General features: G+C 37.6%; 2 protein-coding genes and 2 long non-coding RNA genes across 5 annotated transcripts; 2 read left to right on the forward strand and 2 right to left on the reverse strand.

Moving 5' to 3' along the window:
* The first annotated feature begins 22183 nt into the window (after window positions 1-22183).
* Window positions 22184-30182, forward strand: pde6d (phosphodiesterase 6D, cGMP-specific, rod, delta). Of its 2 annotated transcripts, none has more exons than XR_012357323.1 (5): window positions 22184-22402; window positions 27127-27215; window positions 27411-27539; window positions 28206-28309; window positions 29574-29618. XR_012357323.1 is itself a non-coding variant. In XM_073852242.1 (5 exons), the coding sequence occupies exons 1-5, from the start codon at window positions 22353-22355 to the stop codon at window positions 29653-29655; spliced, it is 453 nt and encodes a 150-aa protein (XP_073708343.1). In that variant the 5' UTR covers window positions 22184-22352; the 3' UTR covers window positions 29656-30182. The 2 variants fall into 2 exon arrangements, 1 of the variants encoding a protein (XP_073708343.1); XM_073852242.1 differs by having other exon boundaries at window positions 27411-27536; window positions 28204-28309; window positions 29574-30182.
* A 236-nt stretch (window positions 30183-30418) lies between these two features.
* phb2b (prohibitin 2b) lies at window positions 30419-39576 on the forward strand. The gene is made up of 10 exons (XM_073851996.1): window positions 30419-30506; window positions 32007-32136; window positions 33723-33807; window positions 34756-34835; window positions 36574-36758; window positions 36887-37016; window positions 37102-37205; window positions 38248-38325; window positions 38576-38652; window positions 39108-39576. The coding sequence occupies exons 1-10, from the start codon at window positions 30486-30488 to the stop codon at window positions 39127-39129; spliced, it is 912 nt and encodes a 303-aa protein (XP_073708097.1). The 5' UTR covers window positions 30419-30485; the 3' UTR covers window positions 39130-39576.
* A 4678-nt stretch (window positions 39577-44254) lies between these two features.
* LOC141347321 (uncharacterized) lies at window positions 44255-47896 on the reverse strand. Its single transcript, XR_012357326.1, has 2 exons — window positions 47715-47896; window positions 44255-45014 (listed from the first exon to the last, which is right to left on the reverse strand). It is a non-coding gene; the product is annotated as an uncharacterized lncRNA (long non-coding RNA).
* A 13350-nt stretch (window positions 47897-61246) lies between these two features.
* On the reverse strand, window positions 61247-63567 carry LOC141347402 (uncharacterized). Its single transcript, XR_012357344.1, has 3 exons — window positions 63270-63567; window positions 62528-62819; window positions 61247-61919 (listed from the first exon to the last, which is right to left on the reverse strand). It is a non-coding gene; the product is annotated as an uncharacterized lncRNA (long non-coding RNA).
* Between the last annotated feature and the right edge of the window lie 8522 nt (window positions 63568-72089).

Here is a 72089-nt window from a genome sequence, read left to right on the forward strand (position 1 = left end):
CCTTTGGCGGTCACCGTAAATTATCATGCGAGTCACGTGACATTTTTTAGAACGTTCCTGAGTTAAAAGTGAAATGCAGACCTGCCTGGAATTCGTAGCGAGTCGGCGAGTGATTGTGAGTACACTCTTTTCCTTGTATCTGAGAATTTTAAATTCATAATTCATATAATTCATATTTTTGTGAGAGTTTAAGAAGTTTAATATTATTATTGTTTCATGTGTGCATTATATGGGGAAAGAATAATCGGTTTGATTTTTATATATTTGCTTAAATTTATGTACCACAAGCACATCCTAAAAATAGACAAAAAGTAGTTAACTAATGATACGTTATCATCACCAATACAACTTTCAGTTTAGTTGATGCCTTTTCCAAAAACTTTTAACTGTCTAATTGTGTACTAATCTTACTTTGTGTGTTTAAAATATAATAATAATAATAATAATACAATAATAATAATGATAAACAAAAATGGCTATGGACAACTGCATAGAAAATAAACCCACATGTTTTCACAAGGTTCTACATTAAAATGCAGATTAATATGTTTAATATGTATACGTTAACGTCATCAGCTTACACTTTTTAGGTATACATTTTTATGCAAGCTGTCAGCGGCCTTTGCCTTCTCTGGTGGACTGCCACTGGGTGTACAGCCTATTGTACAAATAATAATACAAATAATTTAGCAAACTAAAGCAACCAGTTTTTAGACTTTCAGGTGTTAATTCAAATCTTCATTCTTTCTGTCTCTTACAGTTTCACAGATAGTTTAGTGTTGCAAACAATTACACACCTTGTTTTGGATAACCATTCTTACCACCATCACTTATCCAAGAATGAGCATGTCAACCATGCCTACACAACCCTTTATCCCCACTGATGAGCATGATGAGCTCATTACAGCCCTCATCACTGGGCGTTGGTGGGCGATAATGGAGGTTGAAGACCTTTTATGCTCCTCATCTGAAAAAGGTGAGTGTGAGCATCTCCCTTCAGGACAATGTTGGGGAATAGTGGAGGGACCACCTTTGCCCACTGCATTCCCCAAGGAAGCACCTGCTCCAGCCAGGTCCCCTGAGGGAACACTTGTTCCCTCTGCTTCCCCTGAGGGAGTCTCTGTGTCAGCTGTGCCCCTGAGGAAGCACCTGCTCCAGCTAGGTCTTCAGAAGGTGCACCTATTCTAACTGTGGCCTTGGAGGAAGCACCTGCTCCAGCCAGGTCCCTCGAGGAAGCACCTGTTCCCTCTGCTTCCCCTGAGGGAGTTTTTGTTTCAACTGTGCGCCCTGAGGAAGCACCTGCTCCAGTCAGGTCTTTAGAAGGTGCACCTATTCCTACTCTGGCCTCCGAAGAAGTACCAGCTCTGACCAGGTCTTCTGAAGAAGAACTTGTGCTCACTACTTCCACCGAGGAAGCACCTTCTTCAACCAGGGCCGCACTGAGGAGAAAATTAAGGGTCCCTGATGATATGAGGCTGTACCTGACAAGGGATGTCATTTTAACACCTTTGCCCTTAAGGCCTCCAAAGGGACCAGCTCCACCTAACAGGGCCCCAAAAGAAGGGCCTGTTCCCTCCGCTTCCTCTGAGGGTAAATCTGTTCCAACTGTGTCCGCTGAGGAAGCACCTGCTCCAGCCAGGTCCTCAGAAGAAGCACCTGTTGCTGCCATGGCCTCAGAAGAAGCACCTCCTCTAACCAGGTCCCCTAAAGGAGCACCTGTGCACACTGCTTCCTCTGAGGAAGCACCTGCTCTGGCCAGGTCTCCTGAGGGAGTACCTGCTTCTACTGCATCCTCCGAGGAAGCATCTACTCCAACCAGGGCCACACTGAGGAGAAAAATAACAATCCCCGAAAACATGAGGCTGTATCTGAAAAGGGATGTTATTTTAACACCTTTGCCCTTAAGGCCTCCAAAGGGACCAGCTCCACCTGCCAGGGCCCCAAAAGAAGGACCTGTTCCCTCCGCTTCCCTTGAGGGTAAATCGGTTCCACCTGTGTCCTCTGAGGAAGCATGTGCTCCAACCAGGTCCTCAGAAGGTGCACCTGTGCCTACCACAGCCTCAGAGGAAGCACCTGCTCCAACCAGGTCTCCTGAGGGAGCACCTCTTCCTGCTGCATCCTCCATGGAAGCACCTTCTCAAGCCAGAGCCTCACTGAGAAGAAAGATAACGATCCCTGAAAATATGAGGCTGTACCTGAAAAGGGATGTTATTTTAACACCTTGTCCCTTAAGGCCTCCAAAGGGACCAGCTCCACCTGCCAAGGCCCTAAAAGAAGGACCTGTTCCTTTCACTTCTCCTGAGGGAGCTCCTGCTCCCACTGTGTCACCTGAAGAAGCACGTGCTCCAGCCAAGTCCCCTGAGGGAGACCCTGTGCCCACTGCATCTCCCAAGGAAGCACCTGCTCTGGCCATGTCCCCTGAGAAAGCACTTGGGCCCACCAGTTCCCCTGGAAAAGCAGCTGTGCCCATCAGGTCCCTTAAAAAAGCACCCGGACCTGCCACACTACTACGGGGAGTACCTTGGAAGAGGCTCTGCCCATGGAGAACTGGAGCTTTGGTAAGTCTCTCTTGTAAGAAAATGTTCTTAGTTTAAATTTTGGTAAACTAATTTTGTTTTAGATTTTGTCTTAGAGGCAGTCATTAAAACTGTTTGTGCATTAAATGATGATGTGTGTTATTTCAACAGGACAGTGTATATGTGGTTCAACCATCTCCATGTAAAAAACAGCGTGTGGAAGAAGGTCCCATAGCTGCTCCAAGTTCCCAGCACACTCTGAAGAGGCTGTGCCCATGGAGCACTGAAGATTTGGTAAATCCCTACTATATATTATTTTTATTTTTCAGATTTAAAATCCCTTGTATTATATTTAACGATATGTCTTTGGATTTATCATTAAATATTGATATTGGTTATTTAACAGGACAATGTAGATGGGGTTCAGCCACCTCCACGCAAAAAGCAATGTGTGAGAAAGGACCCCAAAGCCTCTGCAAGTTCCCAGCACACCTTGAGCAGAGGCAGTGCCTAAAGAGCAGGAGGCCAAAGGTTTGTCCCTTCTGTTTCTCAGTTTTACTTCAACTAAGCTACTGTTTTCTTAGTCTTCTTGTAAATTCTTTGTATTAGCTTTTAGTACATACTTTAATCTGTGATGAGTATCACACACTTTTCAGTTCATAGAACCCTTGTGTTAAAACAACAGAAGCATTGTGTCTTTTCCATCCTTCCAACTCATTAAGCCAGAATATTGTCTGTGTACTTAACAGGACAATGTACGTCTTGGTCAATGATGTCCACATAGAAAGCAGAGCATGCCTAAGAAATGAAAAAAGGAACAAAACTTCACAGACAGAATCTTCACCTCATAAAATTATATTATATAGTTATATTTTTCATGAGATCAGCTAATAATTTTTAACTCTCATGACAAATAAGTAAAGATATAAATATATGGATAGTAATATGTCAGTTTAAAATGTAATTTATTTATTTCCATTGTTATGTTTGAATGATTAAATACTGAATTGTATAAATAAATAAAAGAAAGAAAAGAAAAAAATCATTTATGTATTTATTTATTGTATTTTTAATGTCACTCTTAGTCCAGCATTTAACTCTAATAACAAATAGGTAAAGAAAAGCATTTGGCAAAATGCCCTAGAAAAGCAACCATGCATTTAAAAAGATCTCTTAAATATCTTAATATATTAATACAGTTGAGGTCAAAAGTTTACATACATCTTGCAGAATCTGCTAAATTATTTTACCAAAATAAAAGGGATCATACAAAATGCATGTTATTTTTATTTTGTACTGACCTGAATAAGATATTTCACATAAAATATGTTTACATATAGTCTACAAGAGCAAATAATAGTTGAATTTGTAAAAATGACCCCTTTTCAAAAGTTTACATACACTTTACAGGTGCTGGTCATATAATTAGAATATCTTCAAAAAGTTGATTTATTTCACTAATTCCATTCAAGACGTAAAACTTGTATAATGTATACATTCATTCCACACAGACTGATATATTTCAAGTGTTTATTTCTTTTAATTTTGATGATTATAACTGACAACTAATGAAAACCCCAAATTCAGTATCTCAGAAAATTAGAATATTACTTAAGACCAATAAAAAAAGAAAGGATTTTTAGAAATCTTGGCCAACTGAAAAGTATGAACATGTACAGCACTCAATACTTCGTTGGGGCTCCTTTTGCCTGAATTACTGCAGCAATGCGGCTTGGCATGGAGTCGATCAGTCTGTGGCACTGCTCAGGTGTTATGAGAGCCCAGGTTGCTCTGATAGTGGCCTTCAGCTCTTCTGCATTGTTGGGTCTGGCATATCGTATCTTCCTCTTCACAATACCCCATAGATTTTCTATTAAGAACAGGGATACCATGGTCCTTTAACCAGGTACTGGTAGCTTTGGCACTGTGTGCAGGTGCCAAGTCCTGTTGGAAAATGAAATCTGCATCTCCATAAAGTTGGTCAGCAGCAGGAAGCATGAAGTGCTCTAAAACGTCCTGGTATACAGCTGCGTTGACCTTGGACCTCAGAAAACACAGTGGACTAACACTAGCAGATGACATGGCATCCCAAACCATCACTGACTGTGAAAACTTTACACTGGACCTCAAGCAACGTGCCTCTCCTCTCTTCCTCCAGACTCTGGGACCCTGATTTCCAAAGGAAATGCAAAATTTACTTTCATCAGAGAACATAACTTTGGACCACTCAGCAGTAGTCCAGTCCTTTTTGTCTTTAGCCCAGGCGAGACGCTTCTGACGCTGTCTGTTGTTCAAGAGTGGCTTGACACAAGGAATATGACGGCTGAAACCCATGTCTTGCATACATCTGTGCATAGTGGTTCTTGAAGCACTGACTCCAGCTCCAGTCCACTCTTTGTGAATCTCCCCCACATTTTTGAATGAGTTTTGTTTCACAATTCTCTCCAGGGTGCGGTTATCCCTACTGCTTTTACACTTTTTTTCTACCTCATCTTTTCCTTCCCTTTGCCTCTCTATTAATGTGCTTGGACACAGAGCTCTGTGAACAGCCAGCCTCTTTTGCAATGACCTTTTGTGTCTTGCCCTCCTTGTGCAAGGTGTCAATGGTCGTCTTTTGGACAACTGTCAAATCAGCAGTCTTCCCCATGATTGTGTAGCCTACAGAACTAGACTGAGAGACCATTTAAAGGCCTTTGCAGGTGTTTTAAGTTAATTAGCTGATTAGAGGGTGGCACCAGGTGTCTTCAATACTGAACCTTTTCACAATATTCTAATTTTCTGAGATACTAAATTTGGGGTTTTCATTAGTTGTCAGTTATAATCATCAAAATCAAAAGAAATAAACACTTGAAATATATCAGTCTGTGTGGAATGAATGTATACATTATACAAGTTTCAAAACTGGATTTTTTTTTGAAGATATTCTAATTATATGACCAGGACCTGTATTCTTAATACTGTGTTGTTACCTGAATGATCCACAGCTTTAAGAAATTCAGATCAGGGTAAATTAAATTTTTATTTATTTTGTCTTCTGGGAAACATGTAAGTATATTCTGTAGTTTCTGAAGAGCAGTACTAAAAAAAAAATAAAAAAAAATAAGATCTTTATTTCGTTCAAAAGTTTACACCCCTGGCTCTTAATGCATTGTTTTTCCTTATGGGGCATCAGTGTTTGAACCTTCTGTAATAGTTACATCTGAGTCCCTCAGTTGTCCTCAGTGTGAAAATATGGACCTCACCTGAACTTTTTAACAGGCTCATTTTTTATAAATTCAACTATTATTTTTCTTGTGGACCTTTTATATGAAATATCTTGTTCAGGTCAGTACTAAATAAAAAATAACACGCATTTTGTATAATCCCTTTTATTTTGGTAAAATAATTACCATTTTGAAGATTCTGCAAGGTGTATGTAAACTTTTGACCTCAACTGTGTGTCAGTTTAAAAAGTAATTTTATTTCCATTGTTATGTTTAAATTATTAAATCCTGAATTGTAGAAATAAATCGAATAAAATAAAAATGTAATTAATTATATTTTTAAATGTCACTCTTAGTCCATAAACATGGCAAAGAAATAAGGGTGTCAGATCAGTCAACACTGCAAAGAAAAAAAAAACTGTTGTTTAAATGAAGGAGCAATTTATTTTCTATCATGGTTTGTGATTCAGTGTAGATGATATAGACCATTGGTTTTCTGATAAACTCAATGCCCTCTTTATCAAATTCCCAAATTCATTTTACGCATCACTAGCAAATTGTAAGTAATTACATTATGGCATTTTTCACCCAACAGTATTGTGTTAGTGCATACAAAACATAACAATTCTGTTCCATCAAATGTTTTGAGATATAAACAACTCATAAAAGAAAAGAAAAAAAAACTTTTTGCATGTAATACTGCATAAACATTTTAAAACACATATAATCGGTGGCCTCCAATCAGCTCTTGCTCTCTTTCCCATTACTGCCAGAAAACATGTCTAGCTCATGGTTCATGTAACCTGTCTAGATCTAATACTAGCTGTTTCACTATTAGTCTTCGCTCTCACTGGATCCTTTATTAACATACAATTCCCACAGTTCTTTCCTCAGCAGGAGTGAGTCATTGTTCCCCACTCCTGTTCTTATCTCTTTCAAGACTGATTTCACAGCATAAACAATTCTACAAAACTTTTGTTTTGTTTGAGGTTATTGAAGAATAAAATTGGTACCTGTTTTGCTACATGAGCAGAGGAGAATCAACATGATTGTTTTCTCAAATTCAATTAGCATTTTTGCTGCGGTCACATTTTTTATGGTGATTACACAGTATTGGATCAGAAATGTTGAGCTGATTTGTTATCTTCGCTTCTCATTTACTTCATCTGCATCATAGCATGTGCTCTTGCCACTCAAATGACAGGTGGATGTGCTTGAGGCTCAAGCAGTTCTCCAAAGTGACTCATTGTAACTGTAATTCTTCTTCTTGCTGTCATGACAGGAATGGATCCCCACTTTAACAAATTACACAGCAAAATAAACTGCACTTGAACGGCTGTTTCTTAACGTTTACTGCAGTATACGTTAAGTATTGAGTGAAAAATAATTTGTTTTGTTTTTTACAATAAAACAATAGTTCGATTTCTTTTCCCCTATGATTACAGAATTTAACATCTGTCCAATCTATTTCATTTTATGTTAAACTGAAAATTACATCTTATATATTTATAAAGTTGCTGTGTTTAAAGGAGTAGTTCACTTTCAGAACAAAAATTTTACAGATAATGTACTCACCACCTTGTCATCCAAGATGTTCATGTTTTTATTTCTTCAATCGTAAAGAAATTATGTTTTTTGAGGAAAACATTTCAGGATTTCTCTCCATATAATGGACTTCTATGGTGCCCCCGAGTTTGAACTTCCAAAATGTAGCTTCAAAGGGCTCTAAACGATCATAGCAGAGGAAAGAAAGGTCTTATCTAGCAAAACTATTGGTTATTTTCTAAAAAAATAAAATAAAATTTTTTACCTCAAATGCTCGTCTTGTCTAGCTCTTTGTGTACTCTGTTTAGAGATTAGAAAGTACAGTGCCTTGCAAAAGTATACCCTTCATTTTTGTCACATTTTGTTTTGTTGCAGCATTATGTTAAACTGCTTTAAATTAGTTATTCCCCACAGCAGTATACACTCCATACACCATAATAATGACAAAGCAAAAAACAGATTTGCAAATTTGACAAATTTATTAAAAATAAAACACTGAAATAAGTACATTGCATAAGTATTCATACCCTTAACTCAGTACATAGTTGAAGCACCTTTACAGCCTCAAGTCTTTTTGGGTATGATATGACAAGCTTTGCACATCTGCATTTGGCAATTATCTGCCATTCTTTGCCTCACCTTTTCACCTCTCAAGCTCTGTCAGCTTGGATGGGGGCTGGCAGACATTTTCTAGAGTCCTAGTTGTTCCAATTGTCTTCCATTATGGATAATGGAGGCTACATGCTTCTGTGAACCTTCAATGCAGCATATTTTTTTCTGAACTCTTCCCTAGATTATTGCCTTAATGCAAGCCTGTCACTGAGCTCTACAGGCAGTTATCTTGACCTCAGGACTTGGTTTTTGCTCTGATATGCATTTTCAGCTGTTAGACCTTTTCTGAGAGGTGTGTGCCTTTCTAAATCATACTCATTCAAATGATTTTGCCACAGTTTAACTCCACTCGAAGTGTAGTAACATCTAGAAGCAATATGAATGCTCCTGAGCTAAATTTCAAGTGTCCCAGAAAAGGGTATGAATACTTATGCAACAAGATCTTTTCAGTTTTTTATTTTTAATAAATTTGCACAAATGTTAAAAACCTATTTTTTGCTTTGCCATTATGGAGTAGGGAGTGTAGATTGATGTGGGGAAAAAGTAATTTAAAGTAGTTTAACATAAGGCAGCAACATAACAAAATGTGAAAAAAATGAAGGGGTATGAATAATTTTGCAAGGCACTGTATATAAATTGTAAATGTTTTTTTGAAAATAACCGATCGTTTCGCTAGATAAGACCCTTCTTCCTCGGCTGGGATCATTTAGAGCACTTTGAAGCTGCATTTAAACTGCATTTTGAAAGTTCGAACTCGGGGGCACCATAGAAGTCCATTATATGGAGAGAAATCCTGAAATGTTTTCCTCAAAAAACATAATTTCTTTACGACTGAAGAAAGAAAGACATGAACATCTTGGATGACAAGGGGGTGAGTACATTACCTGTAAATTTTTGTTCTGAAAGTGAACTACTCCTTTAAATAGTCATGGTATGAGTGTATGTTGTGGTAAAATTTCATAAGAGAAGCTCTGCGCATACAAATAATATGCAAAAGAGAGTCAACCTGAATAACTTACAAACCTGCTATAACGTGTGCATGATCTCAGCAACATTATGAGAGGTAATGATAACCGACTCTTTGAAGTGAATGAGCACTTCTTCCATTATTGTTCCATTACAGGAAATTATACATACTTCAAGTGGATTGCACCTTTATTAAGCTAAGCGTGTCTGGCCGGGGCAAAGATGAATGAGAATGTAACATAATTTAGTAAATGACTCTTAAAGCGAGACAATGAGAGATGTACCAAAGGCTCTCATGGTTATGATTTCTTTCACGTTGAGGCCAAGCCTTTTTAGTTTCAATAAAAAAACAGGCTAGCATTTTACAAAATATTAACATATTTTTTAAAAACTCATTTATTAGTGTGACAATGACAGTTCATTTCCTATAATGTGAATTCTTGAATAACACAGTGTCTAAATTTAGATCATCCAATAGGGACTTGTCCCTTTAAGGACTTCTTGTTTAATATACAGAACATGCTGTTTGGGTTGTTTAGCACCTGATTCACTAAATAATTATGCAAATTGCTATTCCAGTGCGTTTAGCACCTGTTTAAGCTGGATTGTTGGTGGTCGGTGAATAAGACTCTGATTTTTACACTGAAATACCATGTGCAAAAGTGGCACAACTCTTTCATAAACTCACCCCATAATTTGTAGAAAGTGGTGAAACCCTGCAAAAAGAAACTGCACTTTTTGTTCCGCATGTTAGATGTGTTTTCTCTTGAGAGAGTGCTTCTCTGAAAGACTGTGCACTGTCACAGTGAGATTTCCATTTACCTTTGCATTTCAAATGTAGCTGTGAGAATTGATCTCCATATATGTGGTACATAACATTCAGAAATGGATTGCATTATCCCATTCGGACCTGCTAAGAAGCTGAGAAGAAGCTCTTCATTTGTAGCCTTCCAGTGCTGTTGTACGTGCTTGCATGATTTCATGCTATTGCTGTGGCAAAAATGAGGTTGCCGTGTTATGATTAATTTCAGTATGACACTTCCATTAAGATTTAATGATAACAACAGCCACGTGAATTAAGGGATAGTTCTCCCCAAAAATGTATCTGTCATATTTTTTTTTTCTTCTGTGGACCAGTTATTTTTAAGTATGCTGGTAATCAAACAGTTTTGGTTAGAGTAATTTATAAAAAATTAAGAGTAATTTATAAAAATTACTCTGTTCAAAAGTTTACATACACTTGATTCTTAATACTGTGGTGTACCCTGAATGATTCACAGCTGTTCTTTTTAGTTGTTGTTGTTGTTGTTTGTTTAGTGATAGTTGTTTATGAGTTCCTTGTTTGTCCTGAACAGTTAAACTGCCTGCTGTTCTTCAGAAAAATCCTTCAGGCCCCACAAAGTCTTTGGTTTTTCAGCATTTTTGTGTATTTGAACCCTTTCCAACAATGACTGTATGATTTTGAGATCCATCTTTTCACACTGAGGACAACTGAGGGACTCATATGCAACTATTACAGAAGGTTCAAATGCTTGCTGGTGCTTTAGAAGGAAACACAATGCACTGAGGGGTGAAAACTTTCTGAATTTGAAGATCAGGGTAAATTTAACTTATTTTGTCATCTGGGTAACATGTTAGTATCTTCTGTAGCTTCTGAAGGGCAGTAATAAATGAAAAATATATATATATATTTAGGCAAAATGAGAAAAATATAATAAAAATATCACTCTGTTCAAAAGTTTACACCCCTGGCTCTTAATGCATCGTGTTTCTTTTTGGAGCATTAGTAAGCATTTGAACCTTCTGTAATAGTTGTTTATGAGTTGTAATAGTTTTCCTCAGTGTGAAAAGATGGATCTCAAAATCATACAGTCATTGTTGGAAAGGGTTCAAATGCACAAAAATGCTAAAAAAAAAAAAAATTGTGGGACCTGAAGGATTTTTTTCAGAAGAACAACGGGCAGTTTAACTGTTAAGGACAAACAAGAGATTCATGAACAACTATTACAAAAAAAAAACTGTGGATGCTGTGGATCATTCAGGTAACAACTCAGTATTAAGAATCAAGTGTATGTAAACTTTTGAACAGGGTCATTTTTATAAATTCAACTATTATTTTCTCTTGTGGACTATATGTAAATGTCTTTTATGTGAAATACGTCATTCAGGTCAGTACTAAATATAAAATAACATGCATTTTGTATGATCCCTCTTATTTTGTTAAAATTATTAACATTTTGCAGATTCTGCAAGGTGTATGTAAGCTTTTGACCTCAACTGTATCTCTATATTTTAGGTGGAATGTTGAAAGTTGTTTTAAATTACATTTAAACCCCTAATTTCTCTTTTAAAAAAACACTGGGTTAAAACAACACAATTTGAGTTGTTTTTAGCCCATTAGCTGGGTAAATATAGGACTGAACACCTTAGACTAAACTGATCTAGCAAGATGGGTTGTTTATTTAACTCATACAGTATATAGGTTAATTTTTTATTTCATACATAAATTTGTACTTACAGCGTAACTTAATCCACTACACCTCAGTTTACATGAGTTTACATGTAAACTACTTTATTTTCTTTATCTACGTAGGCCTACAGTTCTTAATACAAGTGTTTTTGGGGTTTTTTTGTAGAAACAACATGGTTAATTTTAATAGGGGCAATGGAGTTAAGTTGTGACTAAATATTTGTGTTACATTAACTCATTTTAATAATGTAAAACTGAGCAAGAAGCTAAAATATTTTTTTGTGTTTATGTGACTGTGATGTATGAAAAATCATTAAAACTCACCAACTTCCACTTCATCCTTTGCCCATTACAGATAGATACACAGATAGATTTTCACAGAGGCTTTTCAGTGACCTTTATCAAAGCTGCTGCTGAGAGTCTGAAGACATATGTTAAATACAGCAGTTCTCAAAGCTCAGTCATGACTCTGCTGACCTTTTAATAAGAAAGTGTTTGAAAACCCTCCAGCACTCATTTCTAAATGGCCTGTTCACCCATATTTGACAATAGCTTTGACTAGGAAAAACTGTCCTTGCTCCTATGTAAGATTAGGTCCTTAAAATAACCTCAAATTAACCCAGATGTGAGGTTGTCTGGTGAACAGTGCTCTGTGTTCCTAGGCTGTCAAAGTAATGTTCAGAGCCATACCTCTCATTCACTGCTGATAAATTAGCATGGCTGCGTTTGAAGTATAAAGGCATCAAAAGCAATCTGGGTGATTAAATTGCAAGGCTTAGAGGATGCGAGACACACACAAACAAAAAACGTCTGAATGCTGATGATGTGATCCAGAGCTATATCTGTAATTCACACCAGCGCCGTGCATCTGTTTCTGTTATTTCCCACCAGGATCAAATAGACGCACAGCAGCTGGCTGGAATTTGAACATAAAACAAACATTAGGTGGATTTTAGCTGATAAAGCAGATTTTTAGATGCTTTTTTATTCTCATCCATCCCTTCCTCATAAATTGTAGGTACACACAGCCATTAAGAACGCTATTTGCATTAAAGGTTTCCTAATGTAAAAATCTTGCATTATGATAAAACTGTGAATGCTTCCGCATTTTCATTGTACAACAATGAAATGTGTTCACATTATTTATTTATATTCTAGTCATATTCTCTCATACAGAAATGTGTTTCCATTTTGACAACTTCCTGGAGGCCTATTGAGACTTCTCTCTCTCCTGCAAGAGCTAACATTAGAAGCGGAGGCTAAATGTGGATCACTGGGTTCTTTAGGTTTTTTAAAGCCATCCCCTTTGTGTAACAAAACATACAGACTAATTATATTCCCAGGGCAATTGCAACATAATGATATTAAAGCTTAGAATTTTCAGACTAAAATGTCTAACACTAACTCAACCTGGAACGTTTAAGCTACGTTTTAAGAATTCAACGCTATCCTTCAAACTGTTCTGACTCAGTATACTTTTTTTTCTAAAAGGTCTGCATAACAATTTCCTGTAATCAAATACACTAAAAATGAACATTTCTGACTGTAACAGCATTTACAGTCTTTCTGTCTGTCACTTTTAAAGGCTTTTAAAACTTGAAGGCAAAGCTTTACACAATGTTAGTGGGTGTACTGATATTAACAATTTAGCCGATATCTAGAAGCTGATTTGTTTTTGCCAATAAATGGTTGATATTGATCTTGTTTATGGGACATCACAAATGCCAAGTTTTGTCATGAAACTCTAGATGGCACAGGCTGATGGGTCCTTAACACAAACTGATGATATTGACAGCGTTAAACTACTTGGCACAAGCTGATGTTGCATACACCTACTGTAAAGGCGTAGTGATATATTCACAACCTGATTTGTCAGGTTGAATGACATATATTTTGTTATGGAACTTACTGAACACTTCAAACAAAAGGAAAACATGCGTTCGTAAAATACCCACTCACTGATTGGTCTGCTCAACGCTGCTTTAATGCCATCTGCTGGACTAATCACGCTTACTGTTGCGTTTCTATGATTTTATTTTAAATATTTGCAAACTCACAAAAAGCTCATGAAAGGCACTTTACCTTCTTATTGCTACACATTTGCCTTCTGCTCATTTTGTTTTGGATACACCGCTTGTTCCCTTTGTGAAATCATGTTGCATAGCATCGCATCTTGCCATTACTTCCTGTTTTTGGTTCGTTTTTATGTATTTGGTCCTTGTTGCGTTCAGATTTAATTCGAACCGCACCAGAGTTTATTTGTAAGTGGACCAAGACCCATCTTTTTAGCCCATCTCGGTCCGCTTGTTTGGTGCGTACCAGGGTTCTAATGGCAGTGTTTACACTTCTTCTGAAACCCTTCACCTTCCCCAGCTCCACCTGTATAGATCTTCTATGGGTCATTATATATGCTACTTGTGCAGCAGCAGCAGTATGTCTTAAATACTCACAGCACTGTATCTGAAAAATATATTGGCAGTAGCAGTAGTAACCTAGGAAATATGTTATTTATCATTTTGTTTCAATTTTTTCTGACAGTGTCTGTCAGTAGAGATGTCAGTCTAAATCTTAATGCTATTTTGTAAAAGTTTCTGTGAAATACTTCCATGTCAGAGATATTTATGGAATATACATGTCTGATAGATTTAATAATTGAACAGATTATTTTAAATTAATTAAAGAGTATGACAGTATCAACTCATCAGTTTTGATCAGCAAACCAGATGTACTTACCCTTTTGCACTTTGCTAATATAATTAAGAGTTAAGAAATTAAAATCTGGTGTAAAAAAGAAAGTACTTGTTCAAATTAAAAAAAAAACAAAAAACATTTGAGAATTAAGCCAAAGCAATTTGGAAAAACTGTAATATTTTGTATTTTGGTAAAGAAATTCTATAGCTTTTTGTTTTTTGTTTATAAAAGTGAAGTTAGGCAACACATGTTCGACCAACCTGATCTCATGGCAATTCGTACATATTTTACGAGGTGGCTAATTGGGGAACTCGTAAATTGAGAAAAAAATTGCGGAACTCGTAAAATATGTACGATTTAGCAAAAAATAATATGAATTCGTACAAGTGAGGTTGTACAAATTCTTACTTTTTTGCTAAATCTTACATATTTTACAAATTCCCCAATTATTTTGAATTGATACGAATGACATACCCCTTAAACCTACCCGTCACTGGGGTCTAGACAAATCGTACAAAATCGTACGTGTGAGGTTGTACGAATTCGTACGAATTAGCCACCTTGTAAAATATATACAAATTGGTCGTGAGATAGCATTTGTTTGACAGGATTTAAGAGCAGTTTGCTTGAGCACAGTGTTACCAAGTCCTCAGTTTTCCTGCGAAATTGGGCTACTTGAACAGTGTTGCCGTGGGTTGTTTTTCATGTCTGTGGGTTAAAGCAACCCTAATAACTTGATAAGCCCCAGGAATCTAAATTTTACCAGGGGAACCCCGCCAAAAAAGTGTGTATTTTACCTCCCAGATAGTCTCAGCCTTAGATTGTCACGCCCACGGACCACTGGCTGAATGTCTAATGCACACTTAGCTTGAAACACTTTAGGAGTTTCAAATTCGTCCTCTGATTGGTTGAAGTATACAGGATTTCCGGGCGACATGTGTCGCATTCTTTAACGCTCTGACTGGAAGCAAAGAGGTCATGACGCTTGTGTTTACAACTGTGACGATGAATGCTTATCAGGATCAACTAAATGCTGGATTCTCAAAAGTATGTGAAATATTTAAAGTTCACGCCATAGAATCTTTAAAATACCTTCAAGAGTTCTACACACTGGTCTGTTATTGTGGCGACATTTCCACACCCATAAACATGACGCGGCACAAAACGAAACATGATTGGTTGCTTTACCTGTCAGTCATATGGCCTCATGGGCAGACCTTGGCTATTTAAAGAGGCCAAGGTTTCCAGACCATCTGCCATCGTTCTGAAGATCTGACTATGCGAGACTACCCCCCAGAACATGATTTGGCTAGTTTTGAGTAGAAGTTTTGAGTTTGTTGTGAAAACCTGGCAACCCTGCTTGAGCACTCAATGTCACTGTAATGCTCAGTGAACATAAACTAAGAATTTCTTTCCACTGGCAAAATCAGGACTAATATACCAGCTAATGTCGTCTGAGCGACTGGAAACAAGACAATAATTTTAACTGTAACACTGAATGTGACTTGTACAGGGAAAGAGGACCAAAATAGTTCTGATGAAAAATCAATGTGCCTGTTTTGATGAAAAAGCTTTCTGTTCTGATTAGTAACAGTTAGCTGCCTGACAAATTGGGGTTTTATCAATATTACTGTTATCACAGTAGACAGATCCAAATGTAAATCAGCAAAGAGCATTTCAAAGTTTCACAGATCAGAAGCAATGCTTTATAGCAGCAAATGTCTTGATGAAAAAGTGGTCAAATAATATGGCATGCTGAATGTGTGGATATGACTAAAAGCTTTAACAGTTTTTCTGTTTCACACAAGTCTCTGTGGACACTAATCTATCTTCTCTTTTAGACTATAGCTGCATGCAATATGATTGGTCTTTGCTGCTCGATAACTCCAGGTAACGAGCTGTCTAATAGAGAAGTCACAGTCTGCTTATCTTCCAGCTGCAACACTCTCTTTTAATGAGCTTTACCTAATTTCCTGCTTTTTTTATGCGCTCTCCCATTTAGCCACTGCAAGCCCTTTTCACACACTCTATTTCCTGTTCAGCTCCATTTCCAGTCAACATTAGAGCTAATTCTAGCATCATTTCTCCCTGGAAGAGAGAAGTTTAAATGATAATGGATAATTTGGTCATTTTGGTGGTGACAACTAACCCAAATTGATATAATAAGTTGTGTGCTAAAGACACATACAGAAAAAACTTTGAACTGTTGATGTGACACCCAGACTTTCTGCTCAGGGTTCTGAGAGTCACAATGGACTCACACTGGCCGTGTAAGAGCTGTTATTCAGCTCTAGCATTTCTTCATACAGTATGAATAGCATTTATTCTCCATTCCCTCAAAAAGAAAATGATTTCATGGGGTGAACAGCAAAAAGGCACACGTGTGGCCGAAAGCACTGAGTGCAATCGACTGGCTGATTTCTCATTAAAATCTCCAGATTTCTTTGGTGTTTATATGAAAGCCAGTCATAGCAGTCAAAGAATAGAGCAGTTAGAGTTTGCTAGTGGCTTTGAGTATTGCTAGGAAGTTGCAAAAATGTTCTGGGTGGTTGCTAGGGTGATTTTTTGTGGTTGTGAGGGCATTGTTAGGCATTTTCTACGGCAGGGCTGGGCAGTTGGGTCCTGGAGGGGCCACTGTCCTGCAGAGTTTAGCTCCAACTATAATCAAACACACCTGCCTGTAGCTTTCAAGTGATCTTGAAGACATTGATTAGCTTGTTCAGGTGTGTTTGATTAGGGTTGGAACTGAACTCTGCAGGACAGTAGCCCTCCAGCACAGAATTTGTCCAGCCCTGTTCTAGTGTCTTCTGAATGGATGATCTGTTATTAGGGTGTTTTTGGGTGCTTGCTAGGTAGTTACTAGGGCGTTCAGGTTGGTTTCAAAGTAGTTGGTAGGGTGTTCTGTGTGGTTGTGAAATCATAGCAATTTGGTAGGGTGTTGTGGGCAGTTGCTAAGTGGTTGTTAGGGTGTTCTGTGTGGTTGTGAGGTCATAGTCATTTAGTAGGGTGTTCTGGGTGGTTGTTAGGGTGTTGTTTTTGACTTCTGTGTGGTTGTGAAGTCATAGTTGTTTAGTAGGGTGTTCTGAGTGGTTGCTAAGTTGTTGTTAGGGTGTTCTGTGTGGTTGTGAGGTCATAGTCATTTGGTTGGGTGTTTTGGGTGGTTGTTAGGGAGTTCTGGGTGATTGCTAAGTGGATGTTACAGTGTTCTCTGTGGTTGTGAGGTCATAGTCATTTGCCTGGGGGTTCTGGGTGGTTGCTAAGTGGTTGTTAGGGTATTCTGTGTGGTTGTGAGGTCATTTGGTAGGGCGTTATGGGTGGTTGTTAGGGTGATGTTTTGGTGTTCTGTGTGGTTGTGAGGTCATAGTCATTTGGTAGGGTGTTTTAGCTGGTTGTTAGTGTGTTGTTTTTGAGTTCTGTGTGGTTGTAAAGTCATAGTTGTTTGGTAGGGTGTTCTGAGTGGTTGCTAAGTGGTTGTTAGGGTGTTCTGTGTGGATGTGAGGTCATAGTCATTTGGCTGGGTGTTTTGGGCGGTTATTAGGGTGTTCTGGGTGATTGCTAAGTGGTTGTTACAGTGTTCTCTGTGGTTGTGAGGTCATAGTCAGTCGGCTGGGGGTTCTGGGTAGTTGTTAGGGTGTTCTGTATGATTGCTAAGTGGTTGTTAGGGTATTCTGTGTGTTTGTGAGGTCATAGTGATTTGGTAGGGTGTTCTGGGTGGTTGTTAGGGTGTTGTTTTGGTGTTCTGTGTGGTTATGAGGTCATAGTGATTTGGTGGGGTGTTTTAGCTGGTTGTTAGGGTGCTGTTTTGGAGTTCTGTGTAGTTGTGAAGTCATAGTTGTTTGGTGTGGTGTACTGGGTGGTTGTTAGGGTGTTCTGGGTGTTTGTGAAGTGGTTGTGAAGGTGTTTTGTGTGGTTGTGAAGTTATAGTCATTTGGTAGAGTGTTCTGGGTGGTTTTTAGGGTGTTGTTTTGGTGTTCTGGCTGGTTGTGAGGTCATAGTCATTTTGTAGGGTGTTCTGGCTAGTTGTTAGGGTGTTGTTTTGGTGTTCTGTGTGGATGTGAGGTGATAGCCATATGATAGGGTGTTTGGCTGGTTGTTAGGGTGTTCTGGGTGGTAGCTAATGTGCTGTTAGGTCTTAGTCATGTGGTCTGGTGTTCTGTGTGGTTGTGAAGTCATCCCTGTTGAAAAAAAACAGAATATGCTGGTTAGGTATGTTTTGAAGCATTTTGCTGGTTTGAGCAGGTTTAATCTGGTCTTGTGCTGATCCTACGCTGGTTCTAAGCAACTAGCTCCTGCTCAGGACCAGTTTAGGACTAGCACATGGCCAGCTTATACCAGCTCAAAACCAGCTTAAACCAGTTCATAACCATCTAAGGTCCAGCTTAAACCAGCTCAAACCATCCAACATACCTAACCAGAATATGCTGGGTTTTTTTTTTTTCAAAAGGGATAGTTTGGTAGGGTGTTCTGTGTGGTTGCTAAGTGGTTGTTAGGGTGTTCTGTGTGGTTGTGAGGTCACAGTCTTTTGTTTGGGTGTTCTGGGTGGTTACTAAGTGGTTGTTAGGGTGTTCTGTTGCCCAGCCCTGTTCTAGGGTCTTCTGAAGGAATTCTGTGTTGTTAGGTGGGTGGATGTTTATAAGGGTGTTTTGCTAGGTAGTTACTAGAACGTTCAGGTTGGTTTTAAGGTAGCTGATAGGGTGTTCTGTGGTTGTGTCATAGTAGTTTGGTAGGGTGTTTTGGGTCATTGTTAGGGTGTTGTGGGTGGTTGCTAAGTGGATGTTAGGTTGTTCTATGTGGTTGTGAGATCACAGTAACTTGGTAGGGTGTTGTTTTTGGTGTTCTTTGTGGTTGTGAGGTCATAGTCCCTTGGTTGGGTGTTCTGGGTTGTTGCTAAGTGGATGTTAGGGTGATCTGTGTGGTTGTGAGGGCATAGCCATTTGATGGGGTGTTCTGAGTAGTAACTATGTGGTTTCTCAGATGTTTTGAGTGGGTGCTAGGGTGTTAGGGTGTTGCTATTGGCTGTTCTGTATGATGGCTAGACGGTTGTTGTGATGCAGTTACTAAAGTGTTTCTAGGTGTTCCGGATAGTTGCTAGGGCATTCTGTGTGTTTGCTTAGCAGTTGCTAGGGTATTGCTTTGTAGTTACTCAAGGGTTTCTAGTATTTTCTGGGTGGTTACAAGGGTGTTGCTATGCAGTTGCTAGAGTGTTCTGGGTGGTTGCTATCATGTTATGAGTGGTAGCCAGGTTGTTGCTAGGGTGTCCTAGGTGATTGCAAGGTAATTGCAGATAGATAGATTCTCTTTAATCTTATGGGATGTTTTAAAATACCAAAAAGCAATTACATGTTTTTGACGTGATATGATATTAAAAAGATTACCACACTGAACAACAGGGTGCAAAATATTGCAGTTTCCTGGGAACTGGTAATGCGATTTTTGTCTTTTGTCTATTTTTTTATGTTGTTTTTCTAAGAAATGATTTGAACAGCTGCAGCTCTGACATCATAAAACAGCATTACATGTGTGAGGCTGGATTCAGCACTGTCTTTTATGTAATGGCCTCACTGCTCTGAACTGTCACGATAACAGCCACAAAAGCAACTCTCAGTTCAAAGAACTGCAATAACACGCAAGTTTGAAATGAAAAGTATTTATTGAAAACAGCAGATGATGAAATTTACTGAATGTAATTCTTAAAAGAGTCTATGTAAATATGAAGTAAAGAATGCCCTGCTTATTTTATATGAAGTGTATAGATAATAAAAGGTGGCTTTTGTGTCCCTCCAGTGCCTTTTCAGCTGGAGGACTGTTAAGAAAATAGAAAGGTACCATGGGGTATACGTCAATAGGCCTGTCTTAATTTTTGTGTGCATTCTCATCATACCACCTTTGATATGAGACCTAATCATGCATTAAAGATGAGGTGAAAGGTGTAATTATTAATTGAACAGCTCAGGTCTAAGTTTGTCTCGTCTTTTGGAAGGGTAATTTGAAGTGACGAGTTTGTGATGTAGAGAATCTCTGCTCCTGTCTTTCATATTACAACATTCTCCATCACTGCTTCAACTGACACTAACCAGAACAACATTTGACACTTGACAGAATTGGAGTAACAGTACATTCAGTTAAAAAGTAAAGCTCAGCTGCTTGAAAAATATTAAAAATGTGGGATAATATCTTATTGCATGATTTTTTTTTTCAATCAGGCACTTTTAGACTTCATAGTATTCATGTAATATTTACGCCAGTTTGCAATTCTAAGAACATGCATAGATCTTGATTTTTAAATGCAGCGTACAGTGCTATTTGTGGTCGAGCAGTCTGACTGAAAGATGCTATGTCAAATTTAGTATTTGTAAGGAAAAAAATGAAATCCATGCACAAGTATATTTTAGTTGCTGGGAGAAGCAGAGACAGCAATTTATGTAATAGATTGCATAGGATTTTGCAGACCTCTGCAGAGACATAAGATTTACTGTTAATGTAAGGGCTTTCTCTGCACAGTTTCTCATCCTTTCACTCTTGGCTGTGATATCTCTGAAATAGCAGAGCTGTGTTTTATGAAGGATCATATATTTCAATTTTTTTTTTTTTGATGAATGATTAAGTGTCCATGAACTTCCATTTTCTGTTACTTAATTACTCAGTTAATAATTTATTTTAACTAAAATGTTTTAATAAAAACTATTATTAATATTCATTTCAAATACATGTAATGAGTGGAACGAGTAGGTGAAATTAATTAATCCCTTGAAAAGGTAGAGGTCAAGGCTCTGCAAGAAGGTTTTTTCCTTGTATTATTGCACCACCCCCTGGTCACTTTCTTCCATGACTGGTCCTCTTTGAATAAAATAAAATAGTTTATAATACAAACACTGAATTGAATAGAAATTGTGTGCTAGTGTAGTGCTGAGTAGAGCAGAGACGAGTACTTTATGTAAGACAGGTCTCTTGTGGTTTTTACATGACCACTCTCTTTTTAAGTCACAAGGAGAGCATTTTGAGACTTGTTCATAAATTGCACAAAATAGCCATCATTATTTCCTGTTCTGGTTTTTGCTTAGCCACAGGGCTTCTTTTAGACATATAATTTGCAGGCACAGAGCTTTCATAATACAGTAAACTGCTAAACTGTTTTTATGTGTTGTGAAGAGAAACTGATCTGCAAATGCTGCTGTGTACAGCTTGACTCTGCTGACACATGACCATGAGTTTTACAATAATAATAATATATTTTTACATGAAGTACACATCTCTACTCTGCACTACACTATAGCTCCAAGCACGCAATTTATATTAAGATGAGCCTTTCTATTATAATACATTAATTTTATTAATGTATTAATATTTAGAAAATCGTCGTAAAGTATAAAATGGAGCCACATGGATGTTAAAGACAATTCGTGACAAAATAATAATATTTTACCTAAAGAGAACAATTTAGCCTCGTTTATAGTCCACTATCCATTAATGAAGCATTATTCAACTGAATTGTATTTATATGTGACTCTGGCCCACAAAACTAGTCTTAAGTAGCATGGGTATATTTGTAGCAATAGCCAAAAATACATTGGTCAAAATGATCAATGATCAATTGCCCAAATCATTAGGATATTAAGTAAAGATCATGTTCCATGAAGATATTTTGTAAATTTCCTACCGTAAATATATCAAAACTTAATTTTAGATTAGTAATATGCATTGCTAAGAACTTCGTTTGGACAACTTTAAAGGCGATTTTCTCAATATTTAGATTTTTTTGCACCCTCAGATTCCAGATACAAACATTATCCTATCCTAACAAACCATACATTAATGGAAAGCTTATTTATTCAGCTTTCAGATTTATAAATGAAAAATAAAACGACCCTTTTGAATGGTTTTGTGGTCCAGGGTAACATATGTTATTCCCTGTACGTTCCATGAAGCCCCTTATTTATTCCATAGCAAATAACGTACAGAAAACTTTTTGTCTCACATGCGCTTCCGTTCTGCTGCGTCCGAAGGACGTTTGAGGGGTTGCCATCGGTGACGCGTCCCTACGCAACCAAACCCCGCCTTGGTTCTTGCATCTCCGCTCTGATTGGTGCATTTAATCCAGGCCTTCGAAAACTCGCTAGATGATTGGACAAACCAGCTGTCAGTCTCCCAAAAAAATCTATTTACAGTAGGTTGTGAGCGGATCAAGTGTATCCGTTCAGATTAAAGCTGGATCTCACTGTAACTAAAGCTTTTTCGAGGTGGATTTTGTGTATCGACAAGCAATTTTATACAGTATTTATAAATTATTACTCGGCGGAACGTTTTAATTTGTCTTTTTTCGTCTGCTGAAGCTGAAGATCCAGAAAAAAGATGTCTTCGGATGAAGACAGAGCGAAGGAGATTCTGAAGGGGTTTAAACTGTATCCTTAAGTGATGATGGGACAGATTAGCCTGCTAGCTGCAAACCTCAAACTCAGACAACTTTGCATTATAGCTATCTGGTTTTATTTATATGTAAATCTGGATTAGGTACTTCATTTAACGGTTATGAAACAAGGACTTCAGTGTTATTGATGCTGTGAGAGATGCTGGTTACAGTTAGCAGACAAACTAACGTTAGGAGGTGAACTAGTTTCATATTACGTTATGCTTTATTAGTTATGTTCGATACTTGGTTTCAGTTACAACAATATCATCTATAAATTTAATTGCTATTTGCCGGCTGTGTGTCAGACTGTCAGTCTACTCATTTTGGATGTATTAACACTTAAACGTCCAAGTGAGTTTTTAAACTGTTGAATTTCATCTTGTTAAGTTTTTAGTCGGCATAAATGAGCAGTTTGTTTGCTATGTAGTGTTTGAATGAATAGATTACGTCTGTTATTTATAATTGTATAAATATGCGTTTGTTAATGTGCATACCTGGATTATAGTTACTGTAATATTGTAATTTACTAGTGCAGTTAATCATATTGAAGACAGTCATTTCAAAGCAATCTTGTGCTTATTAGGTATAGACACTTCCAGGTCAAATTACCACTATGTTTGGCATTTATTTGAGCATGTCAGCATTATTAACTAACTGTGGGATGTTGTTATTTCCTTCAGCTTAAAGTTTGGTTAATGTTCACATGGGCTTCAGGATACTATGAGACTGACAGGGACCTGATTCTTGGGATCAGGTGCATTAGACAGGTGAAATCTCCTCACACAGTTTGTGCCTGCCATCACGATTACATAACATTGGCTAGTGTTTCTATAATAGGCTCTGTAAATCTGACCAGAATAATCACACTAGCACCAGAACCTTCAGATAGGGTGAAAATGGCCATGTCTGGAACATTTGGACTGCCCTGTCAGTCCTGATGTACGCTGTTTTCCAAATATTTCTGCAGGTAGACATGGGTCTACCCTATGTGACCTTCTCTGGGAAAGCAAGGGTTTGTCTTACAGGCTGGTAATTCTTAAATCCTTGATTTGAAAGGACAGGGATTTGCTGCCTTATGCTTCTCGCATCCTGTGTGCCGCTTTGAGGCATAGCTGTGGAAAATGATTAAAACTTATGGGAGCGTTAAGGTTTGTGGACGATAGTGTCTAAAAGTCTGTAAGGAAGTATTTTGGATTTACATTATTGTTCAGAAAGTTTGGGGTCATGAAGTTTTTAAAAAAATAAATGAATAATTTTATTTGGCAAAGCTACAAATTACAAAGCAATGTATTACATTTCTCAAAAGTGACGATGAATGTTACAAAATAACATTTTGAACTTTCTATTTATCAAAGAATCCTAAAGAAATGCTTCTACAAAATGGTTTCTCCAAAATATAATCAGCACAACTGTTTCCAACACTATTAATAATGTTTCTTGAGCACCAAATCAGCATATTAGACTGATTTGTGTAGGATCATGTGACACTAAAGACTGGAGTAATGGCATGTCTTTAAAAACATTAAAAATCTTACCAACCCCAAACTTTTTAAACAGTAGTGTATGTTAAAGTGTATGGATAAAACATTCAGGTATCATTTTATCTAGAATATTTGTGACCCTGGACCACAAAACCAGTCAAAAGTAGCATATTTGTTGCAATAGCCAACAATACATTGTTTGGGTCAAAATGATCTAATTACAAAATATTTTATTTTATGCCAAAATCATTAGGATATTAAGTGAAGATCATGTTCCATGAAGATATTTTGTAAATTTTATACTGTAAATATATCAAAACTTAATTTTTGATTAGTAATATGCATTGCTAAGAACTTAATTTGGACAACTTTAATGGCGATTTTCTCAATATTTTGAATTTTTTGCACCCTCAGATTCCAGATTTTCAAATAGTTGTAACTTGCCCAAATATCATCCTATACTAACAAACCATACATCAATGGAAAGCTTATTAACTTTTGGATGATTTAAATTAAATGTATAAATTGACCCTTATGACTGGTTTTGTTGTCCAGTTCACATTTTAACTTTACCGGAGAATGGGCTGGTATGCCATAAATATCACTACCTAGGCCTATCTAAAACATGTTTTATGCACAATGTCTATTATTGCATTACCCCTGTACGTAATTTTAGAGCTCAGCTCTGTTTTTTCACCAAATATGTGTCATCTTTGTATAGCACAGCTCTTTATAGCCGTGAATCTGGTACAATGTACTGTAGTTACACAGCACAAACCAATTTTCAAAGGCTGTTTCATGCAATTTTATCTCCAGGCTTCATCATCATATTTGCCCTGCGTACTTTTTTTAACCCCAGTGTGCCCCAGAGGTGGCTACTGTGTGCACAGCACCATCCCCTTGAGTGGCTACAAAAAAAAACAATGACTTAAATAATGAAATGACACATATTGTATTATGTGTCAAATAAAGTTTGTTAGATTTGAAGGTGTGTGGATTTCGTGTGCCTGCAAAGCAAGTTTTATGTTCTTCTTCCCGGAACACAGTACTGTCTGTGTATTTTGGTAAAGCGTTAGAACTAACATAGCATCCACTGCCATCATTTTTAATGAGGTAAAATGTGATGCGTTTGATGTACTATTTTTTTTTATTTTAAACTACACAGTTACTCTGGCTCTTTGGCACCAGTAACAACAGAGTGGAAATGGTAACAATATGCAACAATGGATGAGTTTTTAAAAATGAATGTGGCTTCCATGAAAGCATTGGCGCCGAAGGGACTAATTACCTCGACAGTGACAGTGTTTGTGAGTAAAAGGGTCTCTCCCCTGCGACTCTCTCAGTGTGCTCAGCAGGTGAGATCCCACAGACATCTGTCACCAATAATCTCAAATGCAGTTGCCTAGTTCAGCAAATACAGAGCCTGGCACTTTAAGGCAGTAGTTACTCATTTTTAGTGACTTCTGCTGTTCAGAGTGAAATATATCACAGGATAGAGCACATTAAATTAATTGGAAGTCTGGAATTTGCCAGATTGATGTTTAAGCTTGTTAATATGAATAGGAAACATTTAAAACAGTAATTTTTGTAGTCTATACATTGTGTTTGGAGATACAGGATCTATTCAGTAAAGTTACCACTGAATATTTCAATTTGCTTCAGTTTGGTGATACATAAAGTGATTTTGGAATTCATTCAAGTATTTTAATGCCTCAGAATAGTTGCACATAAAATTGAGTCTCCATTAAAAATGAGAAGAACCAAATAATAAATACAAATATTGAAACAATATAATATAGGGAGATAGGGAAGGATAAAGGATCTTTATGATGAGCCCGTTTTTATTCCTACAGGAACAACTTAGGGATTTGCATTTGTTAAGCAGCATTTATGTGTCGCTATTAATGCTTGAAAGATAGATTAGGATTAGTGATACATGTAGCACACTTCTCCAGCCCTGACTGAGATCTCATGGGCTTGGTTACTAGGGATTGTGCTATGCACCTGTAATGACACATGCAGCCTTGTGTGAGTGCTTTACTAGCCTGAAAGGGTCATACAGGTGGTCTGAAGATGAAGTGGTCAGATGTCATTGACACAGAGTACAGGACATTGTCACAAACCATTGTTTAGCAGACAGATCAGGCTGTTTTTAGATTTCAAGTGTGGTCTGTTTCAGTTAGCCCTGCTGGGCTTGTTTGCGTTTGCGATTTGTAACTAATTGTTGCTAAATGCAATGGTTAGATGCTCTTGAATTTAGACTTTTGAGAATTACTTACTTTCCTCTATGGAACACAGAGTGAATGAGATAGATGTTCAGTGAATTTAATCTTAAAGTGTGTTCCTCACACAAAGCTAGGCTTGTTATATGGCGTTAGAAGAGTTGGAATATAGTGACAGCGTCTTAAAGGAGTAGTTCACTTTCAGAACAAAAATGTACAGATAATGTACTCACCCCCTTGTCTTGTCTTTCATGTCTTTCTTTCTTCAGTTGTAAAGAAATGGTGTTTTCTGAGGAAAACATTTCAGGATTTCTCTCCATATAATGGACTTCTATGGTGCCCCTGAGTTTGAACTTCCAAAATGCAGTTTAAATGCAGCTTCAAAGGGCTCTAAATGATCCCAGCCGAGGAAGAAGGGTCTTATTAATAAATGATCGGTTATTTTCTAAAAAGCTCTACACAGAGTACACACAGAGCTAGACAAGACTAGCATTTGTGGTTAAATAGTATTTTTTTTTTTAAATAACCAGTCGTTTTGCTAGATAAGACCCTTTTTTGATCGTTTAGAGCCATTTGAAGCTGCATTTTGGAAGTTCAAACTCGGGGGCACCATAGAAGTCCATTAGATGGAGAGAAATCCTGAAATGTTTTCCTCAAAAAACATAATTTCCTTACGACTGAAGAAAGAAAGACATGAACATCTTGGATGACAAGGGGGTGAGTACATTATCTGTAAACTATTCCTTTAAGGACTGCTTTCATAATGCTTTTTGTTGTTGTTTTGGTGAAAGAAAGTCATACAGGTTTGAAATGCCATGAGGTAAACAATGACACAATCTTCACGTTTATGTGAAATTTTACTTGAGGCCCAATGAGCCTGACAAGTTTTATGTACTGTTAAACATCATGCAAATGTATCTTCTTTGTCAGATGCCTTTTTCTAGAAAGTTGGCCCTGATATCAGGAGATATTTTCCATTGTCAGTCTGTTTGCATGCCTTAACTTGTCTTTAGAAACTGGATGAATCTTAGAGATGCGGAGACAGGGAAGGTTCTCTGGCAGGGAACTGAAGACCTCTCTCTTCCTGGGGTAGAACATGAAGGTTTGTGGATCTCAGCATTACCTTACATTAAAGATTTAGACTATTGACTCGATTAAGCTATGCCAGTTCTTCTCTAATGTCTACTACTTCACAGCTCTTTTTAGCGATGTCAGTAAGAGGTCAAGATCAGTTTTCAGTTCTAAATTTGGTACAGAAACTGCCTTGTAACTAACAAATTTGATTCTGTTTTTTCAGCTCGGGTTCCTAAGAAGATCCTGAAATGTAAAGCAGTCTCCAGAGAGCTGAATTTCTCCTCAATAGAAAAACTGGAAAAATTCCGACTGGAGCAGAAAGTTTTCTTTAAAGGCCAGTGCCTAGAAGGTTGTTCTAATTCTTTTCTTGCACATTGCACTGTATGATAAGGAATAGCAATAATGATAGTAGTGTAAAAAATAGAGCTCGCTTTTATAAAATGTCTGGTTCTGAAATATCTTTACAATGATCTAACATAGAGATGTATTCTCGAACAAGGAGCTCTAATATAAATGACTTTATTCATTGTTCATTGATTAAAAAAGGACGTAATCCTTTTGTAATCCATTTCTAAGTGTCACCACTGAAATCCTGTTAAAACTGAATTTCACAGGGGTTAGTTCACCCAAAAATGACAATTCTGTCATTAATTACTCACTTTTCTGACCCTGCATAGACAGCAATGCAAGGTAGTAAAGACATTGACTTAAATGTGGTAGTTGCGTTGCTGTCTATGCAGGGTCAGAAAGCTCTCGGATTTAATCAAAAATATCTTATTTTGTGTTCTGAAGATGAATGAAGGTCTTACAGGTTTGGAACGACATGAAGGTGAGTAATTAATTACAGAATTTTCATTTTGGGGTGAACTATCCATTAAAATATGAATTTCCAGACTTTATTTGTCAGGATACTTTATCTGTGTAATTTGAAAAACTTGGACAAACAATTTGAAGAACTGTTGAAAGCTTGTTTGTGAAAGAAAAGTGCTTACACATGTACCTTGTCTTTTTTTCAGAGTGGTTTTTTGAGTTTGGCTTTGTGATTCCTAATTCTACAAACACATGGCAGTCTTTGATAGAAGCTGCACCAGAGTCACAGATGATGCCTGCAAATGTCTTAACGTAAGAGTTTCCTTGAAAAAACATATTTATGATATTGTACATATTAGATACAGTTGAGGTCAAAGGATTACATGCACCTTGCAGAATCTGGAAAATAATAGCAGAGATCATACAAAATGCATGTTGTTTTTTTATTTAGTACTGACCTGAATAAGATATTTCACATAAAAGAAGTTACATATAGTCCACAAGAGAAAATAATAGTTGAATTTATAAAATGACCCTGTTCAAAGTTTACATACCCTTGATTCTTAATATTGTGTTGTTACCTGAATGATCCACAGCTGTGTGTGTTTTTTTTTTTTTTTTTTTTTGTTTAAAGATAGTTGTTCATGAGTTCCTTATTGCTCCTGAACAGTTAAACTGGCCGCTGTTCTTTAGAAAAATCTTTCAGGTCCCACAAATTCTTTGGTTTTTCACCATTTTTGTGTATTTGAACCCAATCCAAATATGACTGTATGATTTTAAGATCCATCGTTTCACGCTGAGGGACTCATATGCAACTATTACAGAAGGTTCAAAGACACTGATGTCTCAGAAGGAAATATGATGCATTAAGAGCTGGGGGTGAAAACTTTCTGAATTTGAAGTTTAGGGTAAATTTACCTAATGTTCTGTAGCCTTTGAAGGACAATACTAAATAAAAAAATAAAAAAGATATTTAGGCAAAATAAGAATAATTTACACATCTTCATTCTGTTCAAAAGTTTACACCCCTGGCTCTTAATGCATCGTTTTTTCTTCTGAAGCATCAGTGAGCATTTAAACCTTCTGTAATAATTGCATATGAGTCCCTCAGTTGCCCTCAGTGTGAAAAGATGGATCCCAGCATCATACAGTCATTTTTGGAAAGGGTTCAAATACACAAAGCTAAAAAAAAAAAGAAATTTGTGGGATTTTTCTAAAGAACAGCAGGCAGTTTAACTGTTCCGGACAAACAAGGGATTCATGAACAACTGTCACTAAACCAAAAAAAAACATCTGTGGATCATTCAGGTAACAACACAGTATTAAGAATCAAGTGTAATTAAACTTTTGAAAAGGGTCAGTTTTATAAATTCAACTATTATTTTCTCTTGTGGACTATATGTAAACATCTTATATGTAAAACATCTTATTCAGGTCAGTACTAAATAAATAATACCATTCATCTTATGTTGGTAACATTTTGCAGATTCTTCAGGGTGTATGTAAACTTTTGACCTCAACTGTATTAGTAAAAAGTTGCTTGTGGATTAATCACATTCAATTTCTTCTCTTGCAGTGGTAATGTTGTTATAGAGACCAAGTTTTATGATGACGACCTTCACGTCAGCACATCCCGGGTACGACTCTTCTACGTCTGAGACATGGAACCTTATTTTTTTTGTTTTGTTTTGTTACTGTCACTCCTGAGGATGGACCCATCACTACAAGTTTGAATAGCCAGAGGAGACACTTCTGAGGCGCTGTCATGACAGCATTAAAGCGAACATTTCAATAAAACCCAGTTTCAAGACAAATGATCACAACACTTTTATGGCAGATAAGGACTTGTACATAAGAGCTACCATGCTCATGACAACCTGGTTGTGTAAAATACATGTTTGTATATTTTTCTTCTTCACCTTCTATAATTCAATCCTGCAATGTACACTGCTTCCTCATCAGCTGTTTTTAAAAGGTTTGCTCCCAGTATGTGTGATTATTCTTCGTCTTATTGTTTTTTGTTTTTTTTAGTTGAACTGTAAGATAGGCTGTGTTTTAAAATAAATGATGTAATTATGGATTAAAATATTCATATTAAAACTTCCTCTCTCGCATTTCTCCCTCAAGTTTTTCCCAACAGAATGAGTAATCTCATAATTGCTTTTGTAGCCTATTTTTATTGCACACATTGTACAGGAAAATGACTAGATGGAATATAAAAAAAATCTAAAACACTTAAGAGGTTGGAAAACTGTTTGTTAATGTAGTTCTTTACGTTAATCACAGAATAAACTACAGCAAATTACTAGAGAACGTTATTTTTTGTTATTTGAAATATATAGACTTGGATATGACCTTGCATACAACTACCTTATAAAACTTGGACGTTCTCTATGTAGTAATGTCAAATAGAGTACTACATTACCCAGAATTCCTTCCGGATGGAGCGGAAGTTATTTGTCACGACCTTGGGGTAGCTCTTGCAAGCATGGCGAATAAAGAGCCTAACGTGAGTATACTATCTTAATTCTTAAGAAAGTTAACCTATAACATTATTATTTTGTAAATGCTAAGTAATGCAAGGAGCAACTTGTTATACACTGTCATATTTAGCTTGGCAACAGAAACCGGAACAGAAAGAGAGTGTTACATTATATGTTGCATGACAGTAGTAACCCTGATCTCATTCACTGAAGCACATTTCAGATTTAACGTGCTTTCAGATCTATTAACAGAGATGTACATTAAAATTCAACTTATTATAAGGAATTTAAATATTGGCGAATTCTCAATAACATGCTTTGATTTTGAAAACCTGTGTTGAAGTCTTGACTTCTGATACCGGCTGCTCTAAAAGCCTGTTGGGCCTTTGACGTTTAATATCATTTGTGACAAATTGGTGTAGGTCTAAAGTTGACATGATACATACTAACTTAGATTATTTGTGTACACAATCAAATTAAAAATTTTAATGCAAGGTTGTCTATCACAGCAACGTTAGCTGCGCTTTCCTGCTCTATAACAGAATGTCCGCTAATAAAGTCAATTCCTAGACAATGTTTAATATTAAAACTTGAATCGGGCAATGTTAAAAAGAAGACAGGAAAATTCTAGACATGATGAATTATACCCATTAAGTGTCAAACGATGGCGCTGTCGTAACATCTAACCCTTTTGGTAAGATCTTGTCTGTGAAGATATACACTACCAGTCAAAAGAACAGTAAGATTTTTACCATTTTTAAAACAAGCCTCTTCTGCTCACCAAGCCTTCATTTATTTGATCCAAAGTACAGCAAAAACAGCAATATTGTGAAATATTTATACTATTTAAAATAACTGCTTTCTATTTCAGTATATTTTAAAATGTAATTTATTCCTGTGATCAAAGCTGCATTTTCAGAATCATTACTCGTCTTCAGTGTCACATGATCCTTCAGAAATCATTCTAACATTTATTTTTTACTTCTTATCAATATTTATGAATTAAATGAATAGAAAGATCCAAAGATCAACATTTATCTGAAATAAAAAGCTTTTGTAACATTATACACTATACCATTCAAAAGCTTTGGAGTCAGTATTTCAGATAAATGCTGTTCTTCTAAACTTTCGTTTCATCAAAGAAACTTGAAAAAATTCTACTGAGCTGTTTTCAACATAGTAATAATAATGTTTTTGTGCAGCAAATCAGAATATTAGAATGATTTGTGAAGGATCATGTGACTTGAGTAATGAGGCTAAAATTTCAGGCTTAAATCACAAAAATAAATTCAATTTTATAATTTATTTAAATAGAAAAAAGTTATTTTAAATAGTAAAAATATTTCACATTTTTTCTGTTTTTGTTGTACTTTGAATCAAATAAATGCAGGCTTGGTGAGCAGAAGAGACCTTTTAAACAACATTACACAATTTTCTGTTCAAAAACGTTTGACTGGTTGTGTATCATATTGGCAATGTAGTTTCCACTGAAAATTATGTTTTTTTTTTTTTTTGTAATCTCACAGAGGTTGCTCCAGAACCTAAAAGATCTCGCCGGACGCATGTCCTCTGGCTCAAAGGGTGCTGGACTTGGACTGAAGTTATTAATTGGAGCAGGTGCCCTTGCTTATGGAGTCAAAGAGGCCACATATACAGGTACATTCAGCATTAAAATAGCGTAAAATGTTACATTTAAAAAGGGGTATTAGAAATAGAGTTCAGATGTCTAGTGAAATGTATTAATGCACTACTATTATGCATTTGTGATCAAGATTTTATTTTGGAAAGAAATCAATACTCTATTACAGCAAGGATGCATTAAATTGATCAAAAGTGAGAGTAAAAACATTTACAATGTTACAAAATATTTATTTCAAAATTTTTATTTTCCTCAACAATATTAAAGCAATTTTTTACATTGCTAATAATAAATTGCAGGGATGCACCGAATGTTTGGCAACAGAAATTATTCGGCCGAAAATAGGGGAAAAAAAGCTCTTTCGGTGCTCGGCGAAAAAGGCCAAATAAATTATACCGAAAAAGGATGTGACACGATCAGATAGAGGCGCGCACTAATGCAGCAATCATGGCGGCAGTGTGGAAGCATTTAAACTCTCAGAGACAGACGCAAAAATCATTACAAGCACCATCAGTGCGAGACTGTTTAGTATCGCATCGCATGTCGCCCATGAGAAGAGAAAGGGGTAGTTGTTGTTGGTGGTTACTGTATGATGACTGAAAATGCGAAATGGCCTTAAACCATTAGTAAATAAACTATGGAACGTTATGTTTTCTAATACATGCATGAGTTGTATTTATTCTGACAGCGCTGCACAAGCTAGTTAGCCAGGGTTCAAAGTCCAAAGCTTGAGGGAAATCTGCTTGATGAGAATTATTCATAAATCTTCTGCTATCAGCAAGAAGTAGTACTGAGGTCTTCTTGCGGGTTTCTGCCAAAATAAAAGTCAACATTCATAAATGTTCGTATTGTAATTTTACTGTTGTTCTGTAAAATAAAATAAAAAAAGTAACACAAAAATAATGGTAACAATCATTACAAAAACTCTATTAATACATTTATTATTTGTTATTTATTTGTACATTAAAAACACATGCCTGATTCAAGAAGGGGGTCTTAAAAATGGCCAACGAATATTATTTTACTAACTTATTAATATTAAGTTAAATTGTGCTTTGTTGGGAAGCTATAATGTCTACTAGAATGTTAAAAATGTTCAGTGTTAAATAAATATTTTTAAATTGTTGATTTGTAATTGATTTTTTTCTTTGAAAAGCAAGACAAAGCTGTAAAAAGCAAATATTGGCTATTTAATTTATGCAATGGTGAAAAATAATATTGGCGAAATACATGAAAAAAAAAAAAAAACGTGTTCGGTAATCGGCCTTCGTTCCAGTGTGTAATTTTTGTTTGGCTTTGGGCAAGAATTTTTTTTTTCGGTGCATCCCTAATAATTTGGCATATTAGAATCGTTTCTGAAGGATTGAGTGACACTGGCTGCTGAAAAAGATCTTTGTCTTTACAGGAATAAATAACATTTAAAAAAAAATTGTAATGATGTTAAAACAAAATTACTGTTTTTACATGAAGTACTGCTTTTGATGAAGTAAATGTAGTCTTGGTGAGCATAACAGACTTTTTTGGACTTTTGAATGATACTACTTTTGAAATAAATATAAAAATGAGAAGACTGGTAATTGCTCACTAATTGTCTTGTTTTTAGTGGAGGGTGGTCAGCGAGCAGTTATCTTTAATAGAATTGGAGGGATGCAGATGGACACAGTCCTTTCTGAGGGTCTCCACTTCAGGTAACTTTTTAATGACTTGTTTAAGAGTTTTCTAGGTAGCGATATACAATAAGGTGTCATTTGAACCATACATTTGTTACACTATTGATTATTCTTTGTTAATATTAGTTAATAAAAATACAGTCTTTAATTTTTTTTTTTTTCATATTACTTCACAGTGCATTAACTAATGTTAACAAACACAACTTGGGATTTTAAAGGGAGAGTTCAACCAAAAATGAAAATTTGATGTTATCTGCTTACCCTCAGGGCATCCAAGATGTAGGTGACTTTGTTTCTTCAGTAGAACACAAATGAAGATTTTTAACTCAAACCTTTGCAGTCTGTCAGTCATATAATAGCAGTCAATGGGATCCACGGCTTTGAGAGTCAAAAAAACATACACAGACAAAACCAAATTAAACCCTGCGGCTCGTGACGATACATTGAGGTGTTAAGACACAAAACAATCAATCTGTGCAAAAAACTGAACAGTATTTCTGTAGTTTTTAATCGGTGTGTTAGGACCTCATTGTATTGTCACGAACCGCAAGGTTTAATTTGGTTTTGTCTGTGTATGTTTTTTTGACTCTTAAAGCTGTGTGTCCCATTGACTGCCATTATATGACTGACAGACTGCAACGCTTTGGGTTAAAAATCTTCATTTGTGTTCTACTGAAGAAACAAAGTCTCCTACATCTTGTATACCCTGGAGGTAAGCAGATAAACATCAGATTTTCATTTTAGGGTGAACTATCCCTTAAATAATGCATTAACTAAAATTAATAAATGCTGTAGAAATAATGTTCATTCTTAGTTCATGTAAACAAATGATAACTTTTTATGCTTGTTTTTCTGTGAAGGCGAACTCTGTATTAATCTCACAATAATTTCAAAAAGGAAAGCTGAAACTTAACTTTAAAAACTAACTAAACTGAGTAATTAACAAAAACGACATTGTTCTTATAGGATACCATGGTTTCAATATCCAATCATATATGATATCAGAGCCAAACCAAGAAAAATATCATCTTTAACAGGAAGCAAAGGTAATTATTTTTCTTTTATTTCATTCTCATGGTCATGCTTTGTTGACTGCCATTTCAACATACAGTTGCAATCAAAATTATTCAACCCACCCCCAGAGACTGCAGTACTTTACAAATGTTTTTTGCTCTTTCTGAAGATCCAGGATTAATTGCATCTACAACAGTTTTCTGGCATATTAAAAAGTGATAATGTCAATATATAATTTAATGTTTTTGGGTTATAGGGTTTTTTAATAACACAGCTATGTCAAAATTATTCAACCCCTATTCAACATTGCTGTTTTAAGACAGTTATTTTTATGGTCAGGAACAAAATTGTCTTAAGCCTTTACAAACTTATTCAAAATGGAATTAGCTTGGGATGTTACACATAGTATACTCTTAGCCCATGCATGTGCTGAAGGTGAGTAGCAAGTCGACAAAGCTCACACAAAATCAATAGAGAAGAAATAGTTTGCTATATTAGAAAGTCTAAAACTACATGAAGATGTCTAAGACATTACAAGTCCCTAGAGACACAGCTGGCAGCCGTATTCCTTAGATTAAAGTGTGTTGAACCAGAAAACCTTTGAGGCTGTTGAACAAAAAAACACAATATCATAAAATGTTTGATCAGATCAACTGAGAAAAACTTGCAATGTACAGCCAAAGACTTGCAAGATGACCCGACGAAAGGAGGAAAAATATCTCAATGCTGTGTACAAGAGGAACACTAGACAAGTGTAGTCTTCATGTTGAGGAATCTTGCTGAATACCACTCTTGACCAAGAAGAACAAAAAGGCTGCCTTGAACATGCCAAAATTCATTTGGATAGGCCTGTGGAGTTCTGGAAGATTGTTTTATGGAGTGATGTGTCCAAACTGGAACTTTTTGGGCGTATGGATCAGAGGAACGTCGGGTGCAAAAAAGACGAAGCTTATAAGCAGAAGAACACCATCTCCATCATCAAACATGGAGGTGGGCCAGTCCTGTTATGGAGTTGTTTTACTGTAGCAGGAAGTGGAAAACATGACCATACAAAGGATATCATTGATTTCTGAAAGTATAAGACCATTTTGGCAAACATTGTGATGCCTTTTGTGCAAAGTCTTAAGCTAATAATCAATGGACTTTCCTGCAGGACAATCATCCTAAATTATACATTCAAATCTACTTAAGCTTGGTTTAGGAATCTGTCATAGAATGTTTTTAAGTGGCCTGTTCAGTTTCCAGATGTAATTCTCATTGAAAATACATGGTTGAATTTGAAGCAAGCAGTGGCAAAGTAAAAAACAAAGATTATCAGTGATCTGAAAGCTTTTTCAGTGGAGGAATGGCCCAAGATTGCAGCAGAAAAGTGACAGAAGCATCTAAGCACTTCCAGGCAGTGTTTATTGGTGGGAGAATAAAAGATTCTACACCAAATTTACTTTCAGGGGTTGAATAATTTTGAACATGAATGTTTAGAGCCAATTCGATTTTTTGTCGTTATTCATCAACTTACGTTCTCAGAATTACTCAAATGTGTATTAATAAACTTTCTTTAATAGTTTACTCATGCCTTTGTTGAATTGTTTTCACAAAATGTTGTTCTCTGCAGCAAAATGTCTTGCAGGTCAAGGGGGTTGAAAAATTTTGATTGCAACTGTAGCTATAAGTTGTTCACCTATTATTTAAATGTGGCAACCAAATCTGTAAGTCTTTTTAAAAGTTGTTATTTTCTTGCATGGATATGTAATGTTCTTGTAATGTTGTCAGACCTGCAGATGGTGAACATTGGATTGCGTGTGCTGTCAAGACCTGTGGCTTCCAACCTTCCTGTGATGTACCAGCACCTGGGGAAGGACTACGATGAGCGTGTGCTGCCGTCCATTGTAAATGAAGTCTTGAAGAGTGTGGTCGCCAAATTTAATGCATCCCAACTAATCACACAAAGAGCCCAGGTTAGTACTCTCTCACAATCCGTTACTCAGTTCTGAAAGCCTTCCACATTTCTAGATATGAATGTCATTTCCAGGATCCACATAAATGATTATATTCTTTTTCTTACTTCGCCACTGATTTCATGCAGGTCTCTTTGCTTATCCGACGGGAGCTTTTTGAGCGTGCTAAGGACTTCAACATTATTCTCGACGATGTGGCCATCACCGAGTTGAGCTTCAGCAAGGAGTACACAGCAGCTGTGGAAGCCAAACAAGTTGGTAGGTAAAACTAGGTTCTTGTGTGCTGTAGCACAAAAAAATGTGCACATAATTACTATAATAAAAAGTGCTTATGGTCTTCCAGCCCAGCAGGAGGCACAAAGAGCTCAGTTCTTTGTGGAGAAAGCAAAACAAGAACAGAGGCAGAAGATCATCCAAGCTGAAGGAGAGGCAGAGGCAGCCAAAATGGTATGAGCTTGTTATAGTTATAGTGTTACTTTTGCCAAACACTCACAAGTATTTAAAATTTTTTTAATGTTTACTATATCATATTGTTAGTATGTTATTATTGTATTTACTGTTGCTGTACATTGCCATTCAAAAGTTTGGGATCAAATCGTTTACTTGATTAAAAATACAGAAAAACAGTAATGTTGTGAAATATTATTGCAATTGAAAAATTTATATTTTAATATACTTAAAAAAAAAAAACATTAAAAAAAAATCAGCATCATTACTTCAGTCTTCAGTGTCACATGATCCTTCAGAAATCATTTTAATATGCTGTTTTATCAATGTTGGAAACAATTGTGCTGCTTAAAATTTTTTTTATAGGAACCTGTGATACTTTTTTCAGGATTCGTTGATGAATAAAATGTTAAAAAAGAACAGCCTTTATTTAAAATGGAAATATTTTATAACAATATGCACTACTGTTTAAAGTTTGGAGTCAGTAAATATTTTTTTATTGTTTTTTTTTTTTTTTTTTGAAAGAAATTAATACTTTTATTCAACAAGGATGTGTTAAACTGATAAAAGTGATGGTAAAGGCTTATAATTTTAGAAAAGATTTTAATTTTGAATAAATGCTGTTCTTTTTAACTTTTTATTCATCAAAGATTCCTGAAAAGAGTATCACAGGTTTCAATTTTTTTTTTAAGCAGCATGACTGTTTCCTAAATAAATAAATCAGCATATTAGAATTATTTCTGAAAGATCATATGACACTGAAGACTAGAGTAATATTAAAATAGAAAACTGTTATTTCAAATTGCAATAATATTTCTTAATATTACTTTTTTCTATATTTTTAATTAAATAAAAGTAACTTTGATAAGCATAAGTGACTAAAACAAACTTTTGAACGGCACTGTAATTATAATTTTTATATTAGCGTAGAATTATATAATGTAAATATTGTTAATGTGAGAAATTATTTTGAGAAAAATATTATGAGAATTATTTTCTCTATAAAAATGAGAATTTGTGTTTGCTCTGTTCTAATTCACAGTTAGGGGAGGCTGTCACAAAAAACCCTGGATACCTTAAACTCAGAAGAATCAGAGCAGCGCAGAACATCGCCAAAACGGTACGTTATTATTCACTTTATTTGATTTGTTCATAATTTCTAATGAGTTTTCCTGATGTAAACGGTGCGCTTTGGAAAAAGGTGTGTTTTCACCCATATAAATATTTAATGTTCACTAGCAGTTCTGCCAAGGTTCAGCCGGTCTTGGATGGCTTTTTTTGGCTTAACATTTATTCAAGTCCTTTTGGAAAAAGCTGAGTGGTTTGATGTCCTTTCTAAAAGCCCTGACCAGATGAAGGTTGTTTTCCAGGTGGCGGCTTCGCAGAACAGAGTTTACCTGAATGCAGATAGCTTGGTTCTGAATCTACAGGACGACTCTTTTAACAAGTAAGAACTGTATAGTTTTATGCCTTATTCATTCCTCCTCAAAAAAGAAAAGGTGGAGTTTTGTTCTTGCTTAAGTAATTATGTTGTGTAAAAATATAGTCACAGACAACAAAACCAGGGGTATATTTGTAGCAATAGCCAAAAATACATTGTATGGGTCAAAATGATCATTTATTCTTTTATGGCAAAAATCATTAGGATATTAAGTACATTTTTGATTACTAATATGCATTGCTAAGAACTTTATTTGGACAAAGGCGATTTTCTTACATTTTCATACAGTTGTATCTTTGCCAAATATTGTCCTATCCTAACAAATCCATACATCAATGGAAAGCTTATTTATTTATTTTTCAGACGATGTATAAATCTCAATTTCTAATTATTGACCCTTATGAGGTTTTGTGGTCCAAGGTCACAATTGTTGTTGACAAAGTCTTCTTTTTGTGTTGCAGCTTGTCTCTCGGAAAAAAGTAACCCATTCAGAAGACACTCTCGTTTCCATTGTCAGAGGTTGTATTACAAGTATCTGTCTGTGTGTCTTTTGAGAAGGCATTTTCTGATTGAGTCTCAAATGAATATGTCAGTCAGTGGAAGACTAAAAACTATCTAATGGTTTAGTCTGGTTCGTCAATGAAATTTGACTCCGCAATTTGTTGGTTATCAAGACACCGCAGTTTTGTATTAATTTTCAGCACTATGAATGAAGGCAACAATGTACTGTATCAGATCATTTAATTGGTTTCAACGTTGATTGCTGTAACCGGAAACGTGTCTTTAAATGATACATTAGATGAGCTCAAGGTTGGCTGGAAAAAAAATAAAATTTCCTTATTTATGGAATGATTTGTCTTTCCTGAAAAATACAAACAAATGTATATGTGACTCTAAATGCCAGCTAATAAAACTACCATTTTCAATCCATTGAAGTTCCTAAAAGCTGCAAGTTTGACAGTTGCCTTGTTGTGTTTGGATTAACCCTGGAATAATTTAATCCTAAAACTGTGTTTTCAGTTAAAAGTAAAAAACTTTTTAGTATTAAACTGGCTTGCCATATAAAAGCATCACTCCACCACCTGTTTCTGGTTACTTTAGCAGTCTAATCCCACTCAGTCTACCTCTCTACTTAACCTTTGCACTGCCTCTTTCCTCCCCCAAAAATGCTGAGCCGTTTGTCAGACTGCACTGCACACGTTACTGTTTTAATAAGGATTGCATAATAAATGCTTGCTTAATCTCTTAGCAAGTTTCTTCTACAAATAGATAAATATGCTTGTCTTGCTCTAAGTATATTGGCCAGGCAGCCGATTAATCAGCTGATGTTTGCCTATAATGAGACTTTCAGCATTGACTATTCACTCTGCCTTCTTGGCTGTTTACTTCAGGTGTCCGCTTAACTCATTTTAGCTCCAAAGTTTACAAATACCCTTGTCAACTGAAAAGTCACACTTTTTAAAATTATTAAATAAATATTTTAAATAGTGTTCATTTAACCTAAGCATGTTTAATGCAGTATGTGCAGCAGTTAAAGGGATAGTTCAACCAAAAATGAACATTTTGTCATGTTATTCCAAACCCGTAAGATCTTCTTCGGAACACAAATTAAGATATTTTTGATGAAATTCAAGAGGTTTCTGACCCTACATAGACAGAACGCCGGCTTCTGGGCCAGCGGCACCACACGCATGCGTTATGGTACTCTTGTGAGTGCAAGATTTTTCTTTGCACACAAAAAGTATTCTCGTAGATTTATAAAATTACCGTTGAAGAGCTAGAAAGCTCTCATATTTAATCTTAAATATCTTAATTTGTGTTCTGAAGATGCACAAAGATTTTATGGGTTTGGAATGACATGCGGGTGAGTAACTATATTAATTGTATATTTTAAATTTTTATACACTGTTCAACCTGACCTCCGGTTAAGATTTTTGCAAGTGAACATGCTAAGCAGATGAGAACTGAGAAGTCGCTGACTGCCTGCATGTTTCAGTGGATAATCAGGGGTTGTGTTAAAGCTCTTATATGACTCTGTGCTGTCTCAGTATAATTAGTTCATATTAAGCCCTTTGTGTACGTGTGGGGATGCAACTACATCAGTATGACACTTGCTAAAAGGCTCCACTAGGTGGCACCCAAACATCCAATACTGCCCTACTTGGTCTCGCATTACATTCAGCTATCGAGATTGCCTGCTAAATAAAACTACAAACGTTTGAGCTCTGGCTCAAGTCAAGTCTGTTCCTGTAGTTTTCATAACACACAGCTGGGTTAAGCGTGACGCCACGTGTGTGTTGCTTCAGGCTTTAAAGCTTGTATTCATCCTTAATGGGCCCCTACACAATAATGTCAGTCTATAATGAAAAGCTCTGTTTGGGGAGAGGGGGTTCGCGCCACATGGTTATTCATGAAGGTGGGCTGTAGGTCAGGCATCTGTGAGCGAAACACGGGCCTCCCTGAAAGCTCCAGTCCAACAACAATCATGTTAAAAACAACCATTTCTGGGTTATTTGACAGCTCAGCACTGGGTAAATATTGGACAGAACACATGCTGGAGGGTTTTTACATGGCTTTTGGGGTTTTGATACATTAACCCATTTGCTGGGTTGTTTTATGACAGTGCTGGGTCAGTCAATCTATTGAAGGTTTTTCATTTTAAAAAATAAAAATGTACTCTTAAGTCTGTTTATAGATATATATATATATATATATATATATATATATATATATATATATATATATATTAGTGGTGGGCCGTTATCGGCGTTAACGTGCTGCGCCATTAATCTATTCTCTAAGTTGGGTTGGGAGCTGGGTCTAAACAACGCAAGCTATGATGACTTTCACCTTGATATTTTAGCGCGGATGATGTATACTAGTCGAATTGCACTGTAGGGGGCGAGAACGAGTTAGGGATGGGCGATACCACTTATTTTGTTTTCGATACAATACCGATATTTTTAAGGCCAGTATCATCGATATCGATACCGATACGATACTTCTAAACTTAATTTTTAAATTATGTAATTATAAAATGTAAAATATGTAATTATGCCCTTTTTTTATAACCTTTTACACTTTATATTTGAAATGCATTTTAACATTTAATATGCAACTAATTAAATTTTATTTTCTACACGTGGTTAAAATATGTTTACTTTAGTGGTAACTACAAAACCTACAGTTGAAAATACTTGGTTTCATAAGGGGCTGCCAGTGACAGGCTGTTGCACACATAAAATACAACATTTTTATTCTGCCAGTGTATAATTTATATTAACGTTACTACAAAACATGATCAATGAACTTTAAGTGTTAATTTAAAGAAATGTAATTGCACTTGTGAAATGCAAATTATGTAAGCTTCAGTTTCAGTTTGTTTATTGAGAAATAGCTCAAACATTTTTTTTATTTTCTGTCCTCTGATAAGCATTGTACAGGGCTGTCGTTCCCAAAAGCATCAATGATTTCTTATGATACTTTTAGGAAACACAGCCCTGTTTGAATGCACTGTCTAAAGGGAGTGAATGCTCTCTGTGATTGATTGGTTCTGTCTTGCATCATTTGCGTGCGTTCAGATGAGTAGGAAAAGTGTTCTATCGTGAACAGTTATTCTCTAACATAGGTTATGCATCCAATTAAATGCACATTGTACTCCTGGTTTTTTGTTAAATAAACAAAATCACTGGTAAATAAAACACACCTTAGTATCGATATTTTCAATTTGAGTATCGATACTTCGATACTCGCATCAGTATCGATATATCGATACTTTAGGATCGATATGCACATCCCTAGAACGAGTCTTCAACTTCTGTGAAATTACCACATCAAATGAGACGTGCAGTTATGAAGCCGCTTCAGGGTAGGTGCGTGTGTTGCTAGACCCTTTTTACAGTGAAAATCTGCAGCCTGTGCCCCAGTAAAATCTCAAATTTGAGTTATAATTTACTTTGATAATCCCGAAATACAGACATTAAACTATATGCAACAACTGAATTGACGCTTCTAAAAGCAACACAGTTTAATGGAAGACTATGCACGCAGATAGGCTATCCATTCCCGTGCGCGTCTGTGTATTTAACGGCAACGCGCACGTCGTGCAGCCTTTTGCGCAGAAGTACTGCGTAAGTTTGTTAGGTAATTATGTTGTAAATGCAATTGTAAAGCAGTTTGTGATGCATTTTGGAAACAGGAGATGAGCGCCTGATCTAATGCGCCACCTGCCCCTTCTCGAAGACTTACTTTTAGTCATTATTTGGGTAGCACACATATTCTGAAAATGCCTTCATCAGAATTCAAATTAGCCATTTTAATCTAGATTAATCTAGATTAATTCCAAGATTTAATCTAGATTAAAAATTTTTATCTATGCCCACCCCTAATATATATATATATAGGACAATAACAGTTTTTTTATTTTTCAAAAATGTTTTATTCAATATCAAGTCAGTCTTTTAATATCATAACATCTTCAAAAGCATTCAGTAAAGGTTTTACAACATGACAGGAGCAGGAACAGCAGCCAATGGGAATCTGTGGGAAGAAAAATGCTATCGGTAGGCTGTCCCAGTTTACGAAATGAGTTAAATTCATAACTTATCTTATATTCATGTTTGAAAATGTACATCAAAACAAACTTGCTTCGTGCCATCCTGTCTGTCTGGATCACTGGATCATTCGCGCTCCTATTGTAGTCGGTGGAGCGCATATAACAGTGAAGTCGCGTTTCAGCTCTGGCCACGCATTTGTTTGGTGGGAGGTGAAAGTTCCATGGTGGCGCCGGCGTGCCGTTCGCTTTGAGTGGAGATCCGTTGAGTGCTGTTGCCGTTGTAGAACGTTAATGTTCCAACAACTATAAAGGATTTGCACTTGTGTCACGTTTTGGACAGTTATACCCGGATGTAAACAACAGCATGGATTGCATGGTGTAGAAGCTGAATCATATAGAGAAGAGCTTAGTAAGCGATATTTTGAGGAATTAAAGTTAATAGGTGGTAAACATACGTACGAGCAGTATCAATTAAGATTTTAGCCTAATATTTTACCTACCTGACCAGAAATTATAAGAGCAAACTTAATTGTTGCCAAGATTCTTGCCCTGGAAATCCTCAGTTTGGTCAACCACAAATGCTTTAGTTTCTTAGACAGTTTTTGCACTCTTCTCCTTTATTTGATATAACTTTTGGCAGTCTGTAGTACTCCAAATGTTTTTCCCAGTCTGACCGATTAGTACAGCCCAAAACATGACAATAATTGATCAATTTCAGCAGCAACAATCAGCAAAATATGCAAATTATACTCGGTTCAGTGGAATTGTTTATGTTCTGTGCCACCAATATGGCCAATTGATGACACATTGTTAAAACACTCTATGTTTAAACAAAAAAAGGAAATATGTAAGATGTTTTCCTATTTCTAATAATTTGATAGGAATACAACATAATACATACTTCAGATTTTCTCTCAGAACAGAACAGAACATAAAATGACCACTGGCTCTGACAAATCGTCATCTTAGAATTATAAGGTTCTGTCTTTTGAGATATTGAGCTTCAAAGTTTTTTGCGTTCAATAGACTTCTGTAGATAGATTTTGTTTTCTAAAAAAAAGGCCCAAAATGTACACAGCTTACAAAAGAAACACAATGTAAATAAGTTGAGCAGCTGAGCTACAGAAAAACTACCTTGTACCTGGGTCAAAACATTAAAAATAGCCCAATATAATGACCCAACAAGCTATAGCATTTTTTAGAGTGCAGAAAAACTACCCAACACCTGGGTAAAATATAAAAATAGACAAATAAAATGACCCAACTGGCAGAACCCAGCATTTGGGTTAAAAAGTAACCCAACATTTTTCATAGTGCTGAAACTACCCAGCACCTGGGTAATTTTTTTTTTTTTTTTTTAAATAACCCAATAAAATGACTCAACAAGCTGAACCCAGCATTTGGGTCAAAACGAATAATCCTTGATTTTTTTAGAGTGCAGAAAAAAATACCCAGCACCTGGGTAAAAATATTAAAAAATAGCCCAATAAAATGATGACCCAACAAGAAAATAACCCAGCATTTATCATAGTGCAGAAAAACTATAGCACCTGGGGTCAAAATATTAAAAATAAGCCAATAAAATGTCCAAACAAGCTGAACCCTGCATTTGTTTTATAGTGCAGAAAAGCTTCCCAGCACCTGGGTAAAAATATAAAAAATAGCACAAAAAAAAATTAATGCAACAAGCTGAACCCAGCATTTATGGGTTCAGCATTAAGATCTGAAGTTGGTACAGTGCTCTCAGGAAAACAGTTTGAGGAGACTCAAGTAAATGTCAGCAGGATTCATGTGTTGAGCAGGTTTCCGATCACTAAAAAACAAAAACAAAACATCTGTGAGCATGTTAATATTAGCAGCATCATACTATTTATTTATATATATATATTATGATTTTGTAGTCATAGACCCACGCATTTGTACAAACGTAAAAAGGACATTTTATATCTGAGAAACTAATAATAATTGTTTATCGTGTTAAACATCCATTCGAGAACACAGTATTACTAATACATATTGTCTAAACATACACTAAGTGTAAACCCATTACATCCTATTGTTGTAAGATACATTAATAACTAAATAAATAATATGATCTTATAGTCATAAACATAAGCATGCTTTGTGTGTATTATAGAATACAAAGAAACTAGGCCATAATAGGGTTGTGCCGATAGACGATAGTATCGTGTATCGACGATAGTCAAAGATATCGCCTGTTGCTGATGCCTTTGACGATAGTAAGACGATTATTATTATTATTATTATTATTATTATTATTATGCGTCAAAAAGGCACCTAACTTTAGCGATGCGGCGCGGAGAGTCGGTTCTAGGATGCCTCAGAAACTTGCCGCGGTATAAACGTGCAGTGAAAATGGGTAAGAGATTTATTCATCATACAGTGTACACTGAAAAAAATGATTCTGGCCCCAATTAAATTAAGCATAATTCAGTTTTTCACACTTTATTCTCATTGGTGAGATTATGTGATGACAAGCACGACGTGTGCTGCATGTTTTTTCTTAAAAAAGTTCCTGTATGGAATCAATCTTTATATCGAATATGTAATGTTCAAACAAAACATTAATGATGAAAATGAAGATTATGCGATATGGTAAATAATATATATTCTTATTGTATAAGAGTTAAAGTTTGGGGGGAAAAAAATGGTCAACCAGAGGCCGTTTTTTTAATGGATGCTGTGAGAGGCTTCACTACACTGAATAAACTGCTTATATTTGAAAAATGTCCTATAGCTAACTACAAAACCAAGATGCAAATAATAAACGTCATATTGCATTACATTAAAGTAACTCACATACTTGATATGATCAACAAAAAAAAGCAAAACGATTGTATAGAATAAATGATAGGGTAACTTTTTTTCTTTTATTTATTTATCTTATGTAGTTTCATTTCTTCTTTTTCTTTATTCCTTTTTTTGTGTATGTTTGGAATACAGTTTCATCCTCTATAAGTGTCCGACTTGACGGCCGTCTCTTTACTCCTCCCCCGACTGCAAGCGGCTGCTCTCGCCAGCCGGCGGCAGGCTAGTGTAGTGCATCTCGAACGCACCTAGAATCTCGATGCGGCGCGGACGCGCCTGGAAAAAATAGAGCGCGTCGCACCGCGTGCGCGTCACGACCGCGCCGCTTCCATTATGCGCGCGCAAGCCGCGCATCTACATTTGAAATAACGAACTTGAGCGCGCAAAAGACGCTACATGTGAACGGCCCCTAAAATGGCCAAACAGGCATTTCTTAGAGTGCAGAAATACTACCCATCACCTGGGTCAAAATATTAAAAACAACCCAACAAGCGGAACCCAGCATTTGGGTTAAAAAAACAACCCAGAATTTTTTAGAGTGCAGAAAAACTACCCAGCACCTAGTTCAAAATATTAAAAATAACTAAATAACATGACCCAACAAGCTGAACCCAGCATTTAGGTAAAAAAAAAAATAACCCAGCATTTTTCATTGTGCAGAAAAACTACCTAGCATCTGGGTCGAAATATTTAAAATAACCCTATAAAATGACCCAACAAGCTGAACCCAGCATTTGGGTTAAAAAATAACCCAGCATTATTAGAGGGCAGAAAACTACCCATCACCTGGGTAAAAATATTTTTAAAAAATTGCTCAATAAAATTATCCAACAGGCTGAACCCAGCATTTTTAGAGTATAGGCCAAGACTTCTGAGTGTAAATTGTCTGATTAAAAGTTGTTGGAACACTTTAAATGATTCAAAAATATGCATTTATATGTAAATACCAACATTTTGTTTGTTTTTCAAAATTTTAATTTAATGCACTCCACTGGACAAGAACAGTGAAACACCTGCGTGAATAAGCTGAATGTTAATTGGGGGAATGTTCTGGCTGCGGCAGTGGATTTTTTAACATAGCTTGTTTGCACCCTCCCTTCCCTACACACACACACACTGCAAAAAAAGACGGCAAGCCCATTGCTCAGTTGGTGTGTCTCCATGGCAACACTGACCTCATGCTGTGACAGGCAATCTGGGCCGGTTGCTATGGTGAGCCGTTGTGACATCAAACCTGAGCCCCTGTTGCCATGGCACCACACCTACTGGCTCAGCAGCTATTTCTGTGTGATGTCTGGAGCCAACAGGCAACGGAGGTACAATGTACCATTTCCATGCACAATGCTTATTCCTTTGTTCTCATGCTGTTTTATGCAATTCCGCCATTGGATCTGAGATGTCAAGCACATATTATCTATCACTGTAAACATCTCTTCACTGTGCCTAGTGATGAAAACATTTATTTACGACCTGGATGTCTTCGAGTAAATCATGGCTTTCAAGGACAAATTAAGAATTATGTACGACATATTTAATCTAAAGATGGCGCTCTAGGTCAACTAATCCCCATCTCCTGCTGAGCATCGACACAATTTGCATTTCATTTAGGTTTTTTGCATACTTCTTACTAATAATTGCACTTGCATCATATCACAAATTGAATTATGATAATTTAATGGCATACCCTGCTAGTGTACGAGGGTTCACTGTGTCTCTAGGACAGATCGTGGGTGCCGCCCATGCTTGTTCGACGTCTCGTGGCTCATTAAAGGTGTGTGTAGGGTCCCTCATGGCAGAGGTGTTGGGTACCGCAAAGGCCCCTCACCCATCTTCATTATGGGTGATAAATGTGAACAAGGGCCTCCATAACAGCTCCGCCCAGCTTGCTTCTCCCCTCCCTTCTCTCTTTTTCTTTCCACCCTTCCCCCCTTCGCTCTCACTTTGTTGCTCCCGCCTTCCTTATTGTGTGTACTCACCGATAAGCCTGATACAGTTGAGATTTATTTGTGTTTTAAGTTGCAGTTACTCTAGATCCGCTGGCTGTCATTTTTCATCCTGATTTGTTCACCTCCTGTTAGAGTTCAACAGAAACCACATCTGTATAGTAAGCGCAATATTTTACTGAGCAAACCAACTAACCTTCCCCCTCTCCTTCTCTGTAGTCTTTAAAGTGCTAAGTGACATTGGGGAATTGTGTCCTAGTTTGACATGCATCATGTGTAAGACAGTCTGCACACATCATCTGATGCCCTTCAGTTTGATAATGAACCTGATAATGAACACCACTGGGTCCAACCTAGACCGGTGCTGGAAGGAAATCACTTACAGAGTAGAAAGAAAAAACAAAAGAAGCTTTATTGCTGAATTTGATCTCATTTGTTAGTGTTTGTTTCCATTTATGTAATGTTGTTGATTATATCGCTAGCTACTAGAAGGTGATCTCTCTTGACACTTTTGTAGGAAAAATGACTAAGTGACTAAGTGGTAAAGGCTTGTTTTCTGTTTTGCAGTAACATTTTCCCTTCTCACACTAGTAAATGAATGCAGGATGGTTTTTGCATACGTAAGGCTACACACTAATACAAATGCGTCTGAAAAAGATGCAGTGCAACGGGTCAAAAGAAGTCTGTCTAGCATATGTTTACATGAAAAAAAAAATTAAAAACTTAAGGTGCTTTTTGGTGACTATGTAAACGCACATTAAACATCTTTTGTTTTTTCAACATCTTTCACATACGCAGAATTTTAAAGGGATAGTGCACCCGAAAATTTAAATTCTGTCAATAATTACTCATCCTCATGTTGTTCCAAACTTGTAAGACCTTTGTTCATCTTCAGAACACAATTTAGGATATTTTTGATGAAATCCGAGAGCTTTCTGAACCTGCAGCAATGCAACTGACACGGTCAAGGCTAAGAAAGGTAGTAAAGACATTGATAAAATAGTTTGTGACATCTAGGGTTGCATCGATCCTTTTGAAAAAATGGTATCGTTGCATCCCTAGTGACATCATTGGTTCAACCGTAATGTTATGAAGCTATAAGAATTTTTTTGTGCTCAAAGAAAAGAAAAATAACTTTATTGAACAATTTCTTCTCTTCAGTGTCAGCCTTCGACGCTTGTTAAAGGAGAAGTCCGGTGTGATATTGACTCAAAGTGTAATGAATCATGATACCGAGTGTGAACTTACCTTTCATAGCTCATCTCGGCTTGTCCCCTCGACTCCGAAATCTGGCACTAGTTAGTCGATGCTAACAACAGGTTGTCTTTGAGGGTGCATCGGGCATCGGACTAGCCACCCTGCTGAAAAAACCAGCATATGCTGGTTAGGTATGTTTTGGTGCTGGGATGCTGGTTTTAGCTGGTTAATGCTGGTCCTTTGCTGGTTTATGCTGGTCATGTTGCTGGTCAAGGACCAGCATAAACCAGCAAAGGACCAGCATTAACCAGCAACATGACCAGCATAAACCAGCAAAAACCAGCAAGGGACCAGCATAAACCAGCAAAGGACCAGCATATACCAGCTAAAACCAGCATCCCAGCACCAAAACATACCTAACCAGCATATGCTGGTTTTTTCAGCAGGGCATGTAAATAAATCACTGTTTTACACCATTTACGAGGCACAAAGTAGCTCCACACTTCATTGGTAGACTTCCAAGGGCCCTGACATTTAAAACGAGACATTGAGAACTTTGAAAAAGCACTGGTAGTTTATTTGCAAGAAGATTTATACAGACAGTCCCTTCAGGAAATTTACCGTTCACGGCCATCTTGAATTTAGTCACGATAAGTCGAGTGACGAGCAGGAAGGAAACTAAACTACTACTTCATAAAACTCAGTAGCTTCATCGTCCGACATCCTTGCAATTGCCAACTGTCTGCACTAACTCTAGTCCAAAAGTAACACGAGTACTCACATGACTTATCAGGTTGTAGTTTCCTGGTCCTGGTTTCATGGTACTATCGTGAAAGTGTGGCAAAGTGTGACTTTTTGCACACAAAAAGTATTCTCGCAGCTTCATAACATTAAGGTTGAACCATAGACTATTTTAATGATGTCCTTACTACCTTTCTGGGCCTTGAACGTGTCAGTTGCATTGCTGTCTATGCAGGGTCAGAAAGCTCTCAGATTTCATCAAAAATATCTTAATTTCTTAATAAAAATAAACGAAGGTCTTACAGGTTTAAAACGACATGAGGGTGAATTTTCATTTTTGGGTGAACTATCCCTTTAAGAAGAAGTTTAGTTTTTGATATTCAGCACAGCTTATCAAATCCAGTTTTGTAACAGCTTTAAATATTTGTACACTATAAGCACAGTCATAGCAAAAAAATAGCAGGCAAAAAGGTCCATTGCCCATTTTCAACAGAGGGTTTACACTTATGTCACGATTTGGTCAGTTACGCAGATGTGCGGCTTTACTGGAGATACTCGGATGTAAACAACAGCATGGATTGCATGGTTAATATACTACAGAATATGTTGTTCGGCTAATTTATGCTGTCTAAACCATGGAAAAACTATGTAGAAGCTGCTATATAGTAAGCAGGAAAGGGCAGTATATTTTGACAAACTAAAGTTAATAGGTGGTAAAGATATGTACAAGCATTATTTAAAGTAAGATATTAGCCTTATACTTCACCTACCTGACTGGAAATGATAAGAACAAACAGGAATGTTGCCCTGGAAATCCTGGTTCAGTTTGGCCAACCACAAATGCCTTTTGTTCCTCAGACAGTTTTTGCACTCTTCTCCTTGATATGGCAGTCTATAGTACGCCAAATATTTCTGAGTCTGACCAATTAGTACAGCCCAAAACATGACAATAATTTACCATTTCAGCCACAAAAATCTGCGAAATATGCAAGTTTCATTCGGTTCAGTTGCATTGTGTTCGTGCCGCCAATATAGCCGATTAATAACGCGCCATGAAAACACTCTATTACAGATTCTGCAGAATTCAATTGAGAATTTTGCCATATTAAGGTAAACGTGACTGATATTATACAATTCATAAATATGATTTTCAAATTTATTATCGCTTACAATCCTCGGTACACAAAAAGTCCTCCATCTGCCTTGAGTTTGGCATGGCTATTTTGAGGACTTCACCTATGCACAGTAGCTCTTTGATGTGTTAGAGCAGTGGAGTTTCCTGTTTTTATGTGGTCGGCCTTCCTGTGGTGGGGGTGAGGAAGTATACCTCAGGTGACCTGCTGCAACACCAGTATATGTTTACCCTGTCACTTAATTTCCAACCCATTTCTCCCGTTCACCTTGTTGGCCCCTTCTTTATTCCCAACGGAACATTTTGCTTACAACACCACATTAAAAGATGATAACCTTCTAACATCAAACCTCACTTAAAAAAAGTATGTAAGGAAAGTGTACATATGTTTATATTTGAAAAAAGAAAGAAAAAAAGATTAAAGAAAAAACTTTTTTTTTTAGATATGATATCATTACATAAGCTTACATAACTTTCCATTCATAGCAAGCAGACATTCTTTATGGAAGTTTACACTTATTACATGTTCATTGGGTGGAGTGCGGCTCCTATTGTTTCATTTGATCATGGTTGTCCAGTAAGTATATAAATATTCTGCAGTGTTTGGAAACCACTCAACAAGAGTTGTTGTCAGGTTGTGTCTGTTGTGTTAGTCTGTGAGCATTTCTCCCATGAGGATTGGTTTTGTTTAGGCAGCGTCGTCATATTCAGAGGTTCACAGGAGTGTGGTCATCAATCATGCTGTCTGTAGGAGGTGCCGCTCTCCTTTAACATCGGCCCTAACGTGCCCACAGTTATCAGCAGAACTCACTCATTCAGACTTTCCTACTCTCTTCACCACTGGCTTTTGTCAATCACTTTTTAATCGTCTTCTTATAGATGAGGTGTGTCTTTTTATCTAATATGGATTTGAAATACATTAAAGAACATTTTCAGGGTTGGTGATAAATACATTGTAAAAGCAGTATTAGCATTTAAAATCAGGCCTAATCTAATTGAAAGGAGTACCCATAAAAAAGGCTTTACCCATTATTCTTGTAAGTTTTCATGTCATTCGTGATAAATAATATTTATCTACTGTCTAAGTATGTATTGCATTTGATGAATTACTTCTGAACTTGAACCAATTCCTATATTTACAAGGTGACAAATTTGTCTCACTTGTACGATTTTATATGATTTGTCTAGACCCAAGTGACAGGTAATTTTAGGGGCGGGGTTAGGGGTAGGTCATTCATACGAATTCATACGAATAGAGTGTTTTCGCAATGCGTCATCAGTCGGCTATATTGGCGGCACTGAACGTAAACAGTGCCACTGAACCGAATGAAACTCACAGATTTTGCTGATCATTGCTGCTGAAAATGTTCAATTATTGTCATGTTTTGGGCTGTACTAATCGGTCAGACCGGGAAAAACATTTGGAGTACTATAGACTGCCAAAAGTATAACAAATCAAAGAGCAGAGTGCAAAAATTGTCTGAGAAACAAAAGGCTTTTGTGGTTGGCCAAACTAAACCAGGATTTCCAGGGCAAGAATCTTGACATTCGTGTTTGTTCTTATCATTTCCGGTCAGGTAGATGAAAGTTTTGGCTATTATCTTAATTAATATTGCTTGTACGTATCTTTACCACCTATTAACTTTAGCTTTAGCAAAATATTGTGGCTTTCCTGCTTACTAAGCCCTTCTCTATATGATTTAACAGCTTCCACATGTTTTATCCATGGTTTAGGCAGCATAAATTGGCAGAACATTGTATTTAGTAGTACATTAACCGTGCAATCCATGCTGTTGTTTACATACGAGTATCTCCAATATGGCCGCGCAACCCTGTAACTGACCAAACCGTGACACAAGTGCAAATGCTCTATTGCAGGGGTTTTCAAACCTGTCCTGGAGCCTCCCCTGCCCTGCACATTTTGCTTGTCTCTCTCATCTAATACACCTGATTCAAATCATCAGCTCATTAGTAGAGACTGCAAGACCTGAATTGGGTGTGCCTAATAAGGGAGACATACAAAATGTGCAGGGCAGGGGAGGCTCCAGGACAGGTTTGAAAACCCCTGCTCTATTGGGAAACTTGTAAAATACGTATGATTTAGCAAAAATCGCACTAATTTGTAAGAGTGAGGTCGTACATATTCGTAACCTCATAAAATATATATGAATCGCCAGATAATACATTCTCTATGTGGGCATTATCACCTTACCTGTGATGTCTGCCTTATCCATGTTGTTACATGGCTATTTAAAACCATTATGGTAAGTAAAATAAAAAATAAGCTAAAATAAAATATAAGTATTAAATGAAAAACTAATTAAAATTAGAAATGTTGCATTGTCAATAATAAAATAATAAAATAATACAAATGATATAAATCATATACAATAATGTAAACTTAAATTAAAATAAAAACTATAATTTAAGAATGAATTATTCAAAATGTTAATAAATACTATCTTTAATAAATTAATAATTTTATAATATTATATAAATAATATTAAAATAACACTGGTCATCTCCAGGTATTTTTGTCTTACTGTTTTAATGCTCTTAAAGGCTCATTTCACATTTTTTGCATACATTTTACTGCAGAAGCTGGTATATTGCAGATGTAGGAATTGTGTTTTTATAAAAAATAAAAAGAAACAAAGTTGTTCCCTTTGCAATTTAGTAACTCATGCAAGGTTTCAGAGAAAAACAGTGACGTTAATTGATGGCCAAAGCACATATGAATTCCATTCCAAAAGACTTTTTGTTGTTTTTGATCATTTGTAATCAGTGTGAAAGAATTTGGACGCTATCTGCAGGAACGTTCTGTGCATGTTTGTAAATCTCACATTGCTGTTGACAGAAAAATGAGCCAGTCTGCCGCAAAACAGAACCAAGTGTGTATGATCAGTCTTACATTGTTACAAAACCATTCAGCACAGTGCAGAATCTGTCATAAAAATGTCACAAGGACATTGACTGATTTCTAAAATCCCACTCCAGGCATGGTTTGGATGTTCTAATATCTCTCGTTCGGTGAGGACAAAAAAAAAAAGTTCTTCTGCCAAGCAACCCATGCACAACAGCAGCAGATGTGGTTCAGATTTTCACCCTCTGGTTCTACTGTACAATCTGCAGCCTTATGGATCTTCTAAAGCCCCAGTGCACTAAACCCTCTTTGTATCTAACAGACTGGAAAGACTCGTTATTTAAGAGTCGCTTGTTCGTGACACATTTGAACAAACAATAACGGGCTGTTGCAATTCGCAAGTGCATTTTTCTAAGTACTCCTGATCAGTGGAATCATTCTTCAGGCTTGTAAATGTTCTCATTCCTCCCCCTCTCTGTTCTGCATTGGTATCTCCCACTCACATTGCAAAAGGCTGGAAATTTTGCACACTGCAACCTTTCTGTCGGTGAACATGAATATTTATTCATTGTTTGCATTTGCCCTCTCTGCCTCCCCCTCTCTCTGCCCTCCCTCTCTGTCTGTCAAACTTCCCATTTTCTGCCATTTCTCTTTCATCTTCCTCGCCATTGTTATCTCGCCTTCTCATTTGTCAGGGATTATATCTTGTCCCTACCAACACATACTGTACAGAAAAGGCAGGTATGGTATCAGGCCCTCCGTCAATACAGAAACTGCTTAATGTTTTGGTCAAAGTAGACGCTTCTAAAAGTTCTAAAGTCCACCTTAAGCTGAATGTTACCACATTCTCACACAGTTTTGTCTTTAAAGGGGGCGTTCTCTCAGTTTTAGGTTTTTACATACCTGTCAGTAGATGTCTGCAGGGGGAATTCCACATGCTCCATGCTTCACCTCTGTTGCCCGAGAAAGTGTGGCAGTGCAGACATTCATCTGTAGCCATAACAAAGTCTTAGTCAGAACAAAAGAATTTTAATGGGGTAATGTGAGGTTGGATGGGTCTGTGTTAAATGTGAGGTAGAAGCCCTATTTTTATAGGGATCTTATCACTAGCCACTGTGTGATGAGGAAACCTGATCATTTTTCTGTACAGTGCTGGTGCCTCCAGGCAAACCGTATGCCTAAAATAAAGGTTTTCCAGCTAATGTGGCTTCTGATGAATTGCTGTTGTAATAAATGGGGTGTGGGTTTCAATGCTATTTTGTAATATCTTGACACCTTAAATGATACATGTATTTTGTGATGGATGTTATTTTGAAACTCTTTCAAGTCTTAGATCCTATTGATGTACTTATTAGGCTGGAAATTGGATTTTAGGTTATAAATGAATGTTAATCAAATTTCTGCACTAAAAGGCCCCTCTAAAAGCTTGATGAGTGGCTCTCTTTCTGCCCTTCAGCATTATCTCGCTGATTTCTTTTATCAGCTGTACGTAGCTTCATCTTGCTGCATGCATAGGCTACAATCATTCAGGTTTTGAATGATCTCTTGACTAGATTATCGCTACTCGTTCCTCATTGGTCTGCTGTCATTACCCTTTGAGTGCATCCATAATGGTGTAGCCCAATTTTGGCTTTCACGGCTCCCCAAATCAGATTCACAGTGGTGTTGTTGGGCTGCAAGGCCATCAACAACCTTGGCCCTTGCATTTTATGATCCAGCTATACCGAAAACTAATTTGCTTGTTCACAAAAAAACAAACAAACATGCAATTTATTCTGTCCAGTGAAAGAGGATGATATCCGGGGCTGTTGTTAAAGGAGTAGTTCACTTTCAGAACAAAAATTTACAGATAATATACTCACCCCTTGTCATCCAAGATGTTCATGTCTTTCTTTCTTCAGTCGTAAAGAAATGATGTTTCTTGAGGAAAACATTTCAGGATTTCTCTCCATATAATGGACTTCTATGGTGCCCCCGAGTTTGAACTTTCAAAATGCAGTTTAAATGCAGCTTCAAAGGGCTCTAAATGATCCAAGGAAGAAGGGTTTTATCTAGCAAAACGATTGGTTATTTTCTAACAACATTTACAATTTATATACTTTTTAATCTCTACACAGAGTACACACAGAGCTAGACAAAATGAGCATTTGTGGTTAAAAAGTGTATAAATTGTAATTTTTTTCTACAAAATAACCTACCATTTTGCTAGACCCTTCTTTCCTCGGCTGTGACCGTTCAGAGCCCTTTGAAGGTGCATTTTGGAAGTTCAAACTCGGGGGCACCATAGAAGTCCATTATATGGAGAGAAATCCTGATTTTTTTTCCTCAAAAAACATAATTTCCTTACGACTGAAGAAAGAAAGACATGAACATCTTGGATGACGAGGGGGTGAGTACATTATCTTTAAATTTTTGCTCTGAAAGTGAACTACTCCATTAAGCTCTATAAAACTCTGAAAATTCTGTCATTAATTATTTACCCTCATGTCGTTCCAAACCCATAAGATCTTCATTCGTCAGCAAGGGTTCTACCACATTCAACACTCTTAAAAATAGGTTCAAATTTGAAAGGTTCTTCACAGCGATTCTATAAAAGAACCATTTTTGGTTCCAAAAAGAACCATTCAGTCAAAAGTTCGGTAAAGAACCATCTTTTTCTTACCTTTTTATAATCTGAACCTTCTTTCGCCACAAAGAACCTTTTGTGAAACAGAAAGGTTCTTCAGATGTTAAAGGTTCTTTATGGAACCATTTAGACAAAAAAGGTTGTTCTATGGCATCATGAAGAACCTTTATTTTTAAGAATGAAGGTCCAGAAATGTACCAAGAACATCAACAAAATAGTCCATGTCACATCAGTAGTACTCTCCAAAATGGCGCTAGGGTGATGAGGAAGAGAAGAATTGTTGAATAAAGTTGTTATTTTAGTGTTTTTGTGCAACAAGAAGTATTCTTGTAGCTTCATAAAATTATAGTTGAAACACTGATATCACATGGACTATTTTGTCAATGTTCTTGGTACATTTCTGTGAATGTGGTATGACCCTTGCTGTCTATGGAGGGTCAGAGAGCTCTTGGATTTCATCAGAAATATCTTAATTTTTGTTCTGAAGATGAACGAAAGTCTTACGGGTTTGGAACAACATTAGGGTGAGTAATTAATGACAGAATTTCCCTTTTTTGTAAAACTATCCTAGTAAATTTTTTAAAATGGAACACATTTTTTAAACACCACCTTGCTTTATTTTCTTTGGCCATTAACTAGCCAACACAAGTACAGAATTAGGTTATTGTGATTTAAACGTGAATTTACGTTTGTCACAAGGAAGGCATTTGCTCATTCAAAAATTGTATTTAAAATTCAACATTTGATCCATGCCATTCAATTGACTTACTAACTAGTAAAAACTACAGGCCTAAAAAAACATTTGTGAAATATTTCCTTGAATAAACTGTTGGCAAAGTTGAGAAAAGGACTACTACGCCTATCTGACCACACCTTGCTAGCCAAACCTAACCTTATCCTATTTTAAATACACACTCTGTGTTATTATAGATGTCATGTTTGCACTGGCACCTCATTACTTTAGGTATTGTTTGCTCTCGTTTTTTATGGTCATGCACTTCTGTAATAAAGCGTATGTGACCCTGGATAAGTTTGACAAAACCAGTCATAAGGGTCAATTTTGTTTTAAATTGAGATTTATACATCATGAACGCTGAAAGTTGAATAAATAAGCTTTCCATTGATGTATGGTTTGTTAGGATAGGACAATATTTGGAGATCTGGAATCTGAGTGTGCAAAAAAATCTAAATATTGAGAAAATCGTTTTAAAGTTGTCCAAATTAAGTTCTTAGCGATGCATATTACTAATCAAAAATTAAGTTCTGATATATTTATGGTAGGAAATTTATAAAATATCTTTTTGCAACACAATCTTTACTTAATATCCTAATGATTTTTTGGCATAAAAGAAAAATGGATCATTTTGACTCACACAGTGTATTTTTGGCTATTGCTACAAATATACCCATGCTACTTAGGACTGGTTTTGTGGTCCAGGGTCACATATGAATGTTAACATTTTCTAATTTCGTTTGTGAAGAAACATAAAACCAGAAAATCTTAAAAATGAAAGATATTTGGCTAATCAGACAGCAAGTTAGGGTGGTTTCACTTTTAAACAAATTAGATGACTTCAGCTCCTCTGTTGAATAATTACCTCCTTCTGCAATGCACGCAATAAAATGATAAATGTGGTTAGTGTGTGCAAGCCCATAAACACCCCCTCACTTTATTTTCTTTGGCCATTAACTCGCCAACATAAGTACAGAATTAGGCTATTGTGATTTAAACTTGAATTTATATGATTTAAAACAATTTTCTATTTGTACACAAACAACAAGAAATCCTAATGGTGAGCTTTGTCATATTATGACATGGGGCCTACAGAAAAAAAGATAAAGTGATGGCTTTGCGAAACCTTATGAAAAAATAATTCATCTGCAGTATTGCTGGTGTCAGTCAGATCTATTGTGGTTTATAACCGAAGGTACATGTGTTACTGTAACAGTCTTTTGTCCTTACTATTTTGTCCTTCACTTTCTGAACTGGTGCTCGTCTTTCTGCTCTCTCAGAGAATGCGTTAATGTTTTTCAGAGCGTGAGTAATGTCAAGAATGAGTAGGCTTTACGACTCAGGGGTGTTTTACTTGTAGGATGCTACTGTATAATGAAATCATGTCAGTTAACTGTCAATCTTTTGCTCATTGTTAAAGAAACAGCTCACTCAAAACAGTCTAATTTTCTCACCTTCATGTTGTTGGTTTACTCTGTGAACATAAATGGTGACTAGAGGCTGTCAAGCTATAAAAGTGACAAATATAACTTTTATTGTCCTTTTTGGCAACCTGGTCTCATGACGCAAACAAAATACGTACCAGTAAGTACATATCACTGCAGTTTCCAACAGAAATGTCCAACAAAGTGTTCTTTTTTCCCCCGGAATAGATGAACGTACATTTGGTGCGTTTTATGTAACATTGGTTTTGTACGTGTTAACGCAGTTCTGGCTTGAAATCTCCATTGAGTGGCGCTATAACTTTTAAAATAACGTACCATCTGCACTACACATAAACCTACCCAAAAGTATGAACAACAGTGAATGTGACGTGAAAATGCAGTCGCAAGCATGCCATTTTAGCTTGTTTTTCGATCTCTAATCTTTCAGCTCTTACATAGTGAGTCATTTTTTTCACAGGATTTGTACCCAAGGATTCCACATCCTAAGTCCAATTCTGTGCCAGCTAAGCCACCTGGCATAAAAAAAAAAACATAAAAAGCTGTAATCATAATTGTGTACGAAAACGATTACAAGTGCTTGCTGTTTTGCCTCCTCTAGTGGACATTTCTGCAGTGATATGTACCTACATATTTCACATCTCGCGGGTACGTTTTCGTCATGGGATCAGGTAGCTTTTTGGATTTTGATAGTCCCTGATCACCAGGGACCCTGGTATCCCTTTAATTTTACTGAAATAGATTTAGAATGAGGGGTGCTGGGATGATACAAGCCCTATTAAATCAGACGTATGGGACTGAGAGTATCCACGAGGAATAGCCTGAGAAATAAAAAGAGACACAGAAAGTGCAGCGAGAGACGGAAGAGCAGGGAGTGGGTTGATAAGAATCGTTTTATCACTATTAGTGTTATTGTTCATGATATTTGTGGTTGTTCATTGGGTTTCTCATCCATTTGTTCATTCATCAGTTTACATTATTTATAAGGCAATTACACAGTCAGAGCCAATCTTGATTTGTTTTCTCAAAGTTGAAATGATTGTGAGTTTAAATTATTTAACATCATTACAAAAAGTTTAAATAATTTATAATTTATTTATTGTATACATTAAATTATTTGAATAATGAGTGCTTTCAAACATTTTTTAGTTAATATTAATTGGATTTAGCATTTAACTAGTAATCTGTTGTGTGTACTTTTGTAAAGAACAAAACTGAAACGCTGTAAATTCCTATTTTGTACATTGTGGGCTATATGAATGTGAAAGCAGAAATATGTTCCACTGCTTTCACACACTATGTTAACCGCTAAAATTATCATACACTGTAAAAAAAAAAAAAAGTAAATTTTCCCGTTTTTACAGACAGATTTTAGTCTTTGATAGTGAGAGTTAAAAAGAAAAACAAACAGATAAAGACCGATAGGAATCAAAACACATTTAAATAAAAATCATGGTTCGTGGCTGTCATGTTTTTAAAAAACTGCCCAAAAAAATTCCTGTTTCAATAAAAAATACAGATGAAGTCAAAAGTTTACATACACCTTGCAGAATCTGCTAAATGTTAATTATTTTACCAAAATAAGAGGGATCGTACAAAATGCATGTTATTTTTATATTTAGTACTGAGCTGAATTAAGAGCAAGGGGTGCAAACTTTTGAACAGAATGAAGATGTGTACATTTTTCTTATTTTGACTAAATATAATTTTTTTTAATGAAGCACTGCCATTCAGAAGCCAAATTAAGAAGAATCAGAAGACAAATTAAGTTAAATTTACCCTGATCTTCAAATTTAAAAAGTTTTCATCCCCGGCTCTTTATGCATTATGTTTCCTTCTAAAGCATCAGTGAGCGTTTGAACCTTCTGTAATAGTTGCATATGAGTCCCTTGTTGTCCTCAGTGTGAAACGATGGATCTTGAAATCATACAGTCATTGTTGGAAAGGGTTCAAATACACAAAAATGCTGAAAACAAAGAATTTGTGGGACCTGAAGGATCCTTCTGAAGAACAGCAGGTAGTTTAACTGTTCAGGTCAAACAGGAACTTATGAACAACTATCACTAAAAAAAAAAGCTTTGGATCATCAGCTTTGGATCAGGTAACAACTCAGTATTAAGAATCAAGTGTATGTAAACTTTTGAACAGGGTCATTTTTTTAAATTTAGCTATTATTTTCTCTTGTGGACTATATGTATACATCTTTTATGTGAAATATTTTATTCAGGTCAGCACTAAATAAAAATACATGCATTTTGTAAGATCCCTCTTATTTTGGTAAAATAATTAACATTTTACAGATTCTGTAAGGTGTATGTAAACTTTTGACTTCAACTTCACTGCTGTGTTCATAAAGCGATTTCATGCAGTCTTTAAGAGTCAGGAGTGTTAAATTCCATGAAGTGCGTCATACAATGTTTGTGTGTAAAATGTGGGAAGGAAGGCTGTCTCTCACTTCGTTAGAATAACATAACAGGAATTATGTCATCATATCCCCAACTACAAACTCAAATGCCATCAAAAACACCTACTTCATGAATCAGATACAGTTCTTTTAATTGCTATGGATACTTAAACTCAGATTTACTCTTTATAGATATCATCCAGCATTTAAAGAATAGGTTTGGACTTGGTGTGGTGTGAACCAGCATGCACACAATTCTGAAACCAGACTATATTACATTATTGCTATATTAAACAAATTCCCCTTAGCCCACCTTACTTATGTGCTTAGAAAGAGAGTTTAGCTTTGTTTATGAATCTTGCAATACACCATGACTCACCTGGCACCTGTAACAGAACAGTATTTCAACTTCCACACCCAGAAACACCTATTTGTTTCTTTACAGTGAATTCAAGTCGTTACAAGCTGAGTGAAACATACAGTCTATGTACAGTTTCTGTTTCTCATCTGTTAGTTCCTCACCCATTTTTAGCTCTACCCTATTACAGTGTAAATTTTTGTGGTGGAGGAGTAACATGGCCAGAGCTACCGAGTCAGAGGGTCCTCCCTTTCACACACAGCCTTGTTTGAATGGCAGATCACTTCTTCCAACAGCTCTTGGCCTGCCGCTTTCTTCAACTAAGACCATGTATGGTCAGGGACCAATTCGAGAGTGGATGGGAGGAGGGACAGCTGGGAACAGTCAAGGCCCCAGTGGTAAAATTAACTCGAGAACAAGTATTTATTTTGAGGACCAGCATAATCAGAGCTGTAAAAGAATGAAAAACAGTGAGGGCAGAGTAATATTTAAAACTCATAGACTTTGAACAAAAGGGTCGGCCAGACTATATTGTTGTAATAGCAACCTTATGAGGATGTCCAAAAACATTATTCATGATGAAGTAAGCAATAAAATACAAAGCTGTAAGCCATTTTTAAATGTAAAGTAACACAAAAGTTGCCACTGATGGTTAAATTGTGTCTAACAACCAAAAACACTGGAAGTCAAAGGAAAATTGCAGTATGGTGTATGTAGTAGGTAGGTCTATTTGATTCAGGAAGTTCATGATTCAGTACATGAACTATTTGTTTTTTTCTAACAGCTAATGTTTCACTAAGTCACGTTTTCCCACAGAGGAAATAAAAGCAGTACTTGCAAGGACTTGCATAGAGATGCATTCCTCTTTTTTAGCCATGTTTAGTTTAAGCAGGTCCTTAGCTTCTGTGTTTGCATATCCTATGAACCCCTTTCACAGACTGGTGGCGTTTCCACAGTTATTAATACATTTTTGACATTTTTTTTAAATGACTGCTGAAGGGTATTTAATACAATGGCTGAGGCAGCGACTAAATAAATAAGTTGTCATTAATATCAACCTTGCTGTTGAGATTGGCTCCCGGGCTCACTGCATGTTTTCACTCGACTGTTGGACTTGAAGCGTGGGCAGTTTCGTTGATGATAATGGAGTGTTCTAGTAGTTTGTAGCTCTTGCAGTGTGGATGATTCCGAAAAATGTATGAAATCCGCTCCGGGTTTTTTGTTTCACTCATTGGTTGAGTGTGCAGTGGCGCTGTACTGTATCATGTTTCAGTCCTCGCCTCCTCCTCTTGCCGCCATTTCACATAATCGAGATTTTCGCTTACCGTGTCATGGTGGAACTGAGTCCTTCTGCAATAATGACAGTATATGGGCTACTAATACAAGTGCAGCATTATGTCGACGTTGCGCCTGCTTCTACATTGCTTACAGGGTTTTTTGTATTTTTTATATTTAATAATAGAAATATGTTATATATGCTATATTATGTTTTATAAGATGTTATAATATCTCTGTAGCATAATAATATATTATTATCTTTAAATACATATTTTTATATGTTTTATTATTTTTTGTTTTTTATCAATAGTCAAGCTATCCCTGGGAATTACGCTGATAAATAAAAATGACCAAGCAGGCATTTTCATTGCATTTTAACCAACATGTACGTGTCTGCTCAATTATCACCATACTAATTATTCTCACAACCTGAAATCATCAAACAAAGGAACATATTATGTAGGCTATTTACCAGTACTAACAATACTGTTATATATTGGTGGTAATTAAAAGTGTGCTTACCATGGGAAGTTTTTGTGAGGGATTGAAGTGGCACGTTGTTGTTGCTTCAAATAATCTTGGCTTCACTAGTTCCTCCTTCATAACTATTTTTATACGTATTTATTGCTGTTTATTTCCCCCTGCTGGGACAATCTGATAGGCTTAAAAACTTGTTTCATGAATATTATTATATACAAACGCACCTTTTAGAAATCACAGTCTAAAAAACGTCTTAATTTACAAATATTTGTAGGTATCAAATTAGGTTTCCATTCATAAGCATTGCATGCTAGTTGAGATATTCCTTTATTTAGAGAAGGACAGTGCTGATATCATTGAAGTATATGGTTGGTAGAACTAGTAACTTATTTTGTGGACTACATAGGCTACAACTTAACAGCTGTCGAGGTAAACTAAGGTTCTTTAGTCCCTCTAGAGGCCATGAAGGCACCTGCAGACATACTAGTAAACTTCAAAGTCCATGGATTTTTTTTTTTTTCTTGTAATAATGCAATCTACATAGAACACATTTGGCATGTACAATTGCACTAAAAATAGTATCTGGACAATTTTCAGTACTTCAGAGCAGTGCTACAAAACGAAACGAACGAAACATTTTCTAGACAGATGATAGAGCAAAGCATGCTAGTTACAGTATTTTATAGTTTTGCTGCAGTAGTAGAAGCATTTTATGAATCAACACTTTGTATTTAATTAGATTTTTTTTTTTCAGAAATACAAAAATACACAAAATAGAAACTATATATATATGTGTGTGTGTGTGTGTGTGTGTGTGTGTGTGTGTGTGTGTGTGTGTGTGTGTGTGTGTGTGTGTGTGTGTGTGTGTGTGTGTGTGTGTTGATATATATAAGTACACAAATGATATGCCAAAACAATTTCAAAGAATTTACCTGGTGAATTGATGGTTTGTGACTATTTGATATATTATTTTATTTGTATATCTTAAGATAATATTACATCTTCTTCTATTTATGATCACATAATGTGGGCTAGAGCACGTCCTGTATTTGGGAAATAATTTTAATTTCAAGTCTTTAGGAAATACCTTATGCAGTTTATAAAAGTGTCCACTAGATAGCAGCAAGTAACTGGTTTCTTCCAACTGTTCCTTGGCATCATATATAGGCAATGTTCTTCAATGGAAATCTATTAGCCGTGACACTTACAATGGAGACTGAATTTAAACTACTTATACCTGTATTGACATATACATTTATATGTTGTATAACTACACACCTTTAGTCTGTCTCTAACGGAACCTTAAGTTAAAATGGGTCAATTCATTGTTTTTCTGTTTGTTTATGGCATTTTGCGCATCAGCGAAATCCATCACATTTTGTTTAAAGTGTCACTGACCTTAGTTTATGCACCAGCTGTGTGTTTTACACAAAGGTATTCTGTTATGTATAATGTTAACACGTATCAGTTACACAGAATGTAAATTGTGCATGACATTTTATAGAACTGAATGAATAGTTAAAGCAAACCTTTCAGTATTTATGTCAGATTATGAGAATGGCACAGCTGTGGACACCATGTGGTGTATGAATTATTAATAAAGTTCTGATGTTTCATGCATTTTTACAGACTCGCCCACACATTAAATGTTCTATGGGAACAAAGATGACATTGAATTTGAGAATGAAATGATTCTTAAGTTCCACAGATAAATTCTGATATATAGTACTTTGCATAAGTATTCATACCCTTAACACGGTACTTAGGTGAAGCACCTTACAGTCTTTTTGGTATGATGTGACAAGCGTTGCAAATCTGCATTTGGCAATTAACTGCCATTCTTCTCCTCACCACTTTACCTCTCAGACTCTGTCAGCTTTAATGGGGGCTAGCAGACATTTTTAGGTTTCTCTAGAAATGTTTGATTGGGTTCAAGCCCAGGCTGTGGCTGGGCCCTTCAAGGACGTTCACAGAGTTGTCTATAATCCACTCTAGCTCTGTGGTTATAGTCATTGTCCTGTTGGAAGGTGAACCTTCTGTCCAGTCTGAGGCTCTGAATGCTCTGGACTAGGTTTTCATTAAGGCTATCTCTAAATTTAGCTGTTTTAAGCTTTCCTTCTACTCTGATGATTCTCCTATCTGCATATATGATAATGGGCTTCTTGGTCACCAGTCTAACCAAAGCCCTTCTCCATCAATTGCTCAGTTTGGCCAGGAGGCCAGCTCTAGGAAGAGCCCTGGTGGTTCCAAACTTCTTCCATTATGGATAATGGATGCTACATGCTTTAGTAAGCCTTTAATGCAGCAGAATGTTTTCTACACTCTTCTCCAGATCTGTGCCTTAATGCAGTCCTGTCTCTGAGCTTTACAGGCAGTTATTTTGACATTAGGGCTTGTTTTGTGTTTTGATATGCAATTTCAGCTGTTAGACTTTTTATTGAGAGGTGTGTACCTTTCCAAATCGCACTCATTCACATGAATTTGCCACAGGTTAACTCCATTCGAAGTGCAGTAACATCTATAAGCAATATAAATGCTCCGGAGCTAAATTTCAAGTATCCCAGAAAAGGGTATGAATACTTATGCAAAGGAATAATTTCCGGGGTTTTTTCTAATAAATTTGCAAAGTTGTTACAAACCTGTTTTTTTCTTTGTCATTGTGGTGTATGGAGTGTAGAACGATGTGGGGAAAAAGTCATTTAAAGCAGTTTAACATAAGGCTGCAACATAACGAAATGTGAAAAAATGAAGGGGTATGAATACTTTTGCAAGGCACTGTATATATACAAATTTCAAAATAATAAGTACATACATTTAATTTAATTTAATTTCAAGATAAACACTGTAAACATTTTCATTCTTTCTTTCTTTCTGTGCCCAGGAAAGCCCATAAAACTGATTATTGCACTTCTCGGACAAGTTCTAGATTTTGCTTTAGTGGTCTCATCTCATCAGGTAATAACTTAAGCAAGACAGACAATTAGTGAGAGGAAGGTGCTCTGGTCAGCAGAGTAAACTCAGTCAGCTGAACTCCCTTTTGTTAACCAGAGCAGAAAAGTGCTGGGGTTGTGCTGAGAAGAGCGACTTCCTCCTGAGTGGTGTTTTGGGGGTTGCATTGAAGTTAATGGATCCAAATGGCCTTTTCTACATATGACTGTTGTATCAGATTTAATAGTTTTCATAGTTCAATGGCATCATAGAACATATGACAGAATGGAGGATATAACAAATCTCACCACTAGGTGTTGTCAGAGCACTTTAAATAAAAAGCTGCCATGGTTACTATGTGCTTCCGTCCCAGGGTGTCCTGCTACCATTGCCATCATGTGTTTTGGAAAGTAGACAGCCAGTCCACAGACAGGTCACCCTTTCCTATTCCCATACGTAAGTTTAGCAGACATCAAATACAGGAGCGCCATACAGCCTCAGCAGCACCTGAAGCTCAGAAAGTCTGGTTTTATTTGTCCATGGTTCAAGTAAAGGTCATTAAGCAATGCAGGCCTTTGATACTTCAGTAGATGTAATTTCTGGTTTGTATGAGGTGAGGTCAGTCAGTCCTGTAGATGAATAAATGTGACCAGTCTTTCTGGGAAGGTGGGCAGGGTGGCATCTGACCCAATCACTGTGGAAATCGCAGCACTGCATGCTTTATTCTCCACGGAAGCTTTCTAATTGGACTATGTGGAAAAATAGCAGTCGTTTTCTTACATTTGAGTCTGCCTTCATAGGTTGCTGTAAAGTTTAAAGCTTGAGGGAGAGAATCTTTCATCATGAAAGTTGTGTCCACACAAAGGCACCATCGACAAACTCAGTCCCTGAGGACCTCTTGTGTCAGTTGACATGTCTTAACTATTTTCATGTGCGGAGATACATGTTAAGACAAGGCCCACACTGGTTTGCAGCATTCCTAAAGCATAACTATGATGTATAGTACATCACTTTAAAATGAAAAGGACATGTTTCAGCAGCTCTTGACAGTTCTTTAAAAATGAATCAAGGTAAGTATTATTAGATGCCTATGCTTTTTTGATCAAGTGCTTTATATGTATGTATATATATATATATATATATATATATATATATATATAGCATTTATTTGATCCAAAGTACAGTTTTAATATTTAAAACAGTTGAATATTTTTTACAGGATTCTTTGATGAATATAAACACCCAAAGATGAGCATTTATTGAAATAAAAAGCTTGTAATGAAAATGCATTTATAATGTTTCAAAAGATTTCCATTTACAGATAAATGCTGTTCTTCTGAACTTTCTATTCATCAAAGAAACCTGAAAAAAATTTACTTTGCTGTTTTCAACATAATAATAATAATAATAAATGTTTTTTTGAGAAGCAAATCAGAATATTAAAATAATTTCTGAAAGATCATGTGACACTGAAGACTGGAGTAATGATGCTAAAAAGTCAGCTTTCAAATCAAAGGAATAAATTACATTTTAAAATATATTCAAACAGAAATCAGTTCTTTTAAATAGTAAAAATATTTCAACTGTTTCAACTGAGAAGAAGAGACTTCTTTTTAAAAAACACTAAAAATCTTACTGTTCAAAAACTTTTGACTGGTAGTGTAGTAGATGATTTATTCATAATTCATTATTAAAATGGTCAAATTATTTTATATTTAAAAAGAATTGATTCTGACAAATGGTCATGTGTATCTGCATAGAACCAGTATATAATATAGTTCCCCTTCAGTCGTTTCACTACGACGTTACATATGGGAACGGCATCCCGCGGCAGGTCGTTAAGCCGTCAATGCTTTTCGGCTGCCGTGGCGAGACACGAGGGGGACCTGCGGGTCACTGTACAGAACGTGCCGCCGGCTATGCTCCTCCGAGATCGGTCTGGAGGTACCCCAAGTGCCTTCAGCTGATCCTTCTAGGCTGGATGACTGGTTCCTGGGGAGGGCTCCCGCGGCTCTGCCGTGCTCCCCCCCGGTTCAATTCTTCCAGGAGGTGCACGAGGAGCTTTTTAAAACATGGCGGGTGCCTTTTTCATCTCGCCCACGCCCCAGCTCCTCTCCCCTCGCCACCCTCGATGGCGGGGCAGCCCGGGGATATGTGTCGGTTCCCCAGTTCGAGCGCGCTGTCGCGGTGCATCTCTGCCCGCGTGGCGCTGCCACCTGGCGGGACCGGCCGCATCTCCCGTCCAGGGCGTGTGAACGCTCGTCCGCTCTCGCGGGCCGTGTTTATCACGCCGCTGGACAGGCTGCCTCAGCCTTGCATGCTATGGCCATTTTACAGGTCAATCAGGCCCAGGCCTTAAAACAGCTGCACGAGGGTGGTTCTGACCAACACGTAATGCTGGAACTCCACGCCGCCACCGACTTCGCTCTACGGGCGACGAAGGTCACGGCGCGGTCTCTTGGTCAGGTGATGTCCACAGCTGTGGTCCAGGAGCGACACCTGTGGCTCAATCTGGCGCAGATGGCAAACGCCGACAAAGCTCGCTTTCTCGACGCTCCCATCTCCCAGAGCGGCCTATTTGGCGACACTGTCGAGGACTTCGCCCAGCAGTTCTCGGCAGTTCAGAAGCAGACGGAGGCTATCAAACACATCTTGCCCCGCCGCGAAGCTTCCATCCCGCCGCCGGTGGCCCCGTCTCTGCCTGCTCATCGCCGAGAGCGCCCCCCCTGCGGCTACAAAAACACCTCCAGCTCTAACACCCCCTGAGGCTCATGATGCCAGGCTGGCAGCCCGGCACAGAGCTGGCCGCAGGAGAGCGGCGCCGCCCGCCTCTCAGGGACCGGCCAAGAACACCCGCAAGAACTCGCACCCGAGTTCCCCTTTCGAGCAGCACTTACACTCCTCGGAACCGGACTCGGAGCCTGATATCACCAGCGCGGGAACCAGGGAAGAAGGTAAGAGCTGCTTATGGCAGTCAGACTTTTCTCCAGAACGTTTCTCCTTCTGGGATCAGTCCCCTTCCCCTTCCCCCCCCAGGCTGCCCCACCGCGGTCACGTCGGTCAACGTTCCCTTGATACCACTGGCGAACCGTTTGGGGACCTGGCTTCAGCATCCCAGCCCTTTGCGGTGGTTGATACGGACAGTATGTCTAGGCTATGCGATTCAGTTCGCCAGGCGTCTGTCCAGGTACAGAGGCGTCCTTTTCACTTTGGTCCATTCCGACACGCATGCCGCTGTCCTGCTTGTGGAGGTTGCAGTCCTACTGGCGAAGGATGCAATCGAGCCTGTCCCTCCAGCCGAGATGAAGTCAGGGTTCCACAGTCCCTACTTCATCGTGCCCAAAAAGACCGGTGTGTTAAGACCCATCCTGGATCTCAGAGCCCTGAATCGGTCCCTTCTCAGGCTGCCGTTCAAGATGCTCACAACGAAACGCATGCTAACGTGCATTCGTCCCCAGGATTGGTTTGCAGCCATCGACCTCGATCTTCACGTCTCGATCCTTCCTCGTCACAGACCCTTTCTACGGTTTGCCTTTGAAGGTCAGGCGTATCAGTACAAAGTACTTCCATTTGGCCTGTCCCTCTCTCCCCGCGTCTTCACGAAAGTCACGGAGGCAACCCTGACCCCTCTTTGGCAGTCAGGCTTTCGCATTCTCAACTATCTCGACGACTGGCTTCTCATAGCTCACTCACGAGATCTGTTGTGCGAACAGAGGGACCTGGTGCTCCAGCACCTCAGCCATCTGGGCCTTCAGGTCAACCGAGAGAAGAGCAAACTCTCCCCACTGCAGAGGATCTCTTTTCTCTGTGTTTTCTCGGAGCTGGACTCGGTCAATATGACAGCCCGCCTCACGAACGAGCGCGCGCAGTCAGTGCTGAAGTGTCTGGACTTATTCAGACACAAGACAGCGGTCCCTCTCAAAACATTTCAGAGGCTCCTGGGGCATATGGCAGCTGCGGCCGTGGTCACGCCGCTGGGCTTGCTTCATATGAGACCGCTTCAGCGCTGGTTACACGATCAAGTCCCAAGACGGGCATGGCACCGTGGCACACTCCGAATTGGCGTTTCCCCGCAGTGTCGCCGCCTATTCAGCCCGTGGTCAGACCCTGCCTTCCTTCGGGCCGGAGTGCCCCTGGGACAGGTGTCCAGGCATGTCGTGGTCTACACGGATGCCTCCACCACGGGTTGGGGTGCTGTATGCAACGGGCAAGCAGCATCGGGCTCCTGGACAGGACCTCGACTGCAGTGGCACATCAATTGCCTTGAGTTGTTGGCTGTACTTCTAGCCCTTCGTCGCTTCCGATCGACGTTGCGCCAGAAGCACGTGCTTGTTCGTATCGACAGCACTGCGACTGTGGCGTATATCAATCGCCAGGGCGGTCTCCGCTCTCCTCGCATGTCACAACTCGCCCGCCATCTGCTCCTCTGGAGTCAAACGTGGCTGAAATCGCTACGTGCCATTCACATACCAGGGGAACTCAACCGTGCAGCGGATCAGCTCTCACGGCAGTCCACCCACCCTGGAGAATGGCGACTCCACCCCGAGACAGTTCAGCTGATTTGGAGTCATTTCGGTCAGGCTCAGATAGATCTGTTTGCCTCCCCCGAATCCTCCCAATCCTCCCTCTCAGTCCCGAGCCCCCTCTATGAGGCAGGCTTACGCACTGAGGTGGGGTCTGTTCATTGTCTGGTGTTCCTCTCGAGGAGAGGACCCACAGAGATGCACGATTGCAGTAGTGCTTTCCTTCCTGCAAGAGAAGTTGGAGGGCAGGCTGTCCCCTTCGACTCTCAAAGTGTACGTTGCTGCCATTGCAGCGTATCACGATGCAGTGGATGGAACATCCCTTGGTAAGCACCAACTCATTGTGAGGTTCCTGCGAGGTGCGAGAAGGATTAATCCTCCCAGACCGCACCTCATACCCTCTTGGGATCTCTCCGTCGCCCTCCATGGCCTACGGGACACCTCATTCGAGCCACTTGCGTCAGTTGAGCTGAAATTCCTGTCACCTAAGACAGCGCTCCTGACTGCATTGGCCTCCATCAAGAGGGTAGGGGACCTACAAGCCTTCTCTGTCGACGAAACGTGCCTTGAGTTCGGGCCTGGAGATTCTCACGTCATCCTGAGACCCCGGCCCGGTTATGTGCCCAAGGTTCCCACCACGCCCTTCCGCGACCAGGTGGTGAACCTGCAAGCTCTGCCCCTGGAGGAGGCAGACCCAGCTTCTGCGCTGCTATGCCCTGTTCGTGCTCTGGGCATATACGTAGACCGTACTCAGCACTTCAGACGCACTGAGCAGCTCTTTGTCTGCTTCGGAGGTCAGCAGAAAGGGAATGCTGTCTCCAAACAGAGGTTGGCCCATTGGGTGGCCATCTCCCTGTCTAATTTATATCAGGGAGAGCCATGCCCCTTAGGTGTTCGTGCCCACTGCACTAGTAGTGTTGCCTCATCCTATGCGTTGGCTCATGGCGCCTCACTAGCAGATATCTGTAGAAGCTGCTGGCTGGGCGACACCTAATACCTTCGCTAGGTTTTACAACCTCCGTGTAGAGGCCATATCCTCCCGTGTCTTAACATAGACTTCAGGTGAGCGTGAGGACGGCTGGTGTTGGCTTGCTGCGCCATTCCCACGTGGATCCGTGTGCCATATTCCCAGAATTTTCCCTCCCTTACTGTGATCCTGCCTGGGTCTCCTTTGCCCCACAGGTTGTGGCTTTTTTTTCCAATATTTCCAGCGGAGAAGACCGCTGTTTCCCTCGTGTATCCCTAAAAAGCTTTATGGATATATTGAATTATTCTCATTTCCACATGTGAAGATCTCATGTGCTCGGCCCCCCCAACCCATGCTTCAGTACTTCTGGCATCCCTGTGGGGCCCCTTCTACTGGCCCCCAGGGCATTGGGAAGGTTACATTACAATTTCCATCTGCTGACAC

This window comes from Garra rufa, chromosome 12 (genome assembly GCF_049309525.1).
Source record: "Garra rufa chromosome 12, GarRuf1.0, whole genome shotgun sequence".
Taxonomy (NCBI): Eukaryota; Metazoa; Chordata; class Actinopteri; order Cypriniformes; family Cyprinidae; genus Garra; species Garra rufa.

What these genes read in the sequence shown, in the direction of transcription:
- phb2b (XM_073851996.1), top strand. Translation starts at nt 30,486, where the DNA reads ATGGCGAATAAAGAGCCTAAC. An exon ending in TGGCGAATAAAGAGCCTAAC is followed by an intron (nt 30,507 to 32,006) that starts GTGAGTATACTA and finishes GTAATCTCACAG; the next exon opens with AGGTTGCTCCAGAACCTAAA. An exon ending in CAAAGAGGCCACATATACAG is followed by an intron (nt 32,137 to 33,722) that starts GTACATTCAGCA and finishes TCTTGTTTTTAG; the next exon opens with TGGAGGGTGGTCAGCGAGCA.
- pde6d (XM_073852242.1), top strand. Translation starts at nt 22,353, where the DNA reads ATGTCTTCGGATGAAGACAGAGCGAAGGAGATTCTGAAGGGGTTTAAA. An exon ending in TCCTGGGGTAGAACATGAAG is followed by an intron (nt 27,216 to 27,410) that starts GTTTGTGGATCT and finishes CTGTTTTTTCAG; the next exon opens with CTCGGGTTCCTAAGAAGATC. An exon ending in ATGCCTGCAAATGTCTTAAC is followed by an intron (nt 28,310 to 29,573) that starts GTAAGAGTTTCC and finishes CTTCTCTTGCAG; the next exon opens with TGGTAATGTTGTTATAGAGA.